Consider the following 72,089-nt stretch of genomic DNA (forward strand, 5'->3'; position numbering starts at 1 on the left):
CACAACCACATGATCGCCATCTTTAAGGACTGATAAGTCTATGCAGTGGAACAGACCCCATTTCTTTACCCTGCAGGCTATCATGTTGGTAATTACAAGTAACATAAGGCAGCAACTAGACAGCGTGTGGTAAGAAATGACAGCCTAATGGAGAAAGGAAATAAAAGTACAAAAGTGCAGCCATATGGGGACATTTAGTGAAGGTGTGAAAGCTCTATACACAGCTGCCCCGTGGACATCCTGCACCACCATACGAATCTATAAATGATGATTCTAGTGATTACTCTGAACCATTACAAGGTCTCAATTATGTTCAGTTAAATCTGGTTAAGAAGACAGAGGCGTTTGTAACTCATTTGAGAAATATTTCCATAAAATGTTTATTTTCAACGTTAATTACACTTAGGTCACCTGGATAACTCGTATGTTTTGTTTCATCTCCCCATGATGCAGGATACACCGCATCCTGTCGACTATGTCCCACATACAGAATTATAAATGCACTCACTTGTTTACTCAATAGGTAGAATGCCACCTCCGTGTGAAGTGCTGTGAGCCCATGAGAGGTATATAAAGGGTCATGGAGAATTAAAGGAGGGATAGACGGCCAACTTGAATTTCATGAAGGCAACGGCCCATCCTCCATACTTGTAATAGCTGCAGAGCAACTCATGTACAGTGATGGGTGAGGCTCTCCTGGAAGAATAGGGGGAAGGTCCAGGAGTCCAGGAGTGTGAAGGGGGTTTCCGGATGAGAGTGGGTTTGGTGTGGCCAGAGGAAAGGTGGATTATGAGTGATGTGAAAAGATATGTGACTGTTCTTGGCAATAAAAGAATATTGACTTTTACTTACAGACTGTGAGACATCATGAAAGGTATGACAGGATCAGAGTTGTGCCTTGAGAAGAATGTTCTGGAAGCAATGTGTAGGCTGTACTGGCACAGGGAAAGGTTGGGACAGCAAGACCCAGTATGTGGCTACTGAAATAGTTAAATTAAAAGTGAATGAGAGGTTCCATGCAAAGACTTGTGCACAAATTCCATAGCAGTTTTAGTCACAATAGCCCCAAACTAGAAACAAAGCCCTTCAGCCGGAGAATGGTTAAACAAATTGTGGTATATCTACACAATGGAACACTACTTAGTAATACAAAGGAACAACTGTACGTGCAAAACATTTATGAATCTCAAAATCATTATGCTGAGTAAAAGAAGCCAGACAAAAAGAGTAAATTTTTTTTTAAAATAAATTTATTTATTATTTATTTATTTTTGGCTGCATTGGGCCTTCATTGCTGCGCACGGGCTTCTCATTGTGGTGGCTTCTCTTATTGCGGAGCACGGGCTCTACGCACACAGCCTTCAGTAGTTGTGGCTCACTGGCTTCAGTAGTTGTGGCCCACGGGCTCTAGAGCACAGGCTCAGTAGTTGTGGCGCACGGGCTTTGTTGCTCTGCGGCACGTGGGATCTTCCCAAACCGGGGATCGAACCCATGTCCGCTGCATTGGCAGGCAGATTCTTAACCATTGCACCATCAGAGAAGCCCCAAAAGAGTAAATATTGTATGATCTCATTTATATAAAATTCTAGAAAATGCAAACTAATTTGTAGTGCTAAAAAACAAACTGGTGGTTGTTTGGGACACTAGAAGGAGGCTTGGACTGCAAATGGAGCACAAGGAATATTGGGGGTAACGGAAATGTTTCGTATCTTAATTGTGGTAGAGGTTTCACAGGCATATACTTCTGTTAAAACTAATGGATTGCACATTTTAAACGGGTGCAGTTTATTATACATATATCACATTCTGTGAAGTTGATTTAAAAAACTAAGAGAGATTTCTGGACAAAAATGGTGGATGGAACTTATCCACTTTCATTCCTTCCACCGTAATACTAAAACCATCTTTTAAAGGCACATATCTACAAGGACAGTAAATAGAAAAAGAGTCATTAGCAACCAAGTTAATAGAAGCTGGAAACAATGAAGAAACCTGAGATGACTGGATCCTTAGGGGCTGATGGGAAAAGCCAAGACCCACTCACTGCACAAAGGGTAAGAAATTCTAATGGCTCCAGTTACCTCTAGACGTCGGGGTGAAGGGAGGTTGGAAAAGTAAGGAGAATTGATCGAAAATCTGTTTATAGGCATTTGGCTTTTAAGCTGTTATCCTTCCCCACCCTCTCCCTGGAGAAGACAAACAGGATGTCTTTGGACTGAGAGATATTAGACATGGTAGAGGGAGGGAAAACATACCAGGCCAGGGTGATAAGGGAAGTTACACATGCTGAAAGTTGAGATGCCCACCCAATTACTCATTTAGGTCCCAGAAAGCTGGTAGCCAAGACTTCAACCTTTAAGGAGAAAGCTGTGGCATCTTTGGAGAATTTGACTGGTCTGAAAGGCAAGACCTAAAACACTGTCATTGAAATCACAGTCCAGTTAGGTCATCCTACCACAGATAAGGCTGTGGTGTTTGAGCTCCCCTCATGCTCTCAGAGCTTTAAATCAGCATGTCATCTCTCCACTCTTAAATATAACCAGACAACCAAGGATTATAATGCAAAAGAAGAAAAGCAAACAAATGAACATAAAAAAGCAATTTAGTGGAAACAGATAATTTGCAATTAGAAGTAAACCTCTGAGACCTAAGATGTTGCAACCATAAAACAAAAACAGATTACTATAAAAAGGGAAATTCTGAGAATTGTAAAAAGAGCTCCAAGAATTTAAAATACAGCAGAAATGAAACCCTCAATTGAAAACCTGGAAGATGAGAATATTATCTTAAAAATAGAATGAAAGCAAAAACAAAACAAGAGATTCTAGAAAGAGAGGTGGATTTTTTCTGTAAGAAAGGGAGAAAAATCAACAAAATATTTTAAGAAAGTTTCCCATAATTGACAAACATTAGTTGGTAAAATTGAAAGGGCCCAGGACAATGAATGAAAAAGACCTTGCAAAGACATATCAACATGAGCTTCCAGAACACAGAAGACAGAGAGAAGAGATTACAAGCTTCCAGAGAGAATGAAAAAAGAAGAAAAATAAAAGCAGTTCACCCACAAGGAATCAAGAATCATGATGCCTTCAGATTTCTCAACAGCAATACCAAAAGATAGAAAGTAATGGAATAAGGCCTTCAAAATTCAGAAGGAAAATTAATACCAACTTATAATTTCAAACTCAGTCTATTATTCAATTACAGGGTAGAATAAGGCAATTTCAATCAGGCAAGTTCTCAGAAAAATTTTTCTTCTCTGCACCCTTTCTTAGAAATGTCTCGAAGATGAGCGCCACCAAAACAAGAGATTAAGAAAGAGGAAGATGTGGAGTACAGGTAATAAGAGCTCAACATGGGAGGGAGATAAAGGAAATTCCTAGGATGATGATGTGGGGAGATTTCAGAATGATACCTCTGGTCTGCAATTAATAGTTGTTTTTCCTATTAGGAGCTTAGAGCCCAAATGGTATCTCTTGCTTATTAAAATATTTTTTTAAAGCCCAAAACCAAAATCCTAACCTCTGAGGCATTTTTTGTGCAAAAAAAAATTACCAAAGAGCTTATTAGAAATGCAGATTCTGTTGCCTCCATTCCAATGGAGCGCCAGGAAAATGCAGTTTGACTGGTTACTTCAGTAAAGTACAGGTGGTCCATGACCACATCTGCAGAACATTTGTCTAAACAATAACACTAACAGCTGAGTACATGTAAATATGGTTATGGCCTGCCAGTATATCTACTCTTTTTTAAATTGAGATATAATTCACATAAATGAATTTCACCATTTTAAAGTTTAGAGAGAGTTCCGCGGTTTTTAGTGTATCCACAGAGTTGTACAACCATCACCACTGCCTAAATCCAGAACCTTGTCATCACCCCCAAAAGAAACCCTGTATCCCTTAGCAATTACTCCCCATACCCCCCTCCCTCCTTGGCAATTACTAATCTACTCTCTGTCTCCATGGGTTTTCCTCTTGTGGATATTTCATATGAATGGAATCATATGTGGCCTTTTGTGGCTTGCCCCATTGACTTAGCGTAATGCTTTCAAGGTTCACCTATGTTGTTGCAGGTATTAGTACTTAGCTGCTTTTTATGGCTGAATAATACTCCATTGTGTGGATCTACGACCTTTTGCTTATCCATTCATCAGTTGATGGACATCTGGGTTGTTTCCATCTTTTGGCTATTGTGAATAATGTTGCAATGAACATTAAATACTGATCTTCAGTGCCAAATTCTCAGGCTGCAAGATGTGTTTACTGGCATTCTATTGTTTGGGTTATTAGCCCCCTAAAATTCCCCTGGTCAAAAATGCTTTATCCTTTCCTAACAAAATATTATTTAATGAGATTATTATGACAATGTATCAAAGTTCTAAAAAACCAAAAAATGACAGGGATTTGTGTTGAGATGTTTTTCATAGCAATGACTTTTTGATTAGAAGTTGAAACCAGAGGAAAATCTCAGCTCTAATGAAATGGCTCGATAGATACCCATGATCTGGGTGGTTTACTGTAGTGACCAAATTAATAATTTTTATATTTGCTGACAAGTATAATATTATTCTAAAATAATTTTGCTAATGGAGCATCAACTGAACCATGCTTATAAAATACTGGGTTGGCCAAAAAGTGCCTTCATTTTTTTTCTTTTTTTAATTTACTTATTTATTTATTTATTTATTTATTTTTGGCTGCATTGGGTCTTCGTTGCTGTGCGGGGGCTTTCTCTAGTTGTGGCAAGCAGGGGCTACTCTTCGTTGCGGTGCGCGGGCTTCTCATTGCGGTGGCTTCGCTTGTTGAAGAGCATGGGCTCTAGGCACGCGGGCTTCAGTAGCTGTGGCTCACGGGCTCTAGAGCACAGGGTCAGTAGTTGTGGCACACGGGCTTAGTTGCTCCACGGCATGTGGGATCTCCCTGGACCAGGGATCGAACCCACGTCCCCTGCATTGGCAGGCGGATTCTGAACCACTGTGCCACCAGGGAAGTCCCAATGCCTTTGGTTTTTTAAATAAAAATAAAAGACACATTCTTCATTTTCACCAGGAACTTTACTGAATAACATATTCACCATTTTGTTCCACTACCTTCTGCCATTTTTCAGGCAACTTCTTAATTCCATCTTCCCAAAACTTGTTTATCTTTTTGAGCAAAGAACTGTTCCAGGTGCCTTTTACAGTCTTTCAGGGAATTGACATTTTTTCCATTAAGAGAATTTTGTAAAGACCAAAATAAATGGAAATCTAAAGGTGCAATGTCTGGTGAATACGGCAGATAAATCAGAACTTCCCAGGCAAGCTGTAACAGTTTTCGCCTGGTCATCAAAGAAACATGCGGTCCTGCATTATCCTGATGGAAGATTATGCGTTTTCTGTTGACTAATTCTGGATGCTTTTTGTCGAGTGCTGCCTTCAGTTGGTCTCTCTGGGAGCAGTACTTGGAACTGTTTGGTTTCCGGAAGGAGCTCATAATAGAGGAGTCCCTTCCAATCCCACCGTATACACAACATCACCTTCTTTCACTGAAGACCGGCCTTTGGTGTGGTTGGTGGGGGTTCATTTCGCTTGCCCCACGATCTCTTCCGTTCCACATTATTGTACAGTATCCACTTTTCATTGCCTGTCACAATTCGTTTTAAAAACAGAAAGTTTTCATTATGTTTCAGTAGAGAATCGCATGTGGAAATACGGTCAAGAAGGTTTTTTCCGCTTAACTTATGTGGAACCCAAACATCAAAGCGATTCACATAACCAAGCTGGTGCAAATGATTTTCAACGCTTGATTTGGATATTTTGAGTATGTCGGCTCTCTCCCGCGTGGTATAACGTTGATTGTTCTTCTCAATTACTGTTTCGATTTGACCGCTATCAGCGTCAACTGGTCTACCCGACCGTGGAGCATCGTCCAGCGAGAAATCTCCAGCGTGAAACTTCACAGACCACTTTTGACAGGTTCGATCAGTCACAGCACCTTCTCCATACACTGCACAAATCTCTTTTTGCATTTCGGTTGTGTTTTTTACCTTTCTGGAAATAATAAAGTATAATATGCTGAAAATGTTGCTTTTTTTCTTCCATCTTCAATATTAAAATGGCCACACAAAAATTCACCAATTCTGATTAAGTCTTTTTTTAAACGCACGCTGATATGACAGCTGTCACAAACAATCTAACAAAACTGTCTTGAATGAAGTTAAAGACAACTAACTGCTACTGGAGCCATCTTACAGAAGAAACCGAACGCACCTTTTGGCCCACCCAATAATCACTCAGGAGGTACCTAGAGTACATCCTTTTAAATAACTGATGATCATAAAAACATGTACGTGATGGCAGTGGGGGTTATTTTGTAGCATGCTGTTCCCCGGAGCTCTGTTGATGTTCTCCTAAAGTGTTGCGTGTCTGCATGGCACCAAAGGACAAGGAACAATCATCCTCGCAAAGAGCCCAGGAGGAGGGTGGCGAGGCTGTAAGGAGCCCAGTCATCCTGAGATGGAAAGGGCCAGCTTCTCTGGACGGCCGGAGGTCCAGCTGCTGCATTCCTAAGCACGGTTTCCCCACCCGCTACAGCCTCTTCCAGAACCATTATCCCCTTGGGGACAACGGGGGATCACAGCAGGTGTAAAAGCACCAAGTAAAACTTCTTCAACCATAGAGGGAAAGGCTATGACTAAGTGCAGCTCCTAAGAGTGGATGGTGGATCTGCAGAAAGGCAGAGGGCCACCAGCAATGGTCCCAGAGGCTGAGACCACGGCGGAGGGGGCTGCCGTGGGGAGCAGGGGCAGGCTGGGTCCAGAGGTGGCCCCTGCAGCTGGCAGCCCCTGAGATCTCTGGGCCTCCACAGCAAGTGGGCTTGACCCATGTTAGTGATCGCGGGAGTGCTTGGGTCTTCAACACGCTGTGTGGCTGGCCTGGGCTTATTCTACTCCTGACCTGCAGCTTCGCCCCTGACCTCCCCACTCCTGGATTCCTCTTATCCACCCCCAATCCTCTTAAGCCTCTAAGAGTGTCACCTCCCCCTCACCAGAGGGCCTTGGGCTGTTCCCCGGTGTGGAGCATGCTTCCACGCTCTCGCCTTTTCAGAGCTGAGCTCCACTCTCCCGTCCTCAGGGAAGTCTCCCTGGTCCTCCTGCATCTTGACCCGGTCACGTGCACTTATCGTGGCCTCTCCTGGAATTGAGAACTCCTTTACACCGTTTACCCCAGTTACTTTTATCTCTTTGGGTGACTCCGATGACATCTTTCTCCTACACTGGACTTTAAGAGGAAAGTGACTGCAACAGGGAAGCCTACATACTTTTCTTTTCTTTTTTTAACATAAAAACAAATTTTTTAGAGCAGTTTTAGGTTTACAACAAAACTGAAAAGACGGTACAGAGCTACCTCATATACCCTGCTCCCACACGTGCATAGTCTCCTCCCTTATCAATATCACTCTCCAGAGTGGTACATTTGCTACCAAGGATGAACCTATATTGTCACATCATAATCACCCAAAGTCCACTGTTTACCTTAGGGTTCACTCTCGGTGTTGTCCATTCAAATGTATAATGGCATATATCCGTCATTAGAACATCATACAGAGTGTGTTCACTGCCCCCCAAGTCCTCTGTGCTCCACCTTTTTGTCTCTCCTCTGCCCCCCAGCCCCAGCTCTGGTAACCCTTGATCTTTTTCACTGTCTCCAAAGTTTGGTCTTTTCCAGAAGGTTACATAGTTGGCATCATATCGTGTATACACTCTTCTAGTCCAGATGGAGTTGCATTTAGAACACTCAATGCAGCCTGGAGGAATAACAGACATCTGAAAGGGGCAGCGTGAAGCCACGTTTCTCTACTGTAGAGGAACAGTGTTGGTAGTGAGGTGGTGTTAGTAGCAACAATAAAGTAATACTAATAATACTGGTGGCTGCCATTTACCATCCATTATATTGTTTAATTCTCTTAACAGCCCTGATGAAGTAGATATTATTCCCCTCACTTACAAACAAAGAACACAGGAAAGTTGCCGAAGGTCACACAACTTGTGAGCAAGAGAACCAGGCTTGGAACCTAGTGATTTGCATATTTGACTCTCCCAGGCCCTACACCCATTCTCATCTCCCTACCTTGGGTGTGTATGGAAGTGAGAGAACTAACTTTATATGTGCAGCTTTAAGTGTTTGAGCCCCAGTCCATGGAATCAGCCCATCTTCTTTCCCTGAATCCCTTCCCAGACGGGTCCCTTGAGCCAGACAGTGAACCCACTGGAATTTTAAAACAAGACCCTATGTGCGTAGTGCATGGCAGGCCACCAGTAACTCTCCTAATCCTGACTTTATACCCTTTTGCTAGGTACCGCCTCATCCTCTTGTAAAAGTCACAAATGTATCTCTAAACCTTGAAGGCACGTGGGTTTCTGAACAAAGACTCATACTGTCTCCTTTCAGGTACTTTTCATTTTTATGTTCCAGAAATTGTTCCTTACATAAACAGGAGGTATTTCCCTGTCTCTGCTCAGATACTGTGAATAATATGCTTTCAGCTGTCTGCAAAGCTGATCGGAGACAGAACTCCATTTCACCACCTCTAACAACCATTCTTTTCCGGTAGAGAAACTTGCCATAGGACAAGCTCTAGCTTGGGGTAGGTCATAGCAGAGCACTGAAAGGATTATTCAGACTGGATCAATGTAAAAATCTCTGACCTTAAGTTTTACAACGTTCAGAGATTATTGTTATGTCTCCAGTGTTATTTTTGGCATCGGGAAACATGAGGTCAAGTGATGAAACATTTGGGGGAAGAGGTTTCAGTCAACGGTCACTATTTTTAACATCCCACCCAGGAGTGATCTAACCTTTGCAAAAACCTTTACCTCAAATGCATTTTTATTGTTAGGTCACACTGATAATTCTCTGTTGCATTACCTTTCCTGTTTAAAAAAATAAATTAAAGCAATCTAAGAAGGGAGATAATGTTTAATGGAAAAGGGCAGCGATGAGCTAATGGTTGCCTAGCAACTACTAGACATTGTTTTGCTGCTTCACTCTAGAGAAGCCAAAATGGCGGCTATAATCCTTCTCTAGCCCCCTGGACAGTGTAGGTATGAGTGACAGCTCCCTCTGGGCCCAAATCATTTTCTTCTTTGTCTTGGGCAGCAGATCATTCTTTTTTTTAGCTTCCCAAAGGAGAAAACTTGCTGCCTAATTCTTGAGTACGCTAAAGCCTATACTTTCTCATCTTTGCAGAAAATCTATGCCTGAACTTTTCAGGTTCTTTCTCTGGGCAGTTTTACTTAAGTATTTTCATCCATTCCCCATTTCTCCCTTTGAGTTTCCCTGTCAATCAATTACCAACCCTGGTGAAGTATGTTTTGAGGTCAAACAAGGCACTTGACATGATTTAGTTTTAGAAAGTCTTCTCCTGCCCAGTCCTCCTAGGGCCCAGAGAAGGTAGGTAAATCTTTGACCATTGGGTATTCTCACAACTAGGGAATGGAGGGAGAGAAGAAACATAGCTACAGAAAGTATGTTAAGACTTTTCAGGATGATAAGCATGATCAGTAAGACTGAATGAACCTATTTTTACAATAACATTTCCCTGCGCTTATTCAAAAACCACAAATCTATTTTAAGGAACCCAAACTATCTGAAGTGCTTTCAGGTTTGCCCTTCTAAAACACAAGTAATTGGAAGTAGGTCTTATGTGGCCTTGAATAAAGGGATGAAATAGCCACTGTGTTATAGGTTGTCCATACTAGCTTGCTGATTTGGGACAGATAGAGGGGACGGGATCTCTTGGCCTTCTTATCTTAGTGGGCTGGGTACTCTAGAACAGGAGTTTTAAGTAGGGTCCTCTAGATAGGAAGTGTTTAGGAGATCCAAGAACCACCGGAATCATATCAGAATACAGTGTATATGTTCACATGTGTGTCTTTTCAGAGAGAGGGTCTGTCTGTGGCCTCCAGAAGTTTAAACGCCAGTGGCAGAGAGGAAGCTGAGGATCTTTGTCAAGAATCGCTTGGTTTCAGAAAAATATACTGAGGACGTTTTAAAGCAAAAATGTCTCCAAAGGAAGGGAACATAAGAATTTATTGGGGGCTTCCCTGGTGGCGCAGTTGTTGAGAATCTGCCTGCTAATGCAGGGGGCACGGGTTCGAGCCCTGGTCCGGGAAGATCCCACATGCCGTGGAGCAACTAGGCCCGTGAGCCACAACTACTGAGCCTGCGCGTCTGGAGCCTGTGCTCCGCAACAAGAGAGGCCGCCATAGTGAGAGGCCCGCGCACCGCGATGAAGAGTGGCCCCCACTTGCCACAACTAGAGAAAGCCCTCGCACAGAAACAAAGACCCAACACAGCCCTAAATAAATAAATAAATAAATAAATAAATAAACATTAAATGCTAAAGATAAAACATTATTAAAAAAAAGAAGAATTTATTAATTAGCAGGTACTTCGGTTCATTCAGTCAGTCAAAATTTTTTATTGAACACCTATTATGTGCTAGTCATTGTGAAAAGTCCTAGGGATGCGGTCATGAAAAAGGAAAGGTCCATTAAACCATGCTGTTGCAGCCAAGGGGACTGAATAACGTTGGTTGAATATATATTATGTGCTAGAGTTTTATGTACAGTAATAAAATCTTTGTAAACAACCATATAAACTTCAAATTATTATCATAAACCTCAAATTATATATGAACTGAGAGCTTTCTGACTAAAGTCAGTCCTTTATCCACCCCACCTATAGGAGCTTAATTTGGAGAATTTTGGGGGCAGAATCCAGGAATACACAGAGTTGGGGTTTGGGTAGTTGAAAAGCAGCTTCTGCCTGGAATACGGTACAGTATTGGGTCTGGCTTCCCTAAAGATCCAGGGAGAGGATAGAAAATGCTCTGACCATATTTTACACACGAAATTAATACAGTAATACGAGCCAATGGTAACTGAGTGCTTACTGAATGCCAGGTCTCAGGTTAAACTTTCTACGTGCGTGATCTTAAAGCCCACAACAAGTTCACAAGGTAAGCATTACTACTAACGCCACTTGACAACTAAGATATTGAGGCTTAGAGAGTTCCCATAGAGTGAGAGTCCAGAGCCTAGATTCAAACCCATTTTACTGTCTTTCTTGTCATCTTTATACAGATATTTAACCTCTTTGGGTCATTAGGAAGCTCTTTGAAGGCTGGAGTCACCAGCTGTATTTTTGTTTCTTCCAGAAATTTGGCACATGTGGGGAGTAATAACAGTAATACTAACACACACCCAAACATTCATACAAGTATCATCAAGAACTATAAAGGGGCTGAGATTTCGCCCTACTTAAAGTCAGCAAGTCAGCCTGCCACTGTTTCATGGATGCTGGTAGAGGATACTAGACTCCTGGATCAGAGACAAAGGACAATTTATTACTCACAAGCAGTAGCCATTGTCTCAGCACTTTTTGCACTGATTCCAATAGTGCGATACTAAGAAGGCCAGATGACACCTGCTCCAGATCTTTATAATGGGAATAGGCATGGCTGCCTTAGCTCCAAAGGAAAACATTCTTTTTTTTTTTACAACACTGAATTTTTTTTTAATTTTTTATTTATTTATTTATTTTTAGCTGTGTTGGGTCTTCGTTTCTGTGCGAGGGCTTTCTCTAGTTGTGGCAAGTGGGGGCCACTCTTCATTGCGGTGCACGGGCCTTTTCAGCGTCGCGGCCTCTCTCGTTGCGGAGCACGGGCTCCAGACGCGCAGGCTCAGCAGCTGTGGCTCACGGGCCTAGTTGCTCCGCGGCATGTGGGATCTTCCCAGCCCAGGGCTCGAACCCGTGTCCCCTGCATTGGCAGGCAGATTCTCGACCACTGCACCACCAGGGAAGCCCGGAAGACATTCTTTATCATACTGGACAGTAAGCAAGGCTGCTCTTTGATCCAGAGGGAGACACGATCTCAATCTGCCAAGGCTGTTTATACATAAATGTCCTCGCAAAGATAGTTTGCAACAAAAGGGTAGTTCCGCCTTGCTTGCAAGATGTGAGTAGTGCAAGAAACCCCAGAGAACTGTCTCCCCATGAGGATATTATTTGCTATGTATCAGGATCTGCGCACTTTCATATTCATCAATTCCTTTAATCCTCACGGCCCTGTCACATAGGTACTATTAGTAGCTCCACTGTTCAGTAGGAGAACCAAGATACAGAGAGGTTAAGTGACCTGCTTGAGGTGACACAGTTCATAGTGGTAGTGCTGGCATTTGAATCTGGGCTGCTCCAGAGTCCAGGGTGTAACTGCTTCCCTATTTTAACGTTTGCTGGTATCAGCAACACCCGCTCTGGACACTGCCTTTTTCTCCATAGCTTCTCACCACACGAGAGCACAGTGGTTCTCAAACTGAGTGTACATGAGAGTCACCTGCAGGGTTTGTTATACCAATTTCAGACTCGGGTCTGGCCTGGAACTTGAGAACATGCATTTCTCCATCTCCCAGGTGCTGCTGGTCCAGGATCTCACCTTGGGAACCACTGTGATGTTGTCTAGTTTGTTTAGGATCTGTCTTTCCCACTAAAATATGGGCTCCATGAAGTTCAGGATTTTTCTGTTTTGCTCACTGCCGTATCCTCAGTGCTTACAATTGTACCTGGAGCATAACAACACATATTTGTTGTTATGCTTACCTGGAGCCCTCAACACATATTTATTGAAAGACTCAGGAAAGAAAAGGCAGGGAAGTCCATTTCTTCCGGATTCTGTCATTTGACTGTAACTGTGGAAAACACTCTAGTGCCATCCTGGAGCAGTCAGTGCTTCCCACCACGAGACTCGAGGGAAAGGAACCAGGACAGCAATCCTGAAGAGGGCGGCATGCTCCTGATGGCAGCGAGGCCGTTTACAAAGCTTTTGACCTCGAGAATTGTTGGAGCCACTTCCAGTAATATGTGAATTTCATAAAAATGCCTTCCAAGCTGCAGAGAAACATCTGAGGACATTAATTAAGCCTTCCGCCATGGGGAATGGAACTTTTATGCACACGGACTTTGGATTTTCTCCTTTTCTTTTTGAGCACTGCTGGTAAGGAAGCGAGTCCCAAGTGAGGATTCCAATTGAGTTCTTTGACACGGAACTTTTCTTTTTCTGTTCCTTTTTTTTAAATTAATGAATATGGTTTATGAGTAGAGCTAGGCTTTTTGGGAATATGAGCATATATATTAATGGAATTAGACTCAGTATTTATACTGAGGTATCCCTCCCTCCCTGTGGTTTGTGATAAGACGTGCAAGTTTCGCTGGTTTGTTTTTGTCTTTCCCGTCCCAGCTTACCTGTATAGGAAGGAGGTGCTACTCCAAGACAACAATCCTTCAGAATTAATGTGCATTAATCACAGGGGAGCTTATTAAAATGCAGAATCCCAGGCCCCACCCCCAGAGAGGGACCCTGGAGTTCACATTTTTAATGAGTGATTCTTCTGCTTGCTGGAAGTGCATGGATCACACTCTAAGAATCATTGGAACAGGGATAAAGAGCCAAGGCCTGGCCTGGGCCCTAATCCCAGTTCTTGTCTGCTAGAGAGGGGGACAGATTTAGAGCGCTCTCTTCACCTCCCGGCATCTCAGTTTCCTCATCTATAAAAAAGTGTAACATGGGGCTTCCCTGGTGGCGCAGTGGTTGAGAATCTGCCTGCCAATGCAGGGGACACGGGTTCCCAGCCCTGGTCCGGGAAGATCCCACGTGCCGCGGAGCAACTAAGCCCGTGAACCACAACTACTGAGCCTGCGCATCTGGAGCCTGTGCTCCGCAACAAGAGAGGCCGCCATAGTGAGAGGCCCGCGCACCGCGATGAAGAGTGGCCCCCGCTCGCCGCAACTAGAGGAAGCCCTCGCACAGAAACGAAGACCCAACACAGCCATAAATAAATAAATAAATAAAATTTTAAAAATAAATAAATAAATAAAGCAAATAATTTTTTTTCAAAAAAAAAGTATAATACGTATTGTCTTCCTTAGAGGGATGCTTCCAAGAGTATGGAACGTGTAATGAAAACATTTTAGCTTCTCAACCGGCAAGACTTTTGTATGATGTATGTAGAATTAAGGTGTTTCTTTGAGGCAGGAGCACATACAATACTGATTCTCAGCATGTTTAAAAGTTTTTTTCGGTAGAACAATACCAATAGTTCCAAGGCTTATATTCTCAATGAGTCATGAATATTTAATACAGACATCAAGACTTCAAATGGTTCAACTGGAAGGACCAGGTATGTATATATTCACCCATCCACCCATCCATCCACCCACCATCCTTCCATTCACATAAAATGTTGGCCTGTAATCCTGTGCCAGTCTAGCTGCATTAGAATCACTGGAAACCTTGAAAATCAAACAAAACAGTTCCAAACCACATGCTCAGAGATCCAGTAGGTCTGGGTTGAACTCAGAAATCTACATAATATAAGCGTTCAGAGGATGTGATTTCCACACCCTGAGGGGAGATGCCAATGAAAGCTTGAGAGAATGAGGATATAAGATGAGCCTCAAATAAAGGATGGATCTGGCTAGACAGGGGGGAGGGGAGAGGCTCAGCACAAACACAGAGGGGGAAAGCACAGAGGCCCTTCCCAGACAGGGTTCCCGGAAGCAAAAGCAGTGTTAGATAGTCTAAAATGTTACCATTCTAGATGTTGTACAGTTACGTTTGTGTTTCCCAGAGCGTTAAATACGCGGATTTATTCACGTGGATTGTTAATAAGTGGTAGGTGAAAAAGAAAAAAGATCACATTGTTAAACAAATTTGAGAAGCATTGTGATAAACAGCAAGAGGTTACTGACTTCTCAGAGGCCTTGATGTGCTGATGATGTGCACTGTCAAGGTCACAGTGGTGTTAACATGCAGTGTTTCCCAAATGTATTTAACCACAGAAACCTGTTTTGCTTAATGGGCCAAGATTCCACGGAACTTCCTATGGGAGCTCCTCCTCTCTATATATGTACGTATCAATATATGTACATACATTTATCTACATATTGATATTTAAGCACATTTCTTATAGTAGTAGATGGTTTCAATTTCTACCGTGTACTCACGGTTGCAGGCGCTCACGAGTTTCTTAAATCTTTAAGCGGCTCAGTTTTCATACTATCTCAGGGAGGGTTATTAAGGGGTTCCACTTATTATTGGAATCAATAATCACAACACTTATGATTTCAAATCCAGCAGGCTTCTACCCAGCTCCATCAGGCATCTCTATTTCTCATGTAATCAAGACACCAGGCAAGGTGGGGATGATTTAAACCCTTCTGACCTCAAGTTTACCACCCCACACTGTTTGTCCAAATAGTCTCCCCCGGATAGAGCTGGGCCCAACTGCCATGATGAGGGCTGCCTGTCCTGTCCCGCACACACATCCACACTCCCCGCATCTCCCCTTACTGGGTGGGCCTATCCATCCCCCAGCTGCCGCTTCAGCTGTTAACAGTGCCCGGCTGTCCCTCTTTGAGAGAACTGCCCTCGCCACTTTGCCCAGGGAAGTGACGCCCCAGGGAAGGCCCACAGCCACTGGCCGACTGGGATAAGGGCAGGAGAGGCTGGCTCCTTTGCCATGAGGCGCCAAGGCTTGACCAGCTCTTTCCCTTCCTCATCGGCTTCGCTCTCTCCCTTACAGGTTTTTCCAGACACGTACACCTTTATACATCACTTTCAGAAGACATCTGAGACGTTGCTTCTCAGAAACCTGACCTGAGGTACCACTTATTGTGATCCAGATTTAAATCTCTGATTTGGCCAAGATGACCAGGGCCTTCTGAAGCCGCTGTCATCTTACTCGACGGGTCAGCAGTGTTTGTTGCTGTTGACACTCCACCTTTTAAATAAGCCTCTTTCCTTTTAAATAAGCCTCTTTCCTGTCTTCTGCAACAACCTTCTCTTCTGACCTTCCAGAAGGAAATTCCACATGAACCTTGCCACAGTGAGTCTAGGTATCACCAGCATTGCTAAAAATGACCTATTACTAAATGTCTGATTTCACACGACGAAATTCGACTAAATTACTAAATACGACCTACATTTCCTGCTCTCTGCTACCTGCCTCACTCATCCCACGTCACCGTCCATAGGCACCCAACCCTCCCGCACCCCTGTGCAAACAGTCAGCAAGTCTCGTCAAGTCTCCCCCCGAACACCCCCGACATTCATGCTCTCCCCTCAATTCCCACAGCCTCGGTTTAGGTTCTCATCAGTTCCTCCCTGGGCTATTGAAATACCCTAACTGCCCTACCTCCAGGTTTGCCTCCCAACCCATTTCTCATCATGCGAACATGCATTTCTTGCTTGCTTAATATGAGTTGATGTGTCCTTACTCCCTAGAGACACAAGTCCAAACTCCCCCACGCGGCTCACTGTCTGTGTGCCAGGGGGCTCCAGCCACCCTCTCCAGCACCGTCGTTCTCCGGCTCGGCCTCCATCCTCCCACACTACCCCACTGCTAAACTCCTCGCTGGGCCTCCAATGTGTCATGCTGCTCCTTCCGCCTGGGATGATCTTGCTTCAGCTGGTCTCCTGTATGAAGTCCCAGTTTTACCCTTTACGACTTAAACTAAGCATCGCCTCTGCCGTGACCTTGACTGACTTTCCGCGGGTGGCAACTACATTCTCATTTGAGCCTTGTTGAAATGTGATTCTACTTCAGCACTTATCATACATTGCGGGAGATGCTCGGGACCTCTGCCATGCGCGTTACCTGGCAATATGAGCGGCTATTTTGATCAGCTCTGTTAAGGCATCCAAGTAAAATGCTTACATCAAACCACAAATAGCAGTTTGTGGTATTCAACATCATGCCTCAGTAACACCTGGCTACTACAAGTCAAGGTCACATGTGATGGTCACATGTGGCAGACACGGCTAGCTCTTTACTAAATGTATTTCCTCCCCTTCCTGGCAAACAGTCTACATTTCCCAGCCTCCCTTGCAGTTAGGTGAAGTAACGAGGTTCTAGCTGGTACAAAGTGAGCAGAAGTAATGTATTCCCCTTCCAGGCTAGGCCCATCACCTCCCCTGAGTGCTACTCTATGGTTACTTCCCTTCCAGTTGACTGGGATGGTGACCCCACAGGGTTACTAGGAAGAGGAAGTCAGAGAGCTGCTGTCAGCCTGGATCTCTGAATGACTGCATGGAGTAGAGCCCCCTGGTGACAGGAACATCCTCCTTTGTCCCATGAGCAGGAAATAAACTTCTATTGTGTTTGAGTCATTGTAGTTTGGGGACATATTTCTTGTAGTAGTTAACATTTCCCTAACATGGGCAGGCACTGTGACACAGCCATTGTCGTACAAAGGACGTGTTCGTACAGCCTAAGAAAAACTTTAAGCTTAAAATTAGGGCGTATTGTGCAAAACAGTTGCATTCACCCCCTAGTCTCACCCCATCAGTGACCCTCACCTCTGCATAAGTCTAAGAAATAAGGTGAGAGTCAGGGTGTCAATCCCACTCACTGTGAGGTGAGTGCTAAGCTAGTGAGTGACCATAAGCAGCTGCCCAGCGAGGGAGACTTCACACCCTGGAGAGAACGTATACCCACAGAACTAAAAATTTTACGTCTAAGTTATTTAATTTATTACATGTAGATTATTCCTTTGTGTTAACAGCCTACCTAAGAATCAAGTTGTCCAAAACATGCTTTATATATGTTTCCCATATGTTTCCCAATCACACTGTGCTTATTCATTTTTGCATCAGCACGAGTTAGTGTCTAACATTGAGTAGGTGTTCAGTGAATGTCTCTCAGATATCAAGTAGGGAGGAATTCAAAGAAACGCAAGGCTTCATTGTTTCACTACTCCTTGTGACATTCATAATTACTTCTAGTATCACTCACATTACAAATGAAAACACTTTTTATTCTGGGCAGTCATAATTGGATACTATCCATCAAAAAATAAAACGTTTATAGCTGAGGCATATGCAGCCTGAAGATGAAGTGATATATTAACTTCTTGATCAAATGTCAGAACTTACAGATGAATATGAAACAGACATCAATAATTACAGCTTGTACCGTAGATGTTGGTTTCTAAACCTTTCAGTTCAATGAACAAGTAATAACTGGACAGACATACCTTTCAGAAATTAGAAGTGGGAAAAGATTACCTCATTCCATACCCATCACATAGCTGGCCCCCTGCAGCAATTCAGCAAGAGGCAGCTCATGGGCCCTGGAGGAGATGGGGGCTGGGCCTTCTAGAATGACACCAGTAAGGACACAGGAGGAACCCCAGGCAGGAACACCCAGGAGCCAAGGCTTCTCTGGGACACTACCCTCCGTTCCCATCTCAGTCCCTTTTATTCTGTGTTTCCTTAAGAAACCTGGTCTGGATACAAAAGGCATGTACCGAAATTCAATTTTCTTTTCTAAATTCCCTCCTACTTGGAAAATTCTTATGTTTTACTTGAATCTAAAAAGGGAGTTACTAATATTAATAAAAAGATAATTATCCCTCAGCTAATTCTTGATTTTACAAGCACATCTAAAAACCCAGCGTATTGCATGGCATTTAATAGATAGTCCCACCAAAGGCCTGTAGTTGTGTTCCAGGGACCAAGGTCACAAGAGCTAGCATGGCACCACTGCTGTATCTGAAGAAATTCTAGCAAAATGAACACATATCTCCAGAATACTCACAGGAGAGTAGGAGGAGATGCTGTTGAAGAAACTACACACGAGAGCACAACAGTTTGACTCCTTTCTAAGTTTCTTCATGGCATCTAGATCTTTTACACGCTGCCATGTTCTCGACTGGAGTTGAGAACCCCTTTCCCAGTATGTCTTCGTGCTGACTACAGCTACAACGCTGAATGTGTGTGTGCGCGTGTGTGTGTCTTTTAAGGTGAGGAGAGTGGAGGAAGGATAAAATAATAAAAACTAAAGAATGCAGCTCTACTCATTTTAACAAAAGCTACAGAGCACCCCAACCTCAAAAATGGAAAAATGGATCTCATTGTCTCAGTATGCTACTAAGGTCAAGAATAAATAAATTGGGCTTCCCGGGTGGCGCAGTGGTTGAGAGTCTGCCTGCCAATGCAGGGGACACGAGTTCGAGCCCTGGTCTGGGAAGATCCCACATGCCGCGGAGCAACTAAGCCCGTGCACCACAACTACTGAGCCTGCGCTCTAGAGCCCACAAGCCACAACTACTGGGCCCGTGAGCCACAACTACTGAGCCTGCGCATCTGGAGCCTGTGCTCCGCAACAAGAGAGGCCGTGACAGTGAGAGGCCCGCGCACCGCGATGAAGAGCGGCCCCCGCTTGCCGCAGCTGGAGAAGGCCCTCGCACAGAAACGAAGACCCAACACAGCCAAAAATAAATAAATAAATAAATAAATTTTTAAAAATAAATAAATAAATAAATTGATAAAAGAATCTTCTGATAGTTCATTGAAATTTACTCCATATAGATTCTACTTTCTAGCAGAAAGTCTCTCACTAATTTAAATCTGAAAACCTAGAAAGATGCTCTGATTATTTCATAATAAAAATTAATTCCTTGAAATGCATGTCCTGGGTTTATAAGGACTTAGACTTTTCAAAGCATTTCCAGATCCATTACCACGTTAGAAGGCACTGATGCCACAAACACCAATCTACATTCGGTCTTGGAAAAAGATTTTCGTGTACATATTTTGTCCAAATATTACTATTTGTTTCATGAAAGTCAAGGCTAAGACTTTACTAGAGTGTGAATTTTAAGCCAATGAATAAACAGTTGGCTTCAAAAAACATTCAACTGACATGCAAAGCATTTGTTGCTCTGCCACATACTAAAAATAAAAGCGACTTCTGCCAACATGGAAAAACTTGAATTATTTCGGTTGGTTCTGAACTTGACTACCAGGTTTCACTAAGTTAATTTTCCAAAACGGGGCCTGACGTTAATGTTATATTCTTGTTTCCTCAAACGTTACCTCTTAAAACAAACTACTCACAATTGGCATCTTATTTAAATATTAACCTCATATATTTTTTATAGTTTAGCAGGACATACCTTGCTAAAAATGTGATATCTTTACCTGACAAATGAAAATCTGAACATTTGAAAATCAACCTTCATATTTTAAAAGTTAAGCTCAAACCTGTCTTACCAAAGAATAAGCTAAGTTATTAAAATATTTAGATAGCATTTTAGACAACAGGTATCAGGGAAATCAGTAGATTTTAAAGGTGAGGTTTTAAGCTGTTAGTCAAGTTCAGGTAACATTTTATTCCTGTCCTTGGACTGCTCCTCCCTTAGCTGTCTCTCTAAAAAAAAATAAGCATGTTTAAAATATGGAGTTTTGAGATTTATGATCAGTTGCAAAAACCTGCTTAACTACTGATTTACAGTTTTGGCCAAGGTATTGAAGTCTGTCATCAGAACTAATTATAGCAAACCTGAGATTATATATTCAAACTCTTCTTTTGGTGAAAGAATAGAATGTTCTGCTGAAAATCAGAAACATCCTGAGGGCTCCCAAAGAAGAATGCACTATCAACTTTACTTCTCAGAACCAGTGCTGCAAAGCTCAAAATTACTGTTCTTTAGTAAAGTGTTTTAGCCTGAAGTACTCAAACAGTAAACTGTAGTTACATTAATGCCATACCCATGGCCTGAAACATATTAATCTCGGTTAACAATACCTGACATTTACATTACTAATCTAATTCAGGCGTTCTGGTGGTAGTAAATGCACATGTTAAACCTTCAGGAACTGAAGTTATTACTGATCCAAAAAGAACCTTTCTTTCACCGTGACCAGACGGAGAGGACAAATGACTACACTTTGGGGGCAACCTGGGTTTTCTAAGAATAATGTCCCCATTTTAATGTTTTAATGAGTAAAATGTCTAATTCAAATTAAAACAGATTAAAAGTAAAGTGTTCCCAAATGACATGCCAGCAGGGTTAACCCAAGAAAACCAGTCCCTTTCTCTCCCTCAAATCCTCTTCCCCTCCCACCCCCTCTTCGGCTGCACTGTTTCAGAGCCTTTCACAACACAGGCCCCGAAGAGTGGGGCCTTAGGCGTCATGGCTCCTCTTATCAAAGGAATCCCCTGCTACCTGATTCCACCATAATGCCATCTACTCAGGGAAAAAGCCCCCATCCACGTGGGACCTCTGAGTGGGGGAAGTGGGCAACCGCTGGCCCCGGAGCAGGCGGAAGAAGGGTCAGGGGAACTTTGGGTTCAGGGGCCCCCAAATCAGACCCTAAGGGAGGCCACTCTGGCAAGGCCTCAGCGCGAGCAGAGTGGGGATGTGCCTGCAGGGGTCACTCACTGCTCTAAGGAAGTGGATCCAGGGGGAAAGGGGGGCAGAGACTGCAGGGAGATGCCTGTGCTGGGGTCCTATGCGTGAGAATACTCATACTACCTGCCTGCTCAAAGCGAACATCTTTCACGTTTCAGGCAAAACCACTGGATTGTGTAGTGGATATTTCCCCCATGAAGGATTTTTTTTTAGAGGAAAATGTCCTATACTCTAAGTCTGTATTCACCTATAAGGAGTTTGAAATAAGATGCGGTAGCTAAGCAGTGTACGATTATATCCACAGAACCCAACAGGGAATATTAAATCATAAAATGTTAGATTTTCCAATATTTAGTCTGACTATCTTTCCATTATGAATTCTATAAGAAGGTACACAATCTCCTAAAATCTTGCTTTCTCTATTATACTGGCTTTTGTCACCTAAGTGGAAGCAAGGTATTATTTTTGTTCTCGTAAATAGCACTTAGTTGCTCACTTATTCCAGAACACAGAAAAAAAAATATGCCACCATAAATAAGTAAAATTTGATTACTGTTTGTAAGTCTAAGAATAACAAAATAATACTACTAATAATATCATCATGACTCATTTTCTGTGTTCCTGAATTTATATTATCAACCTAGAGAAAGTTTATATCGGACAGCTAGAAACCTCTGATGAAGGCTGAAGAAGGGAAGAGACCTGATGAAAGCCACAATAAGCAGTTCTTCACCCCCACTGAGCACCAAGAAGAGGTGCCAAAATACCTAGGCCTACCCAAAAAATCACAACATCCAGCTGTGGTCTTGTCCATCAGCTTGTGACAATTTCTCAAAGCCCCTTCCAGTTAGGACTACGAAACACACTTTCAGTGAAAACCACCTCCCAGGGCACCAATTCCCTTTATCCTCATTCATTCACTCAATCTCTCCAGGAGTAATGAGGAAGAGGAGTAAAAATAATCAAACCATGTTTGTTCTTAGAAGGTTCAGAGTTACACTGTCTTGAGTTATAACTGTCTAATACTATTATACCAATTTCTCTTCTAAGAACTAACTCATAATTTAAAGAATGACATGGCTGAGAGAGAGATTTAGGAAGACACTTCCAGGCAGAGAACTTGAATTTAAATCATCCTCTAAATACTACATTCTGTCCTTTTTAAAAACTGTGATATTTAATCTGAAGGTACATAAAAATTAATCAATTGCTTTTATTATGTGACTGTGAAATATCAACTCTACTGCCTCCAATAAAGAACCAATAATTACTTTTATAACATTAAGATAAAGTCATTTGTAAAGACAGTATCTTTCTTGCACTTATGACTAATCCATTATAAACAAATGCCAGTCTTAAAAACACAGCTCCAGAATAAGTGCAGTTACACTGAGTACAGATAAGAAAGTACAAGGAGCTCATTGGCTATGCTACACCAAGTGGATGAAAAGTAAAATTGATTTTATACTGGAGGTCTATATAAATAAATAAATTAAATCCTATCTTTTTTTTCCTGTACGTATGCTTAGATTTCCTATACAAATAACAGAATGCTCCATATCATTCACTTCAGCAGGACGAGCTCTTTAGAAAAAGACTGAAAAAAGATTTGATAATCAACTTCCAAATTTTATGCTTATTTTTTTCTATTTCCATCAATTTCCCGGCATAGTCAACACGAACAGGAAAATCTTTTCAGTAAATTAAGCAACTGAAGACTCAAGTGAAGTCTCAAAGGTCTTGAAGAACTCTGGCAAGTCACATATATCCCATGTTGCTTTTGGTTTCCCACCTCTTCTTTGCTTCAAACCTAAAATGAAGAATATGAAAATCCCAATTTATTTCTAAATACTTTCCTGAAGTAACATGTTTACTAAGCGCCAAAGTAAAATAAACTTAAAAACTTTTCACATGCTCCATCAATTACAAAATAAACATCAAACAGGAGGAAGAAACGCCTCCATATTTATAAACTGACAAACATTCAGCAAAGATACAAAGAATAAAATGAATAACAATTACACACAAACTGGATTCACCAAATGTATCACAGGATGTCTGTAATTTCTATGAATTTAGTAGAATTACTAATTTAAAAAATCTTGAACTCACCCCCAGGCAAGTTTCTTCTTTTTTCGAGCAACCTGTGAATTTTCAGCATCCTTTTTTGCTTTTACAAAGTTGTGGCAGGCAATCGCTTTGGCAATTTTTACACCAAGCTAAGAATTACAAAGGAGGAAAAGTGAAAATAAATATTCCAGCTGATACAAGAATTACAGTGATACAAATACTCGAGAATTTGTGGGTACGAAAGCCATGTCAGCGTTGCTTTAGACATGCTAAGAATAGAAGTGCTTATGCTCGGCCCCCGAAACCACCGAATTACAACAAGTGCGAAGATGTAGCCCCTATTCTCCTAACCTCCCACAGACCTTCATCCCAGCTGTACCAGCCGCCCAGTCTCTCAGATGGAGCTCCTTCCCACACTAAGGCCCCTCGAGGGTCCACGAGGGCCGTGGATGAAGATCTTGAAGCGCTTTCAGCATTTCAGTAGGCCAGACAGGAATTTACCCCGATAAGCCTGCACAGGCTGACAGAGACATCCAGTTTCTTTGCTCTGGGCTAGAATTACAGAAACTCAGTGTGGGTGTACCCGTTATCTCACGCTGATCAGAAGCTCAGATTGGCAGTCATAGATGTGATTAATAAAACACAGGAAAGCTAATTACTACTTCATAAACACAGTTTGTGTGATGGGCAATCGCTTGTCACTCACTGATAGAAAAAGGAGTACAAGGGGAGCCAAGAGGCAAAAAGGCGGGGCACCAGGACCACAGTACCGAAGCGTTCCCCTGCCAGCCGCCCGTGCGTGCTCCTCCTTACACCCATCTGCCCCAGTGCTAGAAGGCTGAAGCAGAACAAAGCCTCCTCTCGGCCCCAGCCCCAGAAGACTTCTCTAACTCAACCCAACAAACTCTTCGTTTCTGTATTTCTCTAGCCCTTCAGCTTCTATGCCATAACCTATGGTACAGCTCTCTGGCCACAGGGCTGTTCCTCGGCGAGCGTCTCCAGGACAGGCATGGTAATCCCCTAGTTTTGGTGGGCTCTGATTTTAAAAACGCCCACCTATGCGGATGGCTCCAAAGTATCTGTTAAGAACCCAGGTTAAACAACAAAGGCTAAAAATCTCTTCCTGGTATTTCTTTCCTTTTCTCTCTCTGTACACAGCCAGCCTACTGCATTTCAGTAGCCAGCAGACTTGTGGACGAGAGGCAAGGACCCAGAAGCTACTCTCAAGTCAAAGTATTACAGCCCAAGGTTTAGGGACCTGCTGGCCAACAGTGAGGCACGGCAGGCGGTCAGGGGCTCGTGTGTAAGGAGAGAAGCCGACTTAGGAAGGTGAGGTTTGACATGCCCGACGCTCCTTTCAGCTCATCTTGGAGAACAGTTTCCTTTAGAATGAAACAAACAAGCAGTCATCAAGCACTGACTGGGGTTTATAAATGAGAACAAAAATAGATCTGATTTTTCAGTCTAGGAAAGAATACACATACAGAAGGTAAGTAAATGGAAGCAATATGACAATCAAGCCAGCGTGCTGAGGCAGGCGACACCAAAAGGAAAGCCACTGAAGGAAGGAGGGGCGATTGTGGCTGTGAGCCCACCTGGGAAAGCAGACCAACTCGGAGCCTTCCTGACACTCAAGCCGACACTAGCAGCAGCGTCTTTTTTCACAAGGACGACATTCATTCAACCAATATCACGAGGGCACAAATGCATTATTTTGCCAGGCACTGTTGCAGGCGCTGCAGATACAGCTGTTAAAAAGAGGGCTTCAGGGGCAGGCGGGGGGGTGGGGTGGTGGGCAGCTGGGGAGAAGGGGTTGCCAGTTACATCCGACCGCTTCAAATCCGGACCTGTTCTTTTGGCTCTCTTTTAAAGAATTTCCAGTTCTTTATTACAGAAAAGTTCATATAAGTCAACTAAAAAAACAGGTTAAGAGTCAAAGGGCTGCAGCATCGTCATCTAAGGAGAAAACGAAGCTCTGGAAGAATGCTCTGGAATCACTGATCACGAAGATGGATTTCCTATCGACTGAAACACCATCCACTTGTCATAAGTGTAAAAACATCAAGTTACACCTGTCTGGTTAGGCTAGTCAAAACTGCAGTAACAAACCAACCCCCGAATCTCAGCGGCTGAGCTTTTATTTCTTGTTTCACTTAATGTCAGCTGTGGACTGGCAGGTCTCTCCACCTTGTGGTGCCAGCATCTCAACACGAGGCTTTCAAGGCGCTGTGGCAGAGGAAGAGACGGCCGGAGGGTCTCACACTGGCTCTTTAATGCTTTAGTCCAGAAGCGACACACAGCGTTTCTGCTCAAAGCCGTCTGGTCAGAACTACTCACAATTCCACCTGGCTGCGAGGCGGCTGGCCACAGGGGTGCTGGGGGACATCAGGGGAACACTAAATGCACCTAATGAACCGCCTACTGTCATAACATGCAGCTTGCCGCCTGGGTTTAAGATGTACGCTGGGTCTCTCCACACTCGTGTAGGCTACTTAGTCTCTTCTCTGTCCCCCACCTCCAAAAGCTGAAACACAGAACTCAGTATTTGTCTGTCTAATTATATTCCTATGTTTTAGATAGCATATGCAAATTTGAAATATGATATAGTTTTGCCAGGATCAGCCCCTAACAAAAGTTCCGCTCAGCTAGTTTATCTTAGATTTAAATTGAGCCTATACTTTTGAGCATGAAACAAAAATGACCTGAACTATATTTGCCATGTACCATTAACCCCGTGACACAATTATTCCCTAAAACTGTTGTAAATTAAGATGCAGCTTACATTTTTAGCTTATTGAAATGTCCCAGTATGGATTTTCTGGTTTTGGGATAGACAAAACCAAAGAGCGTCTCAGTGTGTCTGGACACTGACCGCGGTCATGTGATTTAAATGGGGCCTCTTCAACATGGTCATATACTCTTACAATGTAAAAGATTTTAGTTTTCTAGCAACACGAAGGACAAACCCAGCACAATCAGCGTCACAGTAAAGACTGAGAGCACATATGCCACATAAGACATAGTATAAACTTGTTAAAAAGAATTCATTACAATGTAAGAAACATGTATTTACATGCGAGGGCTCCATTGTTTTGTAGACTAATTAAGTATAGTAAACGATTAGGTACGTAGGCAATACGTTCAAGCAGACCTGTTTGTAGGAAAGGTATATTTTCTAACTGTATTTTGCCTGGGGTTAGGTCCAGTGAAATGTTCTTTAACTGATAAACATTAAACAAGCCTGGTCTATGCATTTTACAGAAAGGATCTTTTAGCTTGTAATGATGATGAAAAGTCTTATCAATGTTGTGCCCTTCCCATGCTTAAAGTGAATGTTTCACTTATTCCTGTGGAGAAAGTAAAAAGAATGGAAATATTTGGAAATATGAAAGGATCATGAGATCTTCTATAGAAGAGACAGTTGAGAATAAACATGTTTTCTCAGGCAAGATGACCAGCCCAAGTTCCAGAAGATAAAAGAATACTGTGCTATGTTTCCGTATTACAAACAAACAATATAGGCCCACAAGAATCCCCCTTTCGCTTCTCTAAAAAGAAAAATGCATCTTCGTGCCCAATGTAAACATCACAAAAGCTTGGTCAATGGTTTTTATATTAAAAAACTGTTTCAGGTCATCAGATAACTATAGCAACACAATGTGGGAAGAAATTTTTTTAACCGAACAAAAATATATACAGAATTTCTTGTATGTGTAGCCAAAGTATCAGCATTTTCCATATAGAACATCCAATATTTTGCTGCATTTTAATTAAGGTGTCTAAACATTATCGCAAAGAACTGCAAATTGGTCAGAGCAAACGGTAAGGAAAATTAAGCTCTAAAGGCTTTTTATCACCATATTTCAGGAACCAAGGGTGTAAAATGTTCTAATTTGGGATATATTAAAAGCCATAAAAGGTCTTTCAAAAAGATTAATGGTACTTTGCTTGGATTTAAGATAAGGGCTTTAGCTGGTTGGAAAAGCAGGGCCCTGGCTGGACCCTTGAGGCATTCATCTTTACAGCCACTTGGAAGATTTGTAAAAGCGTCTGCGTAACCTCAAGCAAATGCACGGGCGACATTTTTTTAATTCCTTTCAATTTTACAGGTTTAGCATGCGTAAATCATATTGGGTTGTAAAATAGATATAATGGCACATCTTGTAACACAGTAGAGGTTTTTAAAAGACAAACTTGCAGAATGAAGTTCATTTTTCTCACTAAACCTTGCCCTACTAAAGTTCGCCGATAATCATTTGAAGCATCTGATTCAAACAGCTTAATCTAGCATCACTGTAAACTTCTTATCCATTTCATAAAATACTTTACTCATCTTCGAATTACTAGCTTGTAACAGATTTATGAAGTCTTCCTCCCTTCTGAACACTTTCAAGGCACTTATTTAAAAATACCAATTATCATACTTTAACTTTTGATGGAATAATGGGTCTCTATGAAAAATAGTTATGCCATTCTCTTTTGTTCTTTAATTAAATGAAAACAGATGTTTTCTGAAGTAAAGCGGAACCATTACCGGAGCACTTAAAGTGTTAAGGTCTTTAATTTCTATATCAGTTTGGTCGACAATTCCTGATTGTCTTTACTCGAGCTCGACATTAATGTCAAGCAAGTTACCTAGGAGACGAAAGAGATCAAAGAGACAAAAACCCCTCCAACGTCTGATTAATCAAGCCTGCAAACAGCTTACTTCTTTTCGCCTGCATGCAAGTATGAAAATGAGATTCTGGGAGCCGCACACTGTGCAGATTTGTTCATTCTTATCAGAACAAAGCCGGCGGCAGCTTATTTCATGGATCGTTGGTACCGTCACCAGCGCCACACAGAACGGGTGACGGCTCCTCATTCTGAGGCTTGAGCAAAATTAGCAAAAAGTCGGCGCAAATTAGCCTCTCATCTTTCTGGTAATATGACATTATTCATTTACTTTTTATCCAACTTTTAATTTTTTCCTTGTCAGCTATCCCTTTCTAGTGTCTCCTGCATGGCATCATAAAATGCCTTCTTAAAAACAAGCAGAGAAATAGCCAAAGTTGAAATAACACGCAAAGTGCAAAAAGCAAAGAAGAAAAAGCGCTTCCAAGGGCTGATGATGCTTTATTTTTTTTTTTTTTTTAGTAACTTTCAAAACTTTGCAAAAATATTAACAGCTCAGAACACCATGCAGTTAAGGAGTTTTATGAAATCGCTAGTATATTTCAACAAAGATGATGATGTGGCTAATGTATTTCACTCAAACCACAATTTAACGTGGCAGGTGCTATAGTAAATTCAGGACGTCTCCACTCGGATTGGTACCTTTCTCTCCACGGTCATACCTGAGATGCCAAAGCTCTGAGGACAGCAAATAAGCTCTGCCATATCCAGTCATTTAAACACTGACTGTAAATCAAGTCTTTTTCTCTCTGTTAGAGGAAACAGCCCAATTTCACTGTCATCTTAAAATGTGCACACACAGGTTTGCATGTTTGTGTACCACTTACATCTATGTTGTGTGCACAACTGTACAAACACCTGTTATTTATTTTTATACCTACAACTTCATTATCAGTTAAATCCAAATGGTTTTTATTTCAAAGCATAACCCAACAAACCCTGTTTCTAAAATACGTTATAAGATATATTTGTATAGACATATTACATATATATGTGTGTGTGTGTGTGTGTGTGTGTATTTATATGATTCACCCTGCAATTTACAAAAAGATTTTGTATTTGGTCCATGAGGTATGAGAAGATAGACTCTGATTCATATCCTCAACTCTGATTTCATAGTGGAATAGTTTATATAACACCTGGTTTAATGATGACTATTAAGGCTTCAAATTATATGTAGATTACAGTATTCCAATGGGGGGAGAAAAGATGTTATACTGCTGAAATCACTCCTGGATAGAGACATTTATATTCGAGCAACTTATTCCATTCATAAGAGAAAAAAGCATTAAAAAATTAACCATAAGCTGTTAGATGCTTTACACAGTCCCCATCAGAAAGACAGTTTTTTTAAAGAACTGTAGTACTGTTTTCAGCAATTTCTTTATCTCTGTTCTTCTAAGTAAGAAAGCTTATTAACAAGCTTTGAACTTAAAATCACATTTACAATAATGTGCCATCAACAGTTTTATAAGCTAATTAGAAAAAGATTAATTAATGACTGGCTGCTAATAAAATGGCAATCATGAAGAAAGAAACCATGGGTGCTAAGCTTCAACTACCACCAATTAAGAGCTAATTACAAACAAATTATATATGTGTTTTGCTGTGGGCTTTAATTTACTAAAATGGTTTTAATTAAAAGAGAAAACATGCTGATTAATTGAACTGCAGAAAAAATCTACAGTATAAACTGTGCTTTGTCTGTCTCTTTAATTAGACTTGTAACATCTGAAATTTTTTTTTAAGGTTTGTTAAAAGCACAGATAAACATAATTAAAAGAGAGCATAAGGAACACCATTCTAGGTGATCACCCAATCATACCCCAGAGGTTAAAAGAAAATGTCCTCAGTGCAATGAGATCTCAAAAGCATACCTAAAAGCCTGAGAGGAAAACCCATCCCTCAGTACCATTTTTATTTTTCTCTTGAAGTTGGGGCATTTCTAAATTGCCCCAACTTCAAGGCTGTACACCATTTTTTATAGGAAAGAACATATCTTTAGGTTCCATGTAAAGGAATTCAACTAGGCCTTCCCTCACCTGGATAGGCATAGCTTATTTTCCATACGTTGTGCTAATTGTTCATCTATATGCAATAACTCAATTACTTTTAAGAACTAAGGAGAACAAGGCTTCAAAGAATTCAAATCACCATTTAAAGGTCCCGCATACTATGCACAGACTACAAAATGACACACAGAGGAACATCTAAATTAAAAAACCACTGAGAATGACCGAAGTTAATGAAAGTGAGTCAGTTCTAGATGATCCTAAATGGAAGCGCACACCCCTCCCTCCACGGCAGGCAGAGCGCAGCCGGCTTCCCCAGGCGGCTGATCACTGCCAACTAGCAAGAGCCTGTTCAGTGAGGGCTTTCTCTCCCTAGTGTCCTAGATTCTGTCCCAATGCTGATCAGTGAAATATACCACAAAGAAGCTGGTCCTACACTCTGCTAACTGGAAAGAGAAAAAGAAAGAAAGAAGGAAAAACTAAGGGATGGAAGTCAGCGTAGGAAAATTTCAAATAGGGGCATAAAACAAACTTTGCCAGAGAGTTTGCAGGCATTAGATGACTTTGTATGAAATAACATATTCTTCATATACACCCCCGGTACTAGCAAAAAAGGAAATCTCCTTTCTGCAAAAATAAAATGTTGAAATGGAGATATTTAATTTTAAATTCTTAATATGTACAAATGAGTACTATTTAATGCATTTTTACTTTTACCTTACCTTCAGTGGCTAGAAAACACAATAATTAAGAAAATAGAAAGTACCTGCCAGCCTTCTTAGAGTCATGGGTTCTAATGATAAATTCTTACAATAGCTAATTGGAATATATGTTCAGCTTCATACCTGAAGAAATCGTTTTACCTTTGCTATCATGCTTGTTAAGATAGTTCTAAAAGTAGTCACAAAAACAGGAAGAAAATAATTTTGCTCTCTGGAATACAGAACAAAGAGTTTAGAACCACAAGACTTGCTTCACTATAATGTCTTTCAATTTAGCCTTTTTTTTGTATGTGATGCAAACACCTTTCCTAAAATATCGAAGCTCTGAAAATAGCACTGACGAGAAGTAACTTCAAACTGATCAAGTCTGGCAGCATCTCGATCTCAAAAATGTTAACAAATGTTTCAATTCTGAACTTTAGATATGAGAATGCTCCAGGTACTTTGATGGATAAATCTGTCAAAATTGTACTATTTGGGGCAGGGTTTTTTTTTTGGGGGGGGGGGAGTGAATTCAAGCTCTTATTCCATCAGACAACACAGCATGTACATCGACATAAAATTAATAACCAAAATGAAAAGGGTGAATTGTAGCCAGAATCCTCCCAGGGAAGCTAAAGCCTAACAACGAATGGTACTGGAAAAGTTCTGAATGCTAGGGCCAAGCGCTGTAGTATCTGAAATATTTCTGAGAAAGGACCACTTCTCACATGTTGACATAAAATACAGACGCTATCTCCTCAAATGTGTGTGTGTGTGTGTGTATATATATATATCCCTCTCCAATGAGAATGCCTTCAGATTTTCTAGGAAATGGCTCTAAAAATAGAACTTAGGCAACAAATTAATAACCTGCCCAAATTTAGAGAGTATTTAATGTATTGAGCTAGGAAAGAATACAACTCAATCAATTCAAAAATTAGTTTCTAAAAAGGCCATTCCTACCTTTGTTATTTAAATATTAACAAACTATTACTATTTCAACATTATTAAGTTTACCTATGTTTGGAATCCAAAAATCTAGGTAGTCTATTTAATAAATTTAATAAAGTTAAAATTAAATTCTCAGTTTAATTCATACTGCCAATGTAATATTTATCTACATCTATAAAAAGAACACTATCAAAGTGAGATACTCTTTTTTATCATTTTATACTTGTGATACCTTGGTTAGGTTCTAAACAAATACTATACTTAACAGCACTAAAGGCTGAAGTCATTGCCTTAGGCCTCCATTCAGAAGTTGGAGCAAAAGAGCTTTAAAATGTGAAACGTTTTATATCATTACTCCAAACTGAAAGGTTTTGGCCTTAGCAAAGATGGTAGCAGATTATAACCAAAATATCTCAGATGTGAATATTAAAACCTTGCAAATTATTTTTTAAAATGACTATTCTAAATTATACAAAATGGTTATAACATTACAACATGAAGTATGTACTGATGTTTTCAAGGAATTAAGTTTAGCTGGTGCTGCCGAAGGCCATCCTATTTGAGTCACTTACAGAAAAGGCAACCTTTAAGGGCATGAGGTGTACAAAGCACAAACCAAATTCACAGGCCACCTCCCTTCCCCGCTCATTTCTGCCCTGACATTGTACAGCTATAATTGAAAGCAATATATCTAGCTAACGTAGGTGTGACTCATTCGATGGGAGAAACTCACTGTCTGCTGCCAAACCAAGCTGGTTCAGCAGGCTAACACGAAGATGCCTAGAGAAAAATTCTCTTTCCAAAATGTGAGATTCAGCTGAAGTGCAGCTTACTTTATTAAATCTAGGCTTTAGCACTTAATTTTGAAATACTTGTTTCTCCTGGTTTCTACAAATTGGTATGATCTGGATTGTAACAAAGCTAGTGTGCCAGAAAAGGCAAGTACCAAAGGATGGCATTTTCGAGGATCACTATCAATGAATGGAATGTTCTTCCAATTCAGGCCTGAGGTTAACAAGCTACAAATGTGCTCAAACACCTGTGTGCATGTGCGTGTGTGAATGTACACGTATGATATATATACATAAATAGTATTGTTTAGAAAAAGAACTTTTGTTTTCAAATTAGAACAGTTTCATCAGTATGACACAAACCCAAGTGTACTTTTCCACTTTAGCTCTCCTCCTAGATTGTTAACAACAAAGAAGGATTTAATCAACGGGACTTTTCCACTTTAGCTCTCCTCCAAGACTGTTAACAACAAAGAAGGATTTAATCAACAGGAGGGACAGTCCCAAAGCAGCCACATTACTCCACGGCAAAACCAAACTTGATAGCACAATCTAGGTTTCCAACATGTGAACTTGAGCCATCCCCCAAACCAGATTAAATACATCTTTAATGTCATCATTAATTTAAGGGAATATGATTCTGGAAAACTACGTGCTTGCTGTGTCATAATGCTAGTGCACTGACAGCTTTGTTCTGGCATGCCAGTTTGTTCTGTTTTGTTTTGTTTTGTCCTGTTTTGAGGAACTGTTTTCAAGGCCCATTCTCAGACATGGTTCTTCTTTTGGCTTCATTTTTCTCAATACTGATGCTGCCCTATTGGTTTCACAGGCTTATAAATGTTAAACATCAAAAATTAGTTTCACTTATTATGGTTGGAAAAGGCTTTAAGAACTCTGGGGTCTGTGCCTCTGAGCAAAGGCTTTATCAGCAAGTCCCAGTCACTGCTTCTTAAAAAAAAGAAAACGGTACTGATTAAAAACCCATATACCTGATTTCCAAAAGAACACCTGCCATGCACATATACATTTAATTCATAAAGGGTTTCTGCCCCAAACTCACAATTACTTACTTCGCAAAATCCCATCTTTCATATCCACAGTGATTGGCACCAAGGAGATAAACATGAAAAACTAAACCTCAAACTAAACTATTTATTCAAGAATTCCACCTTGATTACTTTAGTTATTCTTCGCGGGTGTTTACTTAACACGGCATCAGTATCTCTCCAACGTCTGTGTCTGACCAGCAAAAACTTTCCAGGTGTTTTTCCACTTATACAAGTAAAAGAATAGGGCCCAAATTATTGTTTTTCCTTTTAATCAGAATTCTTTAACCCCACACTAAATAAATTTCTTTTACTAGAACAAAGCATTATACTTGTATGGAAGTAAAAAGAACACTTGGGAAAAATGTTTACTATCCTTACAAGTGCTAAAAATAGTATAAATTTCTAAAGCAATCTCATATGCCATGAAGTGTGACAGGAAATAACAACTCTTAAAATGGAAAATACCTAGTCAGTATTATGCAATTCCCATTTCTAAAATAGCAGTTTGACAAAACAAAACACAGAAACTTAATATTCTCAAAGGAAACACAGATTTCTGAGGCCTCGGAGGCACTACTTCTGTTCCCTCTGACAAGCAGCTTCCTGCGGCAGGGAAAGGAGAAGCTCACGCGTGGCCACTGATGAGGCAGACAAGGAGGGAGTGAACATGCAACCCTGGTGGACACAAGGCCACTGCAACCCCAGCCCTCCCAGCGCATCACTTAGGGAAACTATATCCAATTCCCAATTGACCAGGTTACTGAGAGATTTAACATAGATACATAAAAGATTCTAGAATCTGGTATCTCACTGAAGGCACATTTTAGATCTGATTTGCCAGGTAAAGATGAAAAGTACAATCAAATAATGTTTTCAAGATCTTACTGTAATAATAATTGTCTCAAGCAGGAAAACAATCAGCAGTGAATACTAAAACTAGCAAGTAAAGAACAGTGAGGGAAAAGCATATTTACAGAGTCTCAAATCATCTCCCACCTCTCCATGCGATACTCATTAATTATATAGGGAAGAACAGTAACGTTACAGAGGGGAAACCTGGAGACACCACCTTACCCAAATAATCAAAGGAAATAAGCAATAAATTGGACAAATAGATATCACATGCCTCCTGACATCCTGCACTGAGAAGGACACAGTATCATTTCTGTGCTCTTCCTGCCAAAAAATGCATAACCTGAATCTAATCATGAGGAAGCATCAGACAAACAAAAACTGAGGGGCATCCTACAAGATAAGTGGCCTCTACTCTCCAAAAATACTAAGGTCCTGAGAAACAAAGACAGACTGAGGAAACATTCCAGATTAAAGAAGACTAAAAAGACATGACCAGAAAAAAGAAAATTTTCTTTTGCTATAAAGGAAATCAGTGACATATTTGGTAAATCTAAATAAGGTACATAAATTAGAAAGAATGGTAAAGCAAATGTTAACTGTTAACATTTTGCAAATTTTGCAACTTTCTGAAAGTTTGAAATTATTTCAAGATAAAAGATTTTTTTTAAAAAAATCAAAGTGTTCAACTCTTAAAATTTTAGCATTACTAACTTTACCTAAAAGGAACACAGTGCCTGCAGTAAAGTAAATGCTTCTCTCTGAATTCCCCCGGCCTATGGTATGGGTGCTAAAAAACAGAAAAAAGACAAAAAGAAAAATAGCCAGCCATGGATGGACCACGGGGAGCCCACATTCTAATGTCATAGACCAGGGCTTGCATTACTCTTTCTTCCTTTAGCAAGGCAAAGATCTGAGGAAACTTAGTGACTGAAGAAGCCACTACAATAACTAACACTGAAATCCTACTGAGTTTGTGGTACCATTCAACACACCATCAAATTCACTGCGTTCAAATGTAATACCTGAATCTTTCTACTTGGAAAGAGAATAATAAAATGCTATTATACTCAATGAATGCTATAATCAATGAAATCAAAATATGGTTACTTTAAAGATGAAAAGAGCAATTTTCAAACTGAAAGCACAAGAATATCATAGGCTAGGAGGGATGAATGAATCTTACCAAAAAAAAAAACACCTTTTTTAAAATCTCACATTTTTGAAAGGCCACATAACTGCCATTTATGCTGCTTCTTACCTAGGTCCCAAACTCAAGCTCACAGCTTCCTAATTTTCTTTAGATTAGCCATTAATAAATGCACATACATATACATAAACATTATAAATGGAAGTATCAATATCTAATGTGACAACTGATTTTAAGGCTTAGGAGGAAAAAAAAGACAACCTGTGAATCCCTAAGACTTGCTTCTGAACTGGTTTTCTCCCCTACATGAAAGTATAAATCCCACAAGATACCTGTGGCCAGCAACCAAAAAGAGAAAACAAACAAGCCAACAAACAGTCACCAATGGTAGATGTTTTGACATCAGAGGATGTAACAGTGGAATGGTGTTTCCATAAAAGAATTTACTGAAATAGTAATTTCACCACTAGTCTCAGTTTAGAAAAAATGTTCACCAGCAGGTGAGTAAGAAAGATCAGTGCACATGCCAAGAGTTTACACAGGTGACCGATGATGTTCTCTATGTAATTAAACACCATGGAGTAGTTATAGTTTAAGAATGAGGCGAAGAAGATAGGGATATATTAAAAAAGAAAGCTTTGATAGAGCTTTCTTCCTAGAAACTAGGACAAAAAAGACTTACAAAACAACGACAAAAAAACATATGCCAATTATGAGCTCTTTATGTGTGACTTTACCTAGCGATACCTGGCAGTCATTCCCAATTGGAGGAATATTCCTCCCAGAGGGTGCAAGTGAGAACTTTCTGATGCCTTGGTACTTGGAAAAAGAATATTCAGTATACCTATTAGTTTTATACTATAGACTATAGGTTTAAAAAAAAGGCTAAAAATTCTTTAGGGTTGAGGGAACTACTTAGCATATGCAGTAAGAGAGCATTCTGGGGAGCAAGGGTTAGGAACACGTTGAGAGATGTGACATTAGAACACACGGCTGCCCTCAGGGAGAGTTAAACTGAGTTAAAGATGCAAATGGAAAAAGAAAGCTAGCCTTTTAATCGTAACTGGCAAAAAGCTCTCTGAACTAGATGAAATCTAGGGGTTGAATATTAATCATGGATTATTTCCAGCATAAGAGTTACATCAGAATAATTTAATAACATTAAAGACAAAAATAAAACCCAGCATTTCGAAATAAAAGGTGGATTTAAGAGGGAAGAAAATGGACAGAAAGGAAAATCTTAGGTCAAATATTTGAATACTGAACGTACTCATGATCACAGAAAGAACATACACTCATTTTAGAAGATCTGGAAGCACACAAAAGAGTGTCATCAGTTGGGCTGACTCACCTCTCGAGTAGCTAGCTGATTGCTGAGCTCCTCAGCCTTCTCAACGTTCCACTCTTCCACAGCCTGGTCTATGCTCTTTTCAAGGCCCGACTAGAAAAAAAAGAAACGTAAAATTTAGAGGCAAGAAAGAAAGGCAAACATTTGCTATTAAGACTATGTCACAGGACCACACCAAACACATTACATACTTAGACTATTTAATTTTCACGATGATCGTACATGGTAGTTGGTACCACCCCCTTTTACTGATGAGAAGGTGGTTCAGAGGTATTAAATGACTTATCCAAGGTCATTATCACTTCTTGAACTAAGAAAAAGGAGATGCAAATCCAAACTTTTGTGACCCTAAGGACTACGCTTTCCCTTAATAACAATATAATGCTAATGATAATAAGTTAGAAATTATGGCATGCTTATTATGTGGTACACCCTGTGCTTAGTACTATAAGAGAGCTCATTTAATCCACATAACAACTCAATGAAATTATACTGTTATCCTGTTTTGAACATGAGGAAACAGAAGCTTAGACTCACTAATTTGGCCAAGGTCACAGGGTCTGTAAATGTTAAAGCCACCATCACATGAATCTAGGTTTGCCCAGAGCCTGTATTCTAAACCACCATTTTCCTCTGCCTCCTTTCACTATGGCCTATTCCTGTAACTTGAGACTTTCATTCAACAGCCCCTCTTAGTCTCTGACGATGGGATGGGTATTAAGTTGGATATTAAACACGGGAAGAAAGTTATATATAAGAATGATTGTACTCTCCTATGGAAATGTTATTTACTAGTTGAAGATACTTCAGGAAATCACAATTAAAATTTTCATGGGATCACCAAACAGACTGTGTAGGATACGTTATACTTTATGGAAAGATGCTTCTTATAGTTAAATAACTGAGTTTTAGCTTATGGAAATAGTTACTAAAGAAAATATAAATTTTTTAAAATAGTCTAATATATGCTTCTTAGAAGAAAATTTTATCCCAACAATGGCTTATCTAGTGTATCTTCCACATTTTCAGTTAATGGACTTCTCCCTCCTTAGACTAATAAAAGAAGCGCAGGGAATGTCTCTTCCAGCAGTGTACTGCTTGATTATACCAGACAACTAAGAGAAACTTTGCTCCCATGTAGCCTTTATTGAAACAAGATTTTAAAAATGCCCACACAAAATTTGCCTAAAACGATTACGGAAACAAAGACCAGCAAGGTTGTCACTGATGTCTGTGTTAAAGTGAAGACTGTTCCTTCTCACAATCCCTCGTTCGACAACCCAAGGGCCTGGAGGATGATTAGGCTTCTTTTACTTGCTCCCGACTGGAGTCTGAGACTGGCATTCAATAGCCTCTCAGAGCCTCAGAGGCCAGGCCATGCTGCTCTACTGTCCTTTTCCCATTCTGGCCCTGTGATCATCCACCAGTCTCCAGAAAATTTCTCTTTTTTGTATTTCTGCAGAATTCTTCTCCTGATAGTCCAAACAACATCCTGGCCTCACTCTTCCAACATCCTTCATTTTCAGGGCCTGCTAGATAACACCCCACCCCAGAATCTATACTCAAGGCCAGGGATTCTCCAAGTGTGGTCTGTGTACCAGTTGAGGTCTGCGAGTGATGCCAGTCTAGGAACTGAGCTTGTGCCAGTATGCAAATCAATTACATGACTACGCCCAGGTTTGTCGAGCTGATCTTTTTTAGGGGAGGAAGGGTATGGGATGGGGACAACAAGACTTTCTCAAAGAAGGAAGTAGTACACTGAGTTGCACTCAGGCACAAGTTCTTTACTTCCTGGAAGCCCAATACATTGAATACGCTTGCTTTAGGCCACGCAAGAGCTTTACAATCTAGGATTCTCTCTAAACACAAGATTCTGTCCTTCCACTTACCCCAAGTCCTCGGAGCCAGTGAACCTGCCTTGTCTTCATTCGGAACCCCACACTCTGTCACCGTCGTATCTATTCTCACAGTCCTTCAGCCCCTTCCTGGAGTCTCCTATCCTGCCTCTCTGGCCTGCAACCCACGATGAACCTTTTCAAACTAGACTCTGAGCCGAAAGTTCTCAAAGCCTGAGTCTGGACCAGCAGCATTAGCACTACTTGAGAACTTGTTAAAAACGCAAATTTGAATCAGAAACTCTGGGGTTGGGGCCCAGAAATTCATTGATTCTAACCAGGCTAAAGTTTGAGAACCACTGACCTAAGCAATACCTTAGGCAACTAAGCAACTTTCTCCAACATCACATCTTGTTTTGGTTGTTCCCAACCACTTGTTTCCACTACTTTAACATCTAGGTGTCCCACCCAGCAATGTCAGAGAAAATCAAATGACTCAATTCACTGGCTTTACTAAATGCTCTTTTTCAAACTCAGCTGGGTGGGCTCTCAATTCTGCCCTTGAAAGTTCCCACACTCCTTTAAGAAGTTGTTGCATGTCTTTTTCATTTTTTCAAATACCCTCAACCCTACCTCCTTCCTTTTCAGCAGATTATAACTCTACCCCTACTTCATGAGAGGCTGAGGTGGTGGGAGAGAGGGAAGAGGATAACCAAGGGTACGTATGTACCTTCTATAATCTTCCTCTCACCCGCTTCTCACTTACTCTGTTCTTCCATCCTTATTGCCTGCAGGAAAGAATCATCTCTCTTCCCAAGACTTATCCCACCTCCTGTGCCCATCATAATTCCACCTGCTTACGTGTTATCCAGAACCCTTCTCTTTAAATTTTCTCCTCTCTCTCTCTTTTCTCCGTCTTTCTCTCATCCTATAAATAAGCTTGTCCTCCCCAATCTGGACCAGGGGCTGGATGAGATGACACAGCTCACCTCCCTCAAACTGATTTCTTCTTATGTCGGTACTTCATCTCTCTCGAAAGCAGTGTATCAGTTGTCCCGTGTCATCTCCCATTCTTCTCTATTCCTTCTGTCCTCATCATTCTTCTGAAACTGCTCCCTCTACAGTCATAAATGATACCATTTGTCCTCCCATCATCTCTTATGTCAACTACATCCTCATTCTTAAAGCTATCTCCCCAAATGTCTATCTTCATTCTCCTTCGATGCCCCTTATCTCCTCCTGCTGTCCCCTCATAGTAGTCTTCAAGGTTCTGTGCTTGGCCCCCTTGTCTTCTTACTCTTCCCTCTCCTCAGTATTATACTCAATCCTAGGGCTTCAATTATTTCTTATAAGCTGCTTTATATCTCTAAATAATTCAAAACATCTGACCTCTCCCCTGTACTAAGACCTGTGTCTCCAGCTACTTGCTAGTTATCTTGATATTGAAGGCCTTGCAGAGGTAGGGGCTTCAATTTCTATCACGTGGAAAAACAAGCCCATCAATTCCTGCCCTGACTCTCCTTCACAGGTGACCACCCCCTTAGTCACCCCGGAGAGAATCCTCCGCTATAGTCAATGCCTCTGACCCTTGGCTCTTATTTTCACTCCGTTTCTGTAGTGTTTCTCATGTCTCCCTTCTGTGCTTCTTCAGGGCCTCATCATCTCCTGTCTGTAAGATTTAAACCCTCGTCAAACTAGTCATCTGTTTTTCTAAAGGAGATAGCATGTCACTACCCAGCTCAAAACACTATCACTTCTTTACTCGTTTTGAATAGCACCCAAATCCCTTCACAACAGGGTCCCCAAATGCTTTCTCAGCCCCATCTTGGGCAAGGCTGTACTTCCTATTCTCTGGCCACATTTACCAGTCTCTTCATACTCCCTGTGCCTCCGGATGTGTTTCTCTTTGAAAAATCTTAACCACCCTGTAAGTCTCATGTCGATTGCTACCTTCTCTATCTCTGCAGGTGCCCTCATGCCTATACACCCGCTGACCCCACTGCACCCTCCCCGATGCCCAGTACCTAACCGCTCCCTGCTTGCTGCCGTGCCTGCACGCCACGTCTCTCTCCAGCACTTCCAGCTCGGCAACCTAACAGCACCCATTCTCAAGCCTGTCCTGCTTATTCCACATAATAGCTCTGTTTGTTTCCCTCTAATTATTTAGGCTTCCTGAGATTATTTAAGACCTGGGTGCTGTACGCCTTTACTCCAGGACCTAGGATAATGCAGATCTCTTTTTACCACCAATGCCCAGGAATTAAACCAGTGGTCTGCTTATTTAGCAAGGCATTTTGCTGCATCAACTGGCTAACTTAACTCCCTTTGGTTACCACAGAGCCACAGCTTACAGTTAATGTCACAAAGTGGAACACAAGAACATTCCCCTTTTCTGGAAACTTATATGAACTGCTGGGCTGATAGGTATAATTTTCACTAAAAATAAATTAGCTAAAATTACAAATCTCTCTCTCCACCATCAACTAACTCCCATTCCCCCAGCCATTCCAAGCAGCATCTAATATAGTGGAAAGAGCACTGGACCAGAAGTCAGAGGACATGGTCACAGCGCCAGGTAAAGGAGGTACTTAACTCATAAGCCTCAGTTTCTTTAAAGAAAATGAGAGAATCAGCTTGGATGACCAAAATTCTCTCCTAGAAATAAAATCCGAGAATTCCACTTACATGGTCAACTTTGTTTTTAGCTCTTTTAAAAGTTTTTTTTTTTTTATTTCAACAAAGTTTCGCTACGCATGACTGGTTTTTTCCTCTTCTTTCTTCTTTCTTTCTTTCTTTTTTTTTTTTTTAGCAATTTATTTAAGTAAAATATAATAGTTCTTTTTGGCTCTGAAAAATTTCTGGTCCCATATGCACACCTAAACTCTCTGCTTCTATAAGAAGATACCAACATTCCAAATATTTTCAAAATGCTCATGTTAAAAAAAAAAAAAAAAAACCCTGAGATAAAACATTTCCATCACCTTAAGACCAAAAGTTAATAATAGTTTACAAAGAACATGGTTGTTGAGGTCAGACCTGGGTTCAAATTACAGCTCCTCTACTTACTGGCCAAGAAACCCTGGGTTTTGTTCCTAAACCTCTATTAGGTTGCAGTTATCTCACCTGTAAAATGAGAATAATACCACATTCTTTGCAAAGTTACGGTAAAGGTAAAAAAAGAAAAAAAAAAAAAAAGTAAAATACCTAGCAAAGTTCTTAGATCATAGAAGTCATTCAATATATAAGCTATTTACATTATATCTATCAGGATACCATTAAAACAAAAAGAAGGTTCAGCTCTATATTACTACAGACCTCATTATAGTTTGTCAAGGGCTCAGACCCAAGTATAAGACCCAAGATTTCAACTTTTGAGTCAGTAAGTAGTCTCTTGAAATAAGATTTGAGTATTAAAGCTTTCTAAAAGTCTTAAGTTGGACCCCAGAGTAACGTTTATTGGAATTATCTAGGGCATCTTTCATACCACAGGAGTGGCAGGGGGCACAGAAGCACTGCTGATACTCGGCAGGTCCTCAGCATGCTCCTAAGACGCCTTCTGGCAGGAATCGAAATTCAGCTTAAGATATACCTCAATACAGACAAACTTAGGGATGGCAATTTGGTCCCAGGTGGAAAATCATCTAAGGCCAGTATCTGACAGGTTCCCATGAGGCAATAAGTAAGCTCTAATTAACAGTTATGTTGCAGATGTCAAGGCAGTACTATAAATATCTAAGAAATTTATGGGTACTAGGTTTAACATTAAGGACTAACCATCCATATGTGTGTAGTAAAATCTCTTTTAACATACCGATTAAAGCTCTTTAAGTCAAAGTGTAACAATACATTTCTACAGAAATTTTGCTACTAAATATTTATTCAGATAATATATTCAATTTTCAAACCTTAATACAAATGAAGTGTCCACTCAAGTTTGCTGTTCTATGATTAGACCTAAATACCTAGGGGAAAAAATCAGGTAATCTCTCCATAAAGGAGGGAGAAAAAAAAGAACTAAGAATTAAGTGCTACTACTTTTACATAAAAATCACGCCTACCTAAATTATTTGAATTAGGTAAGGAAAAAACTAAGTTGGACTGTTACTTCAGAAAAATCTAGATTTGGGACTATTTTACTTTTCAACCTGCTCTGTTTCCTTAGACAAATCATGCTAGGCTTCAGTTTCTTCATCTGTATTGTGAGAATAATACTGGCCATACTACCCACCCAACTGGGATCACATAAGGATGACGAGAGAATGCTTTGTACCTGACACCAGGGGAACAACATGGTACCTCTACAACCCACCCCACCATCCACCCTACCCACCCGACACCCGCCCACTCAAGGCAACCAGCCTGTGATCTTTGTATTGGCGCTCTGTGTAAGATTCTAGTAAGAAAGAGTATTCTGCTAAAAAAATAAGTTTGAAAACAGCCATACTATACAATAGCAGCTTCCTCTCCTAAACAACTAAAAATTATCAAAGACATTGTGCAGTTACTCTCAAAATTATTAAAAGTACCTCTGGTTTTTCTTGCCAAAAAGTATCCATTAAGTATACATAAAACTACTTTCAAAAATGACTGCTGACTAATCAAATTGATTCAACTAAAGAATACTTTAGACATTTATAATGAAATTAATAAGTAAAATTTATTCTAAAGAAATTCCCACATAGACACAAAATAATTGTCATGATTACAAAATTACTGATAAGTGCCCGAACTGCTGCCAGAAACACAATTATAGCTGTATTTAATACAAAGAACACTTTAAAACAGCTTTGGATATTAGGAAGATTACATTTTAAAAATATAAGTCTCTGCACTGTCAGGGAAGCAGGTGACAGCAGTGTTGTAAACACACATCCTTGGCTGAGCAACAGTTTTGGCTTGGCAGTGAAGAAAGAAAGAAAGAAAGAGAGAGAGAGACAGAGGAGAGAGAGAGAGAGAAAAGGAAGGAAGGAAGGAAAGGAGGGAGGGAGGGAGGAAGGAAGGAGAGAGAGAAAGAAGGAAGGAAGGAAGGAAGAAAGAGAAAAGAAGGAAAAGAATAAAAAAGAAAAAGGACTACACGATAGACAAAAGAAGTTTGTTTTGTTTTACCATTCTTGAGAGTTGAGTGATTGAGTGAAAAGAGACTAAAAAGGGTCTCTGAGATATGGTAACAGATCAGCCTCTGCTCCAGAGAAGTAAAATAATGGACTAGAAATCCATGCTAGTTTTGTCCATACTGCATCACGGATTTTCATGATCCTCTCTAGATTTCTTGGGCAGTGCTATTATCTGCTGAACTTACATTTATTCTTAGCATTTATCTTGGTGCCCCCAGTGTGGACATTCTTTAATGTCTATTTATTCTGTTGGATTCACAGTAGAGACTTTAGCATGACAGCAAAAGGGGTGCATGTGAAACAGTGATCCCAAACCAAAGAATGAGTGTGAACCTGCTGGCATGCAATTAAGCTGAACTACCAAGAGAATATGAGATAATCTGGCTTCACCAAATCCTTCCTTTCCTCTTATGCTTGCACTTATTTATAGAATATTAAGTGCTGGCAACATACTGGGCAGATACAAGCCTGGCCAGCATCAGTTTCCTTGTTTAGGTGATGCCATGACTTTCTTAGGCAGATGTCATTCATACAGAGGAATGCCTACCATTAGGAAAAGCCAAACTTATAAAACAGATCAACAGGTGATTACAAAAGGATTTAGAGCGGTCTTCCCTTAAACAGAAATTCCTTTTTAAAATGGTGTTTGACTTATAATTCTTTCTAGAATTCGTCTAATGTACAATGCGAAACAGAACACTAGTTCCTAAAACTGAGTTGTTTAAAAGATTTTGCACATGGAATCCTAGTATCCTTGAATAAAGTTACTCTTCACAAATTCCAAATTTTAGACAAAGAATAAGTTGGCCTTATCTTGCCAGTATCAAGAAGGTACAACTTCATATATGTAGGGCAATAAAAATATTCTAATACAGAGAGATTGCAAACAAATGCCCTCAGAATTTCTACTTTTTAGAAAGGCTAAAATCTGAATTTCATAGCTTTAACTTCACTAAGCAACAATTCAGACATTCTAAAGTCAATACAGTTATGAGAAAACACAACAAATACTGTAAACAGTTGAAGATCAAAATTCACAAATAAAACTTTAAGAAATATTTCCTATGAGAACCAACATTTAACCATTTCTTCCCTCAAAAGAACAATCCAGTCAGAGGCTGGGCCTCTCGAGCAGGTGGGCCAGAGGTGGCCCGCGGACCACTGCCATCAGCGTAAGCCCCCTCCCGCGTGCTCTGCAACAGGTGCGGTACAGCCAAGCGCATCCTCCTCACAAGATCCCTCCTCCCAGCGCACCAGAATCGCAGGAGCCAAGAGCACAGCAATCACACTTTACCATGCTTACCAGCCCCCTGGGCAGTGAAGCTGGAGAACTGAGAATGGTGCAATAAAGCCTGGGTTTTAGTTTCACCTCTACCAGTGCTCTTTCTGTGTAAGAAATTTAGCATTTCTGCACCTGCTTGAACACTTGGAAAAAGGAGATTGCTCAATAGCTCCAATTATTTGCAGCAGAAGGTGATCCTGGTTCCAATTCCCCAGTGTTCTAGGGATTAGGTGACAGGCATTCTTGGCAAACATGGAATCAAAAGGTTCGCATGTAAAACTCTGTTGTATCAGTTTCTTAATGCATGTGCCCTCAATGAGGCAATTCCACCCAATGACGGGTTTAAAAATCAGAGGTTTTTCGTAAGAAATACTGATTAACCAGAAAATGGTAATCACCTCTATACACAGTAGTATACAGCAATGGTCCCGTCTATACACGCAGGACACAGTATCCTTGGGCTTCAACCAGCAGGCCTCTGGGCCTCTATCCCTATGGCCCAGAGCTCAGTTTTCATGCTCCTGGAGTCTGTCAACATTCCCCTATGTGAATGTGTAAGTTATTCATTCATTCAAGCCTCTACTAAATATTAACGCCATCTATAGACTGACAACTCCCAAGCACGCATCTCAAGCTCAGACTCTCCTCGAAGCTCCTGTCTCGTTTTACCAACAATCTACTCTATTTCTGCTTGCTGATATTACCCCATGCCCCAGAATTAACTTTGGATAGGCCCCACTCTAAATCTTCTCCCCTCCAAAGCTTTCCCATCTTTGTAATTCACATGACCATTCACACCATTGCTTAAGTAAAACCCTGAATGGTTCTCTCCCTGTCCTCATAATCCTAAATCTCCCCACCACCTCTTAAGCAATCAGGAGGCAAATACTGTTGATCCTACTTCTACAGTGTACCTCAACTCTATCCACTTTTCTATCTTCAGCAGCACCCTTCTTGTTCAAGCCGCCATCACCTCATGCCTAGAAGAGTCTCTTAACTGTCCTCTTCTCATCTGCTTTTGCTGCCCCAAGATCCATCTTCCACGTAAGATGCAGTCTTTTCAAACATAACTTAGATCCCATCACTCCCTTAACTTAAAACCCTTGAATGGCTCTCAACTGCACTATGACTAAAACGCAATTCCTTACCTTGTCCTCTAAGGTCCTACAGAGTTTGGTCCCTGCCTGCCTTCCTGCCTGCCTCTCCAATCTTACCTTGGGCCACCCACCCTCCTCCTCACTGACCCCATCCAGCCAGGCTGACCTTCTTACGGCTACTCAAATGTTCTATGATGACTCTTCCACCCCTAGGATCTTTACCCAGGTTATCACCTCTACACTAGCCTCCCTTATACAGATGGTTCCTTCCCATCCTTCGGTCTTAGTGAGACGGCACCCTCTAAGAAAGGCCTTCCCTGACCACTCAGCTAAAGGGGGCTTCCATTTTAATTTCTTCACAATACCCTGTTCATTTCTTTCTTAACAGCTTTTTTAACGATTTGTAACTATATATTTACTTGTTTATCTAGCATCTTGAACACATTAACTTCTTCACTGAACGAATTAATGAGGAGAAACACCTTAGGCAAGGTTAATTACAAACATTTCCCACTGGCTAATATAAGATGCAATAAAAAAGATCTTACCTTTTCAATTTTTTTCCTTTTAACAGGGGGGTCAAACCTATCGTTGACTCCAAAATACTGAGTAAGCTCCTTCCACTGGGTTTCACTTGAGGACTGTTCACTGTAAGAAGAGAGACAATAACTTATGTTTTACACAAAATGTACTCATTTTTACATTTACTGTTTTTAATTGGTTACTACAATTATATTACATCTACTAGTTCTTACGTTTCACAGGTAAGTAGTTCAACTATTTGTACAAGTTCTACAATACTATCTAGGACAGAGAGATATTTTAAATTCCACCTACCTTTGAGATTCTTCTTCATTCTTCAATTTACCTGAAAAAGAATTCACAGTGTCAATACCTAAGTATTCGGTTATTTCAAAATTATGGTTATTAAAAATTGTTGAGCTCAACTGGTCACAATTTAATATTAGCACTACTGACAATTAACCTAAATTAAAACACCTTTTCTGGAGCGTTTTCTTTTTTTCTTTCTGGATCTTGAAGTTGAGGTTTTCTGTTCAGAATGTTTTGTATGCAGTTCTTGAAATTTCTACATAAAAGTAAAAAAAAAAGAAAGAGAAGCAAATATGCTTTGAAGCAAAGCATACATCTGAAAAATAACATGTTAAGTAATAAAAAACTACAACATTTATAAAAATACAAATTTAATGAAACTAGTTCAGTTCTTCTTGAGATACTCTATTGTCTGAGACTTTCACAACCTGAGTTTTTAATCTTCATTTATTTCCAAATAAGTCAATCTGATAATCTGAGGGTAAAAGTCAATGGCTCATAGACAACAAAGAGATTAAGATTGAAACTCCTCGTGTATTATGTTAGGCCAAGTAGCTAATCCTACTAAATGTTTTTTTTCCCTTCCTCTTTTTATGAAAAACAAAACAAAAATGAATATAAGTATCTGAGTGGCCAGTGAGTTGGCCACAGACCCACAGACTAATAAAATTATTCTGAGTCAATCTTCCCTACCTATTTACCTCCCAAGAACATATACATTCTGACCACGGCACAGACACACACAGGACCATGCACAAACACACAGGTACAGGCTTTAATAAGAACACATCAGAGAAAACCTACATTCCACATATTTAAGGGAATTCCAGAGGGACACTCTTCATATGCATTTACATTTGCCTCTGCTTCAGTTTTTGGTCCATCTGTAGGGATATCTGAGATCTCTGTGTTTGTAATGGTCCCATCTTCTTTACCTTCCTGTAAGTTAAGTTCAGAGCTCTCTACTGTGGCTTCATCATCAGAATTCAACTCAACATCACTTTCATTTAGGCCAGGAGGTAGCAGCCCACTCCACATCTTTTCTGCTAAAGGGAAAAGAATGAATTAAGACATATAAAGTAGACATGGAAAGAATTTTAAAACCATTAAAAGATACCCCAGGAACCATGTACCCTCCATATGTACCCTCCATATTAAAATAATTTAAATAGTTTGCTTGTATAAATTTTTAAAAAGTGTATTTTCAGCAAGTTTGTTATAAGACACACCTACAGATGAATGACTTAACGACAACAGAACCTCAATTCTCTAATATATGGATAATCTTGTCCAAAGAAAAGAGGAAATTCAGTAAAAGCATTCACTGCTCAAGAATGTTAAGAGCCTAACAATATACACTGCAGGTAATTTAAGAATTATAATACTATATTTCAAGCTGTAACAGTTAGAGAAGAAAATAAAATTGGATGTTTCGCCTGTATTTGAACGTACAAAACTTCAGGGGACTTATTACCTACAGAGTAGGAAAAGTATTACTCAAAGGAAAATTTTTAAGCTGTGCAGGTAGTTTGAGAAAAGTATGGTGGTAAAAAGGATGTCCTATTTGTACATTTTATACTGCTTGCTAAAGTAATACTAAATGGAGTATAATCCTAACAATTTAACAAAAACATACAGCTTTTTAAAATAACACTGTATTTGGGAAACAAGTTAAAGTTCAGGGTAATTCTTATCATTAGTTATACAGCCCATTGGTAGAGAGAACCATTAACTATTGTTAAGTCTAATAAAAATGATTTTTAAAAATTGAGGTGGGCTTCCCTGGTGGCGCAGTGGTTGAGAATCTGCCTGCCAATGCAGGGGACACGGGTTCGAGCCCTGGTCTGGGAAGATCCCACATGCCGCGGAGCAACTGGGCCCGTGAGCCACAACTACTGAGCCTGCGCGTCTGGAGCCTGTGCTCCGCAACGGGAGAGGCCGCGACAGTAAAGAGGCCCGCGCACCGCGATGAAGAGTGGCCCCCGCTCGCCGCAACTGGAGAAAGCCCTCGCACAGAAACGAAGACCCAACACAGCCAAAAATAAATAAATAAATTTAAAAATTGAGGTTGTAATCATTTGCTAAAATTATAATTGAGTACATTTTCACTATTAATCTCCATGACACAGTCTATTTTAGCATACGTAATGAGCCAAAACCAGTTCATTCAAAAGATGCCTAGAATAGAGAAGTTGGCTGTACTGCTCAAGATTTACTATCAACTTAAAGGAATAAAATAGAAGGATGGAAATCTTTTTTGCTAACCTTTCTGCCCCCTATTGCGTTAACCTAGTAAGAAAACCACCAGCATTGTCTCTGAGACAAAGTATGACGGGATTTTGCATTACTCTGAATAATGGACGCCTGATAACTTTTAAGGACCTCCTCCCAAGTCCAAAGAATCAGCTCTCACTTTTCACAGTTTGGGTCCAGCCTCATAGTTGCTGGCTCTCTGAAACACCCTCACCAAAACGTTCTCTTGGCTTTTTAAGAGGAAGGGTTCTAACGTCTAATTACTCCAACTGTAATCCTGACTCCACCATATATTAGTGGTATGAGGAAATCATTTTTAACACCTCTGACCCTCAGTTTTTTCATCTGTTTTACAGGAGTAACTACATTGCACACAGGGTTATTCTGAGGATGAAACGAGATAAGCTACTGAAACACTCAACACAGTGTTTAGGAGGTTCTGGGGACTTGATCAATGCTAAGTTCTTTTTGCCATTATCATTATTACCTCTGTGGCTGTGTACTGCATTTTTATCATTTCTATCATGGGTGGCAGCATCCATAAGGTAGCTTTGAAGTTTCTAATGTTTTAGGCGCATTCACTTAGCAATTGATGCAAGTCATTTACTTCCTTGATTTCCACAGTCTGACTGAAGTTTCAATTAAAAATGTTGATGTCTTTTTCTGAACGGAGCAATAAAACCAGAAGCAAATTACCAGGAAGATAATGGAACCTCAGCTTCACGGCTCTTCTTTTTCACAGGTCCTTCCGAAGCACTATACCTGATTTTCTATATTTTTAATCTGTATTCCTTTTTTTAAAGAGGAGACCTCAAATTACATAAGCTCCAAGCCCTATAAAACCTGGATCCATCCCTAAATCTGGCCTGAGGATTTTAAAAGTTGGAATGGAGGTTATGTTGAGATATTCTGTTAGCACAAAGGACATAGTGTAAAACATGCCAATATTGAAAAACAGGTGTTGTGCTATTAATAAAAATATCTCTACTGTTCTGAGAAGCAGGGGGAGGGGAGTGATAATCAGCTCCATCATGACTTTGCCACTGGCATATAATATACCTTCAGGCTCGCTATCCCATTTCAGGACTTAGGACAGTAACAAGTTTCAGAGTTAGCTTTCTTAGCACCAACTGGGGCTCTACGTTTGAAGCCACTGTTTCTCTTCCCTGTCCATAGCATCTTTTGCATGCCCACTGTGTGCCAGGCACTCAAGACATAGGAACAGCAGTATACAAAATGGGCAAAGATGCCTAACCTCAGGGAATCAACATTCTATACAAATGGCAAGCTTCTGTCCATCAGCAGCCAAGTACCACTCAGCCCAGACTTCAGCTGTGACTGCTCAGATGGGCACAGTTCCTCCACTGGGCCACTGCTTCAGTATCTCCACAGGGTGAGTCTGTGCTCTGGGCACCCAAATGGGTTTCACCTTGGGAAGCAGTGCCAGTTGCCGTGGACAGGGCATGCCTTTCCTCATCAGCCGTCAAACATTTTTGATCACTTTTGGACTTTCTCCAAATCATCTATTTTTAATAAGTTCTTGCTGATGTGGCATTAAGAACTGTCCTCAGGATGCCACTGACCGGTATGATAATTTCTTGTGTGTGCCCATAGGGGAAAAAAAATTAAAATAACTTTTAAAAAGTGGACTCTATGTCCAAATCCATAAAACAAGGCAAAGTTCAAATAAGGTGTGTTTCTGAACTTAATTCCTAAATATCTGTAAAATGATGTGCCATTCTCCTCTGACCATAAAACACATACACACACACAAACACCAGGGCAACTTGGTGGCCATGGACAAGCCCAGATTATTCACTGAGGAGCCTGCAAAGTGCAGCTGCCCACCTGAACAGCAGCTTGGCTGCAAATCAGCCAGTATGGAGTGGCTGCTTCGTGACTTGTTTCAGGCTTACGTTCCAAAACACTGTCTTTCTATTCAAAGCACATACATGTTATTTATACATTTCTAATTGTACTATGGTACCAACTGGTCCTATTAGGCCCCCTGTTACTTCTGTTGGGTTCCTCTGGATTGCGATTCTCTAGTTCTTTGAAGTGTCGCTCACCTCACACCTTTCAGAGTGCATTCCTTCATTTTAAAGCAGATCACTCCAAATTACCCTTCACCTGTGAAAATTACTCAGCCATTCTCAAGAGACGTGGCATACCAGAGAACAAGAAACAAGTTTTTTAGTGTAGATTATAGCCAGGTCTATATAACAGTCCGTGTATCAACACATAAATTTTCACGTTTTTAGCCTGCACGTCAAATATTTTAGTTTTATCATTTAGCCCCAAAGAAGATGTAAATCATTCAGAATCCCTTTTTTCTCTACGGTTTTGAGTATCAGCCTCTCCATTTCATATTGGAGAGATTTTTCCAATTCCACACTTATTCTACAAAAAAAATTCTGTGTATGCTATGCAGAACACATCTTTAGTCCAGGGCTGACATGATTTATGATGAACAAAAAATATTTACGTATCATCCTCGTCTCAATGGCTGGGCTTTCTTTTGCCCGTGGAAACCAAACACAGTCACTACACTTAGCACACATGGGCAGATGGCAATGCACCTAGAAGAACACGACACAGCTCAGCAGTTCCTCAGCTTAGGTTTTCCCAAAGTTTTATGAAGACAGTAATGGAGGTCTCTAAGCTAATTTCAATATTCAAAAAGCCCAATATATTTTATTATCCCTCAAACAATTATCATCCACCTTTAGATCAGGAGACTTAAATTCAATGAAACGTTATTCTTCACCACACATTCATTCATCAGAGACTCTGATTGGTAGCTACAGACCTGATTTTTATTAAAAAAAAAAAAATAATGAATATAGTTTAGTGGACACAATCTTTCAAAACATAGCATCCATGCAGATATCAAATTATAATAAAAGGGGTTCTAGGTTGTGAAAGGATTGGGAACCAGTGGTAGAGCAGCGGAAAAAACACTGTTTTGAAAGTCAGAAGATGGGTTCCTGGTCCTGAACAACAAAACTGTGGGGAAGCCACTGCATCTGTCTGGGTCTTCATTCTTAAGCTATAACATGAAGGGTTTGATCAGATCTCTGGGATGTCTTGCTGCTCTAAAATGTTTCTTTATGGATCTCAATATTATACGTGCCCAAATGCCCAGAATCACCTCATTCTTTGCTGTAACACTCCATCCTCTCGCAGTCAGAACAATACTAATTAAACCTCAACACCCCACAAGATAAGGGTTCTCTCCTAACCCAGCCACCACAGGCAAGCTTGCTAGTCTTCAGTAAGACTCTGCACTTCAGACAGAACACCTAAAAGATGCTCTGGAGAAAGGGAAAGAAACCCCAATTATGACAGAAGAAACAGAAACAAAAAGAAAAACAAAGCAGGTCACCGCTATACGTGGCATACAAACAATGTGACAGGCACTGTTTTACCCTTAATCCTCACCAATGACCCTTCCACTAGGAATTATTATCTAAACCCCTTTTACAGATGAGGTAACAGACTCACCTAATGCACTGTAATCCACTTATCTTAGAAAAATAGAACTCTATGGCTTGAAAACTCTATAGAGCACAGACTTTAAGTAGTAATATATTCTTGGTGACACAGATTAGAGAATGGGTCTGAAGAATGTCTCCAGCCTGTAATTCTGTTAATATTTGATTAAGAAGAATTTTCTTCTCACTTTCTAAGGGCAGAAAGCTATGTAAAATGCTAGGCTAAATCGCATACATCGAAGTCACATTCAGAGGTCTGGGTAATAATGTCACATTTTCTGGAAATCCAGGCAACTGTGTATAACCAAAACTCAATCTGAGCAGTTTACTGGGTAAATGTCTCCTGCCTCTAATATTCCAGAATTTCAATTCCATTTTTACCAAATGAAGCTGTCTTATTTCCCAGATTTTATATTCAATTAGAAATAAAGAAATCTGAATCTTGTCTGCTCTGAATTTAATCTTACTTGTATGACAGTCACAAGCCACCACCCACCAATCTGAAGATTGTGTTAAATAATTTACACAATAATCAGTTTCTGTGACTGGGAATTAGTTACTTAACTGAAATACTTTTAAGCATGCTGTCATCAACATTAATGTAAATGTCCTATTCATGTTTATGAAATAAATACGCTCCCTTTTCTCAAAAAGGTAGAGAAAGTACAACTGAATCACAGGCCTGACTTCGGATTTAAGTTACCAATCTGATTACCCGGATAAACTATTTAGCAGGATTTTGCATGTATGCATATGTTTTCATCAAAGTGAGTGTTTTGTTTAGCCAACACTTCCCCAGACTCAAAACCCTACACGGAAAGATTTACAAGTAACCAATAACACTTCGAGGCTCATTTCAAATTGGATGCCGCTGTGAGAATACTTACAGGGTGCAAGACAGCAACAGAGCGGCTCTAGAAAGGTACACCTTTTCCTGTTTGGCTGCACAACCCGTAACTCTGCAGGCTTTCCGGCAGCAGGGTCACACTCCGATTCCCAAGCGGGAAGAATCCCCTCCCGGCACAGAACTAAGCGCTGCAGATTCTGATGTAGGACGTCTAGCTTGCTGACACTCCCATTGACGGCAGCTCTCTTCCGGGTAGAGCAATTGTAAACAAGAGACTGTTTCCCGGATCGAAAGTCTGTCTCCTCATCCCCTCTCACTCTGGCTGGGGTGGGACGGAGAACCCCTCTCCCACCAACAGGATGGGGAAGGCGCTGCGACGCCGGGCCCGAGCAAAGCGGAGGCCAGCTCCGCCGACTCTCCCGCAGGCCCGGCCAAAGGGTTTGAAGGCTCCGCGGAGAGGCTGTGAGGCCACCCACGCTGGCTCCCTCGCTCCCCGCACCCGGCCTTCCCAAATCCGTCACACCGGAGCCCGGGCCGCCCTGGAGCCAGCCCAGCCACCAGCTCTACTCACCGGTCCGCAGCCAGGCGTCCAGCAGCCATCTTAAGACCCGTCAACATCGCGCCTTCTCATTGGCTCTGGCATCTCAGCCAATGGGCTAAGGCCGTTCTGGCCTGGGGTCGCCATGGAAACCGGCCGCGCTCAGCTATGCTTTTAAATAGGCCGGAAGGGGTTGATTCCTTTCTTTCTACTTCTTTTCTCCCAGCTTTTCTCTCGCGTTTTCTTCTTTCTTCTGGACGTTTTTAAAGACTGTTTTTTCTCCATTCCTTCCCGTACTCCGTGGTGAGGAAAGTGCTGGCTTAGACCTTGAACTGAGTTCATTCCCCAAGGACGGAAAGTCACTGCAGAAGCTCTCTAGACCCTTCTGGAACGTTTCCATTCATACACCCTTTTCCCCTCGCTCCCTTCCTTACTTTTTTTTTTTCTGTACATATTTATTGAGCAGGCACCCTGCCAGCCTATGTTTAGAGCTGCCCTACTCCTGCTCTAGTGGCGCTTACCGTTTGTTGATCGTGGCAGCTGCTTCACTGACCAGCTGTGTGGCCTTGGCCAAAAGCTCATTGAGCTCCTTTTCCGTGGCAGCCACTGTCTTAGGCTCTGAGAAGGGGCTTAGGGAAGCATAGAAAATAAGCAAGGGGAAAAAAAAACAGGGGGAAAAAAAAGCTCTATGAGGAAAATAAAACAGCATAATATGACCGTGATGGGAGTGGAGCTATTTTAGAAATGCTTCCATTTTCTGAAATAACGTTCTGTAATAATAAGAAGAAGAATACATTCTTATTTTCTAGTGTTGTAACATTATGTAACAAAATACACATAAACCCCTTAAGGCATTACCTTGCCCACAGTAATTTTCAGTTGGTATTGGCATTAACCTTATCAATAATGCCTTTCTTTGAAGCATTCTAAAAATGTGAAAGAATTTTGTATTGCACTCAATAACATATCACAATTTAGTATAAACCGATGTTTAAATGTAATACTTAACTATCAACTACCTCACCCCCATTGTTTTCCAGAAGATGTGCCAGGTGTATGGAGTAGTTTTCTATGACCCCAGAACCATAGCAAAACCTGAAATGACAAGCTTGGGTTACTAAAGTCCTTTCTCACATTCACATTCTCTGATGCCCGATTAGAAGCAGGGCTGAGTGGTGTAAGGATCTGTATGAAACTCTCCTGGCCAAATGCGTCCAGCCCCTCAATAGTGTTTTTCCCTGAATCCAATCCATAAAAAGTAGTTAAAGAGAGGACGTATAGGAAAATGCTGTTGTGACTGTTACATTGAGCCTCTTAATTGCTATCTTAGTCTGCTGGGGCTGCCATAACAAAATGCCACAGACTAAGTAGCTTATGCAACAAAAATTTATTTCTCACAGTTCTGGAGGTTGGGACGCCTAAGATCAAGGTGTCAGCAAAGTAGGTTTCATTCTGAGGCCTCTTCTCTTGGTTTGTAGGCAGCATCCATCTTGCTGTGCACTCATAAAATCTTTTTTGTGCAGTTGTGTAAGGAGAGGGAGAAGGAGAGAGAGAGAATGGGTGGGTGGGGGCAGGAAGGGCTCTCTGGTGTTTGTTCCTTCTTAAGAGGACACTAATCCTATTGGATCAGGGCCCTACCCTTATGACCTCTTTTAACCTTAATTCGTTAAAGGCCCCATTTCCAAATACAGCCACCCTGGGGTTAGGATTTCAACGTATGAATTTTAGGGGTACATGAACATGCAGTCCATAACAAATGCTGATGGTGGAGGTGTAACCAAAATGGGGAAAGAGAGCACAGAAGGGGAAGAACTGAGACATGGGGTAGGAAGGAAATATTGTTGGCCTGTTTCAGAACTATCTGGATTGTTTCTACATGTGTTCCATCAAAGAATACTCATTGTTTAGTGCATATAAATGTGCAAGGGATTGAGGGGGAATATAATTATAAGTACTCCAAAGACTTACAGCCACCAGATTTCACATCAAAGGTTTCTGGAAAGTCCTACTCCAAAAATACGTAGTTTAAAATGTTCTCAATGTTAACTTGCGAATTCTCAAATATCTGATTATTTACTCTTATGACATTATTGGATTCCTATAATAAACGTAAATAGCTCAGACCTTTCTTTCAGTTTTGCTTGTAAGACTTTCAGTCTCTGAATATTATTATTTTGCCAGTTTTCTGGAGGAAATGTCAGTCATTTGATTTATTTTAGTCAATAAATTTACCTTCCCTCCAGCAAATTCCTGCCCTGGAACCCTGCCAAACCATGCATTTTGTGAATGAAATGCTTGTATTTGTGAGATTTCTATGAAACATAGAATTATTGAATATCTTTTACTAAATCATAGTGAATGTGATGCAGCTAGTGAATTGTGCTTGAATTGTGTTGCATCTGGCACTAATTTCAAACATGTAAGTCTCATTTAAATTTTCAAATATCTTAAAAAGCATAAAGCAGTTTTTCTTTGCCAAGAAATATTATAGTTTATGAATCATTTTTCCTTATATTTAGTAATTTTTATCCTTAGTGTAGAGATTACAAGTCACACTCATATTATAAAAGATTAATTGTGGAGGTCTTTTTTGACAGTTGCTAAATCTCTGATTGTTGAAAATTTCCCCAAATATAATGAAATCCCTTAAATATTTCTCAGTTGGAAAAAGTGAATATGACTTTGTTGAACAAATGATAAATGTGCTTCTTGCTGAAACTGAGAAAGAGAAGAGTTATTTCCATCTGTACAAAACGTCTCATTGAAGAAAAAGTAGTCTAGTGACTTATGCGAAAGAATAGAAACAAGAGAGTTCTGAACTTTAGGAATTGTGTGACAAATTCTCTATCTGAATTTTTTTTTAATTTGCAAATTGAAACATAGATAACAATGTTAATCTTCCAAGACTATGTTGAACAGCTAACACTATGACATCAGCAACTGTTGATATTGGAGGAAACAAAATTTCTGTAATATAGGATGTTGCCAAAGAAAAGTACAGTTTCTTTATTCATCATGTCTGGTACTTTCAAATTCTTCAGGTCCAATAGGTTGTACATAGGACAATAGGAGAGGAAGCATTTCTGGGTGCTAGGTATTTTGCAACTAACGTCATATAAGCCATTAGTTGCAAATAAACTATATGTCATATGGTGTAGTTATTATTGTATCCATTTGACAGACAAGGAAATTAAGGCTTCAAGAGTTTTAAGAAACTTGCCTAATGTCACACAGCTAGTAACATGCAAAATTAAGGTGGGGAAGTTTCACTGCACTCTGAAGCTCCTGCTCTTTCTGCTGTCACACACTGCCCCTTTTACAGTGAAGTTCCTGATAAATCCCAGCATAGTGCAGTCAATAAAGTGTAGACATCATTAATACCCAGTGAGATGTGTACCGGATGGGAGCTCGTGAAAATAGAGGCTTCAGGAGCAAAATGTGTCTTCTCTCTCCATCTCTCTTAGTACCTAGTGAGTGATCAAATCCCATCAGAGGCATCCTCTTCAATCATTGCTGGATTGCTCCATTGAAATCTATGTTACTCTCCCTTTTCCTAACACCTTCATCCTCTGAAACAGCCCATTGCCTGATTAATCTCTCTGAATGAAGGAACACGTGTAAAGCTTTTAACACTCATCCTAGCATGTAGTCAATAGTCAATAAACATTAGTTCCCTTCCCTTACACATAAAAACTGTGTGTGTGTGTGTGTGTGTGTGTGTGTGTGTGTTGGGGCAAGGGGAATTGAACAGGCAGAACACAGAGGATTTTTAGGGCAGTGAAAATACTCTGTCTGATACCATGATGATAGATACATTTGTCCAAACTCATAGAGTGTACAACACCAAGAGCAAACTGTAATGCAGACTGTGGACTTTGGGTGATTACGATGTGTCAGTATAGGTTCATCAGTTGTAACAAACGTACCATTCTGGTGGGGGATATCAGTCGTGGGGGAGGAGCAATTCATATAAGAAAGAATCTCTATACCTTGCCTTCAATTTTGCTGTGAACTTAAAACTGCTCTAAAGATAATGTTTTTAAAAATCATAAGACGAATAACACTTCATTACTTGTGAAAATTACATGAAATCCAAATTTTAATGTCCATAAATAAAGTTCTATGGGAACAAATACACACAAAAAAACTGAGTACATACATGTTGACAGATTATCAGATTGATCTGTCAACATCTTCGTGGTCTTTACTATGTGCCCAATGCTTAGCACTTTGCTAAGGTTTGAGGAGAATACAAATGAAGTATGTGAACTGATCTGTCAAGAAGTTTGTAGTCCAAGACATGTAATGAGGTTATAAATGATACATTTTGCACCATGAGTACCAAAATTATGAGGTCCATGATGTAAGTAGAAACTACAGAAGTCCCAGAATGGAATTCAGCATGTGCTATTTCCTTTGCCTGGAATACCTTTCTCTTTTCTAGCTGTTGAACTTCTTTTCAGTCTTCAAAACCTAGATCAAATATTACCTTCTAAGTTAAGCCTTTCCTGACTCATACTGTTCATGCCTTTCTTCTCTGTGCATTCATAGCAGTTGATACACAGCACAACTAGGGCTTCATCACACTGAAATACAATTATTTGTCATAGGTGAGTCTTCCCTGATGGATTGTGAACTCCTTTGAAGGCACAGTCCTTGTCCTGCAGTAAGTGCTCAGTAAATGTTTGTGGAGAGGATGGATGGATGATGGAAGTGGAGATGTCAAGGCATGAGATGAAGAGAAATGGGGACGGAAGAAGAACTACAATCCTGCAGCCTGTGGAACAAAAACCACATTCACAGAAAGATAGACAAGATGAAAAGGCAGAGGGCTATGTACCAGATGAAGGAACAAGATAAAACCCCAGAAAAACAACTAAATGAAGTTGAGATAGGCAACCTTCCAGAAAAGGAATTCAGAATAGTGATAGTGAAGATGATCCACGACCTCAGAAAAAGAATGGAGGCAAAGATCAAGAAGATGTAAGAAATGTTTAACAACGACCTAGAAGAATTAAAAAACAAACAAACAGAGATGAACAATACAATAACTGAAATGAAAAATACACCAGAAGGAATCAATAGCAGAATAACTGAGGCAGAAGAACAGATAAGTGACCTGGAAGACAGAATGGTGGAATTTACTGCTACAGAACAGAATAAACAAAAAAGAATGAAAAGAAATGAAGACAGCCTAAGATACCCCTGGGACAACATTAAATTCAACAACATTCGCATTATAGGGGTCCCAGAAGTAGAAGAGAGAGAGAAAGGACCCGAGAAAATATTTGAGAGATTATACTTGAAAACTTCCCTAACATGGGAAAAGAAATAGCCACCCAAGTCCAGGAAGCACAGAGTCCCATACAGGATAAACCCAAGGAGAAACACGCCAAGACACATAGTAATCAAATTGGCAAAAATTAAAGACAAAGAAAAATTGTTGAAAGCAGCAAGGGAAAAATGACAAATAACATACGAGGGAACTCCCATAAGGTTAACAACTGATTTCTCAGCAGAAACTCTACAAGCCAGAAGGGAGTAGCATGATATACTTGAAGTGATGAAAGGGAAGAACCTACAACCAAGATTATTCTACCCAGCAGGGATCTCATTCAGATTCAAAGGAGAAATCAAAAGCTTTACAGACAAGCAAAAGCTAAGAGAATTCAGCACCACCAAACCAGCTCTACAACAAATGCTAAAGGAACTTCTCTAAGTGGGACACACAAGAGAAGAAGAGGACCTACAAAAACAAACCCAAAACAATTAAGAAAATGGTCATAGGAACATACATATCGATAATTACCTTAAACGTGAATGGATTAAATGCTCCAACCAAAAGACACAGGCTTGCTGAATGGATACAAAAACAAGACCCATATATATGCTGTCTACAAGAGACCCACTTCAGACCTAGGGACACATACAGACTGAAAGTGAGGGGATGGAAAAAGATATTCCATGCAAATGGAAATCAAAAGAAAGCTGGAGTGGCAATACTCATATCAGATAAAATAGACTTTAAAATAAGAATGTTACAAGAGACAAGGAAGGACACTACAGAATGATCAAGGGATCAATCCAAGAAGAAGATATAACAATTATAAATATATATGCACCCCACATAGGAGCACCTCAATACATAAGGCAACTGCTAACAGCTATAAAAGAGGAAATCGACAGTAACACAATAATAGTAGGGGACTTTAACACCTCACTGACACCAATGGACAGATCATCCAAAATGAAAATAAATAAGGAAACAGAAGCTTTAAATGACACAATAGACCAGATAGATTTAATTGATGTTTATAGGACATTCCATCCAAAAACAGCAGACTACACTTTCTTCTCAAGTGCGCACAGAACATTCTCCAGGATAGATCACATCTTGGGTCACAAATCAAGCCTCAGTAAATTTAAGAAAATTGAAATCATATCAAGCATCTTTTCTGACCACAACGCTATGAGATTAGAAATGAATTACAGGGAAAAAAACATAAAAAACACAAAGACATGGAGACTAAACAATACGTTACTAAATAACCAAGAGATCACTGAAGAAATCAAAAGGAAATCAAAAAATACCTAGAGATAAATGACAATGAAAACATGATGATCCAAAACCTGTGGGATGCAGCAAAAGCAGTTCTAAGAGGGAATTTTATAGCTATACAAGCCTACCTCAAGAAACAAGAAAAATCTCAAACAATCTAACCTTACACCTAAAGGAACTAGAGAAAGAAGAACAAACAAAACCCAAAGTTAGCAGAAGGAAAGATATCATAAAGATCAGAGCAGAAATAAATGAAATAGAAACAAAGAAAGCAATAGCAAGGATCAATAAAACTAAAAGCTGGTTCTTTGAGAAGAAAAACAAAATAGATAAACCATTAGCCAGACTCATCAAGAAAAAGAGGGAGAGGACTCAAATCAATAAAATTAGAAATGAAAAAGGAGAAGTTACAACAGACACTGCAGAAATACAAAGCATCCTAAGAGACTACTACAGGCAACTCTATGCCAATAAAATGGACAACCTGGAAGAAATGGACAAATTCTTAGAAAGGTATAACCACCAAGACTGAACCAGGAAGAAATAGAAAATACGAACAGACCAATCACAAGTAATGAAATTGAAGCTGTGATTTAAAAATCTTCCAACAAACAAAAGTCCAGGACCAGATGGCTTCACAGGTGAATTCTATCAAACATTTAGAGAAGAGCTAACACCCATCCTTCTCAAACTCTTCCAAAAAATTGTGGAAGAAGGAACACTCCCAAACTCATTCTATGAGGCCACCATCACCCTGATACCAAAACCAGACAAAGATACTACAAAAAAAAAGAAAATTACAGACCAATATCACTGATGAATATAGATGCAAAAATCCTCAACAAAATACTAGCAAACAGAATCCAACAACACATTAAAAGGATCATACACCACGATCAAGTGGGATTTATCCCAGGGATGCAAGGATTCTTCAATATACGCAAATCAATCAATGTGATACACCATATTAACAAGTTGAAGAAGAAAAACCACATGATCATCTCAATAGAGACAGAAAAACTTTTGACAAAATTCAACACCCATTTATGATAAAAACTCTCCAGAAAGTGGGCATAGAGGGAACCTACCTCAACATAATAAAGAACATATATGACAAACCCACAGCAAACATCATTCTCAATGGTGAAAAAGTGAAAACATTTCCTCTAAGATCAGGAACAAGACAAGGATGTCCACTCTCACCACTATTATTCAACATAGTTTTGGAAGTCCTAGCCTTGGCAATCGGAGAAGAAAAAGAAATAAAAGGAATACAAACTGGAAAAGAAGAAGTAAAACTGTCACTGTTTGCAGATGACATGATACTATACATAGAGAATCCTAAAGACGCCACCAGAAAACTACTAGAGGTAATCAATGAATTTGGTAAAGTTGCAGGATATGAAATTAATGCACAGAAATCTCTTGCATTCCTATACACTAATGATGAAAAATCTGAAAGAGAAATTAAGGAAACACTCCCATTTACCACTGCAACAAAAAGAATAAAATAGCTAGGAATAAACCTACCTAGGGAGACAAAAGACCTGTATGCACAAAACTATAAGACACTGATGAAAGAAATTAAAGATGATACCAACAGATGGAGAGAAATTCCATGTTCTTGGATTGGAAGAATCAATATTGTGAAAATGACTATACTACCCAAAGCAATATACAGATTCAATACAATCCCTATCAAATTACCAATGGCATTTTTTATGGAACTAGAACAAAAAATCTTAAAATTTGTATGGAGACACAAAAGACCCTGCATAGCCAAAGCAGTCTTGAGGGAAAAAAACGGAGCTGGAGGAATCAGACTCCCTGACTTCAGACTATACTACAAAACAACAGTAATCAAGACAGTATGGTACTGGCACAAAAACAGAAACATAGATCAATGGAACAAGATAGAAAGCCCAGAGATAAACCCACGCACCTATGGTCAACTAATCTATGACAAAGGAGGCAAGGATATACAATGGAGAAAAGACAGTCTCTTCAATAAGTGGTGTTGGGAAAACCAGACAGCTACATGTAAAAGAATGAAATTAACACTCCTTAACACCATACACAAAAATAAACTCAAAATGAATTAGAGACCTAAATGTAAGACCAGACACTATAAAAGTCTTAGAGGAAAACATAGGAAGAACACTCTTTGACATAAATCACAGCAAGATCTTTTTTGATCCACCTCCTAGAGTAATGGAGATAAAAACAAAAATAAACAAATGGGACCTAATGAAACTTAAAAGCTTTTGCACAGCAAAGGAAACCATAAACAAGACAAAAAGACAAGCCTCAGAATGGGAGAAAATATTTGCAAATGAATCAACAGACAAAGGATTAATCTCCAAAATATATAAACAGCTCATGCAGCTCAATATTAAAAAAACAAACAACCCAATCCAAAAATGGGCAGAAGACCTAAATAGACATTTCTCCAAAGAAGACATACAGATGGCCAAGAAGCACATGAAAAGCAGCTCAACATCCCTAATTATTAGAGAAATGCAAATCAAAACTACAATGAGGTATCACCTCACACCAGTTAGAATGGGCATCATCAGAAAATCTACAAACAACAAATGCTGGAGAGGGTGTGGAGAAAAGGGAACCCTCTTGCACTGTTGGTGGGAATGTTAATTGATACAGCCACTATGGAGAACAGTATGGAGGTTCCTTAAAAAACTAAAAATAGAATTACCATATGATCCAGCAATCCCACTACTGGGCATATACCCAGAGAAAACCATAATTCAAAAAGTCACATGCACCCCAATGTTCAATGCAGCACTATTTACAATAGCCAGGTCATGGAAGCAACCTAAATGCCCATCGACAGATGAATGGATGAAGAAGATGTGGTACATATATACAGTGGAATATTACTCAGCCATAAAAAGGAACGAAATTGGGTCATTTGTTGAGACGTGGATGGATCTAGAGACTGTCATACAGAGTGAAGTAAGTCAGAAAGAGAAAAACAAATATCGTATATTAACGCATATTTGTGGAACCTAGAAAAATGGTACAGATGAACCGGTTTGCAGGGCAGAAATTGAGACAGATGTAGAGAACAAATGTATGGACACCAAGGGGGGAAAGCCACGGGGGGGTGGGGCTGGTGGTGTGATGAATTGGGCGATTGGGATTGACATGTATACACTGATGTGTATAAAATTGATGACTAATAACCTGCTGTATAAAAAAAAATTAAATTAAATTAAAAATTTTTTTTAAAAAACGAAAGTATTTACAAAATGCCAAGATTGTCTTGGTACTATAAGTAAATTCAGTATATAACACTATTGTTATATATGAGAAATTAGATGTAAAACATTGTATAATGTGGCAATCATAATTAGTATCAATTTTATTAAGAACATAGAAAATATTAAAAACATGCACATAATTGTCTATTATCTATGTCAAGAAGTCCAAGCTGGACAAATTCTGTTTGCTTGGAATTGATGTTTTGTAATGATTTTATGGTCCTGGCAACAGTGGTTATTCATCCATTCAATGAAAAGTTGTTGAAAACCTACTGCCAAATGCAGATCTGAATGCCACCCTCATGGTATGAGAAAACACATAGTTGGGCAACTTCAGTCCAGTGTGATGAGGACTGTATTAGAGGTAAGCAGGAGTGCTGTGTGAGTATGAGGAAGGAGGACCTCATGTGTGGAGAAGACAAGGCTTTGCTGAAGAGAGAGTGCCATCTCCAGTCCTGACATTTGTGTTTATGTGCTTTTGTGAATTCAGGTGGTCATTATGACTGGATTCCTTCTCTGTAATGACAGGCATAGTTTCTTTATGTGGTAGATTTGTGGAACTACAAGTTATTTGCAATTATGTTTTATTAGGAAATAATTATCTGTTGAAAACATTTATAATATAAGATTAAAACATATTAAAAAAAAAAAAAACAGAGAAATGGGGACGGTAGTTTAGGAGTATCACGTCAACAAATGCAGAACGGCAGGAATGCGGTGCTTTAGGTAAGACATAAGAAACCAGCTTGGGTCAGACTCTGGGGGACTTCCCTAAGCCAAACACACAATTTCTACCTTGATACAATGGAGGGAATGAAAGGATTCTAATCAAGGGAGTAATTAGAAAAAGCAGGTGCTCCAGGGAGATTAATGTTATAGTCTTGTGAATATGAAAGATGTATTTGGAAGTAGTTGAGCCAACATGAAAGACACCTAGTTAGAAGACCATTATGGAATAAATGATTAGCATCTGTATAAAAGCAGTGGTAATGGAGGATAAGAGACAAATCTGATCGTCAAGTCTAATATTTTCTCCATTCATTCATTCATTCATTCATTCATTCCCTTTCATTCTTGCTTTCATGCCTTTGCTCTTATATTGGTCCCTGCTTCCTACCCATTCATATTCTGCATTCAGTTTTATGAATTCAACCCAGCCTTTGAGGATACCCTTCACTAGGAACTCCCTTAATCAAATCTGACTTTCAAATAACCCCCTCAAACAACCTGTTGTATGCCACCTCTCACCTCCCTTCTACCTTCAGCACAACATCCTCAATTTATTCTAAAAAATAGCAAAGTTGTTCCAGATGAGCAGTGGTCATGTAGGTGGCCTCCTGGTGGTCTGCTTGGAGACTGACTTGACACATTTTCCTCTGGTGCAGAGAACGGAAAAAGTGTGCTCTGCCTCCCCTTTGATTCTTGCAGTTCACAGGATGGAAATTCCACGTCGGCTAATCTCTTCCTCGTAGATACAGGTACCCCATCTGGAAACCTCTTTTCCAGTTTTAGCCCAATAACTTTGATGTCTTATTCTTCATCGTCTTTTGTGTGTGTGTGACACATAAAACACCGCTACCCACCACGCTCATCCTGATTGCCAAGCACAAGGTGATGATGTGCTGGCGAAGAAAAAGAAAGCTGGAAGTTTAAAGTGAAGTAACTAATTAAAGAACTAGCATCTCACCTTGAATGTGTCCAAAAGAACCCTTCAGAGTGTTTTCCAAAGTTTCCACCATTCAGAGTAAGGGAGAATCATTTCTTATTCAGTATTTTTTTTTTGATTTTTTTATTACCATGTGGAATTATCTTTTATGACCTGGGAATCTAATTGGCATTTAGGATACTGTCTGTCTCTAATGAAATGACTATTCTGAATTTCCTGTAACTATTTGGAAATAAACACTTGAAACCACGTACTTGCTAAATTGAGGCTATCCTGAATGATCTGCCTCATACCATCTTACCCTTGCTAGGTTCTGTCTTGGGATTTTTTTCGAATTGCTTTCTATATAAACTTTGGGGAAATTTACTTATTTAATTCCAGTTACGAAAAGCACATTTTCAACAAGGACCTACTATATAGCACAGGGAACTTACTCAATATTTTGCCATAACCTATAAGGGAAAATAATCTGAGAAAGAATATACATATATGTGTGTGTGTATATATATATATATAAATGTATAACTGAATCACTGTGCTGTACACCTGAAACTAACACAACATTGTAAATCAACTACACTTCAGAAAAAAAAGAAAGAAAAGTACATTTTACTCTGTGGTTATGTTCTCAGTCCAGCCAACCAAATCAGAAACTCAGTCACACACACCGTGCCATCTTGCCCTCCCGGCTCTGAGCCTTGCCCATCCCTAGAGCAATGTCTTCCCTCTTCCCAAGCACACTTCCTAGGTCCTTTCTGGAATTTCATTTTAATTTATATACTGGCTTTTTCTTTTTACCTCTTTGTCTTATATTTTAGTGGTCACTCTAGGGATTACAATGTTCATCCTTAATTTTTCACAGACGACTTAAAGTTAGTCTTTTAACAGTTCATGAAAAATGTAGAAACCTTGCAACTATACAGGTCCATTTACTGTTCTGGACACAACCTTGATATTGTCACATACACTACAGCCACATACATTGTGAATCCCACAATCCAGTATTTGTTTGCTTTAAACCATATATGTATATTAAAGGAATAAAGAGGTGGAATTAGTTTTTTACATCTACTTACATATTTAGTATTTCTGATGCTCTTCATTCCATCCTGTGGATCTGAGTTTATATCTGCTTTCATTTACCTGTGTTCTAAAGAATTTCCTTTAGCATGTCTTGTTAGACTAGTTTCGCTGGCAATGGATTTTCTTAGTTCTCTTTTATCTGAAAACATCTTTATTTCACTTTCATTCTTTTTTTTCAGTCAAGTTTATTGACGCAGAATTTAAGTACAATAAAATTTACCCCTTATAGTGTAAGTTCTATGAGATTTGACAAATGAATATAGTCATGTAACCACTACCACAATCAGCACACCGAATTTTGCCACGAGCTCAAGTTCCCTCATGCCTCTTTGAAGTAAACCACTTCTCACCCTCAGCTCCTGGGAACCATTGAGGTGTTTTCTGTCCTCATGGTTTTGCCTTGTCCAGAATGAAGTCATATAAGTGAAATCCAGTTGTGTGTAGTCTTTTGAGTCTGGCCTATTTCACGTAACATAATGCATTTGAGGATCATTCATGTTGAATGTTATCAGCAGTTTGTTCCTTTTTATTGCTGGGTAGTATTTAATTATGTAGCTATAACAGTTTGTTTGTCCATTCACCAGTTGAAGGATATTTGAAATGTTTTTTATCTTTACCAATTATGAATTATGAACAAAGAATGCTAAAAACACTCACATGTAGGTTTTTGTGTGAATAAATTTTCATTTCTCTTGAGTCAATACCTAGGAGTAGGATTGCTGGGTTGTATGGTAAGTTTGTGTTTAACTATATAAGTAACTGCCAGTTGTTTTCCAAAATGGCTGTACCACTTTCCCATCAGCCATGTGCGAAAGTTCCAGTTGCTCCAAACTCTTGGCAAAGACATTAAAAAGAAATTTACCCACTCAAATAAGTGCTTAGTGGTATCTCATTGTGGTATTAATTTTAATTTCCCTAATGACTAATGAGGTCTGTGACTTGTCTTTTTCTTATTATTATTATTATTATTTTTTTTTTGGCTCTGTTGGGTCTTCGTTTCTGTGCAAGGGCCTTCTCTAGTTGCGGCAAGCGGGGGCCACTCTTCATCGCGATGCACGGGCCTCTCACTATCGCGGCCTCTCTTGTTGTGGAGCACAGGCTCCAGACGCGCAGGCTCAGTAGTCGTGGCTCACGGGCCTAGTTGCTCCACAGCATGTGGGATCTTCCCAGACCAGGGCTCGAACCCGTGTCCCCTGCATTGGCAGGCAGATTCTCAACCACTGTGCCACCAGGGAAGCCCTGTGACTTGTCTTTTGATTTGCCTAAGTGTCTTTCAAAGCACAGAAATTTTCAGTTTTAATAATGTTCAATTTATTGACATTTTCTTTTATGGTTTGTGCTTTTTGTGTTATGTCTAAGAAATCTTTGTCTTGCCCAAGGTTGCAAAGATAGTTTTCCTCTGATTTATTCTAGACATTTTCACAGTTTTAGATTTTAGAGCTATGATCCACTTTGAGTTAATTTTGTATATGGAACAAAGTATAAGTCAAGGTTTATTTTTTGGCAATTTATTGAAATGCCATCATCCATTGAATTGCCTCTTCATCTTTGTTTAAAATCAGATTGACCACATATATGTAGATCTATGTTGTGGACCCTCAATTCTGTCCCACTGGTCTATGTGTATATCCTTTCTCTAATAACACACTGTCTTAACTACAGTGGTTTTATAGTGAGTTTTGAAATCAGATAGTCTGAGTCGTCCAAGACACATTCTTTTTTTGCTCCAAAATTGTTTTGACTATTATAGTTTCCCTGCTTTTCATACAAATTTTAGAATTAGTTTGTCAATTTCTACCAAAAAACACTGACAATATTTTGATGTGCATTGAATCTATAGATCAATTTGGAGAGAACTGACATCTTAACATTATCGAGTCTTCTAATTAATGAACAGTTTATCTCCTGATTTATCTGGGTTTTCTTTAATTTCCCTCAGGGATATTTTGTGGTTTTAAACATACAGGTCATGCACATATTACAGATTTTGCCTAAGTATTTCATGGTTTTGTGATATGTTGTACATAGTACTGTTTTTAATTTCAATTTCCAACGGTTCATTGTTATTAAATAGAAATACAATTTTTAAATTTTGATCATGACCTGAAAAGAATGTGGATTTTCCTGTTGTGTGGATTGTTCTGTGAACATCAATTAGATCAAATTGTTGGATAGTGTTATTCAGGTTTTCTATTTCCTTACTGATATTCTATTTGTTCAGTCCTTATTGTGGGTATGTCTATTTCCCTTTCATTTGTAGCAATTTGTTTCTGGTATTTGAAACTACTTTTAGGTGCATGTATATTTGAATTTCTATGACCTCTTTGTGAATTGACTTCTTTGTCATTACATAATAGCCGTCTTTATCCTTGGTAATATTCTTTGCTATGAAGTCTACTTAGTTTGGTATGAATATAGCCACCTAGGTTTGGGATTTTTTTTTCATATTTGCATGGCATCTTTTTTCATTATTTTATTCTTAAAATATTGAGCCCTTACATTTAAAATGTGTCTCTTATAGACAATACATTCTTGGGTCCTGCATTTTTATCTTGCCGATTTCTGTCTCTTAATTGTTGTACCTGGAATATTTATATTTAATGTAATTATTCATATGGGTAGATTTAAATCTACTATCTTTCTAGTTATTTTCTATTTGTTCAGTCTCTTGTTTGTTCCTTTTTTCGGTGCTTATCTCAGGTAAGCAAGTGCTCCCATCTCACCTCTCCCTTTTGGCTGTCTGTCATTCCTTGGATTTCTAGCTACTTGTTTGTCCTATAAACTTAGTGTTCTGATGGGCTCGAGGAAAGTTATAATTTTGTCATTTATACAGCACTTTATTAATTTTAGAGTATGAATGATGCTCTTTCCAGCTTTCACATTCTAGGTGGAAATGAAACTCATTTTTATTTTTTTAAGGATATCTTTGCTGGATATAGAATTCTAGGTTGATGTGGGGTTTTTTCTTTTATTACTTTAAAGCTGTTGTTTCACTGTCTTTTAGCCTCTGTTGTTTCTGATGAGATGTTAGAAATCCATCAAACTATTGTTCTCCAGTATTAAATGTGCCATTTTTCTCACATACTTTTAAGATTGTCTCTTTACCTTTGGTTTTCAGCAGTTGGACTATAATGTTTCTAGATGCACAGTTTAGATTTTATATGTTTTGCTTGGAGCTCACTGAACTTATGAACTAGAAAATTTATGTCTTTAAACAAATGTGGATAATTTTCAGCCATTATTTCTTCAAATGCTTTTTCTATTCCATTCTGTCATTCCATTTCTCAAATATTTACCATTTTGATATTGGTCTACAAGACCCTGAGGCTCTGATCATTTATTACAAATGTTTTTTTCTGTTCTTTAGATTATATGATTTATAATGATGTATCTTCAAGTTCTCTGAATCTCTTTTTTTGTCATATCCATGCTGCTGTTAAGCCATGAAGTAAATTTTTCACTTTATGTATTTTATTTTTCAGTTCTATAATTTCTATTTAGTTCTTTTTTATAGTTTATATCTCTTTACTGAGATTTCCTATGCTCTCATTCATTATAGTATAGTATTCTCCTTTCAGTCCTTAGCATAACTATTTTTAAAATTCTTATTTTTTGATTCCAACATTGGGGTCATCTCAGAGTTAGTCTCCATTGACTTTCTTTTCTCTTGAAAATGTTTGATATTTTCCGGTTTCTTTATATAATGAAAAATTTGGATTTCATCTTGGAAATTGTGAATGACATGTTGTAGAAACTCTAGATTCTGTTATGTTCCTCCAAAGAACATTTTTTTGTTTGTTTGTTTGTTTTTTGTTTGTTTGTTTTTTAAAGCAGTCAGTTAATTGGCTAAGCCCAAGGTACAAGCTCTGTCTCCCTGTGATAGGTGGCAGTTCAAATCTAAGTTCGGTTATTTTAGTGTTAGCTGTGCTGCTGGGAGTCTGTCTTTCACTTGCATAGTTCAAGGGTCATCCAAAGATTAGGGTATAGTTTATAAGTAGAACTTAGGCTCACCCTCCCTACCTCTCTTCTTTTCAAGACGCCTCTTCACTTTTTAGCAGTTGTGATTGACCCAAACTCTTTCCCCAGTTAGACTGTATTTCTGTTCAATTTCTAGCCTTCCTACATAATGCTAGTTGTGAACTTCCCTGAGGATAAGAGCTGGAAAGCAATGATAAAGTCATTCCTTGCAGTCTGCTTCTTCGAAGTATCTGAACTCTCCAGTATCTGACTGCTTTTGTTCACTCTCCAGTGCCTTCAAGACGTTATTTTGCTTCTTCCAGAGTCTAGAGTTGTCGTCAGTAGAAAGGTTGGTCAGACAGGAGCTTACTTGGCCATGACTGGAAATGCAAGCATTTCTAATTCAGATAGGTGCATATCTTCTTAAACATCCTTGTGTTTTTCATGGAATCTTATTGTTGTTTGTTGTTGTTGAGTTTATTCATATTTAGGTTATAGTTTTTAAGATCAAGACTGATCATTTTTATATTCGGCACCACCCAACATCTGCATACTCTAGTGTCCTATATGTTAGGCACTCAGTCAATAATTACATGATGAATAATGAGTTAATGTAGCATAAACTTTTCCTTACCTATACAGAATACACTCTTGTTGAAAAAAAATTATTCTATACAAGAACACTTAGTTCATAACAGCTATTTTTCATAAAACTTGCTATTAGAACAAAAAAAACCCTTAAATTTCTTTCAGAAACACAAGAACCTACTTTCTTACATTTTAAAATGAAGCTTTTATGCAACTTATTCAATATTTATTTAATATCTACTAGATACAAGGCACCATGGGAAACACTGACTATCTTAGGATGAAAGGGAAGGATGATTAAATGAGACAGATAAGACATGGTCTCTGCCACCCAAGAATCCAAAATCTTGTTGGGAAGACAGACAGATATAAACAATTCTAATATAAAGCAGACAATGCTAAATGCTATTTCAAGAAGAGAACAAAGTGTTATGATTGCAGTAAGTAGGAAGCAATGGAATCAGGTTGGAATTCTAGGACAGTTTCTTGGTAAAGGTAGCCTATATACTGGCATTAGGAGGATGTGAAGAACTTAATAGGTGTATCTGATAGGGAAATTCATTTTAGGAAAATTTGAGACATTATAGGTCATGTTTAGGGAAGAGTAGCATGGCTTAGTGATAAGATCTTGGACTTTGAAGTCACAAGGGTACGTATGACTCTGTTCAACTCCTTAAACTTCCCTGAAGCTGTTTCATCATCAGGAAAAAAAAATGGGAAAATAAAGTGGAAATCAAATTGTGGAGAGGCTAAAGGACAGGTTGATAGAGGCGTGTAGACCGGAGTTGGGGAAGCCTGTTTAGGAAGCTATAGCAATAATGTAGG

At 39.6% G+C, this 72,089-nt stretch overlaps 1 protein-coding gene across 2 annotated transcripts; it reads right to left on the bottom strand.

Moving 5' to 3' along the window:
• Positions 1–22,846: 22,846 nt before the first annotated feature.
• Positions 22,847–54,214, bottom strand: FAM204A (family with sequence similarity 204 member A). Of its 2 annotated transcripts, none has more exons than XM_068549066.1 (8): positions 54,164–54,214; positions 47,803–48,044; positions 47,167–47,254; positions 47,005–47,035; positions 46,716–46,815; positions 36,843–36,932; positions 23,351–23,457; positions 22,847–23,048 (listed from the first exon to the last, which is right to left on the bottom strand). In XM_068549066.1, exons 2-8 carry the CDS (start codon positions 48,034–48,036, stop codon positions 22,997–22,999), a joined length of 702 nt encoding a protein of 233 aa, XP_068405167.1. In that variant the 5' UTR covers positions 48,037–48,044; positions 54,164–54,214; the 3' UTR covers positions 22,847–22,996. The 2 variants fall into 2 exon arrangements, with proteins under 2 accessions (XP_068405167.1, XP_068405169.1); XM_068549068.1 differs by having other exon boundaries at positions 47,803–48,041; positions 54,164–54,202.
• Between the last annotated feature and the right edge of the window lie 17,875 nt (positions 54,215–72,089).

Source organism: Eschrichtius robustus, chromosome 7 (assembly GCF_028021215.1).
Source record: "Eschrichtius robustus isolate mEscRob2 chromosome 7, mEscRob2.pri, whole genome shotgun sequence".
Classification (NCBI taxonomy): Eukaryota; Metazoa; Chordata; class Mammalia; order Artiodactyla; family Eschrichtiidae; genus Eschrichtius; species Eschrichtius robustus.

Bases quoted from the DNA above. Each gene is read 5' to 3' on its own strand.
- FAM204A (XM_068549066.1), bottom strand. From the start codon at position 48,036: ATGTGGAGTGGGCTGCTACCTCCTGGCCTAAATGAAAGTGATGTTGAG. The intron at 47,255-47,802 runs GTAGGTTTTCTC...ACTTTTATGTAG, and splicing joins TTCCCTTAAATATGTGGAAT to AAATTTCAAGAACTGCATAC. The intron at 23,458-36,842 runs GTGAGTCAGCCC...TGTAATTCTTAG, and splicing joins ATCAGCTAGCTACTCGAGAG to CTTGGTGTAAAAATTGCCAA.